At 50.0% G+C, this 62138-nt stretch overlaps 1 protein-coding gene across 2 annotated transcripts; it reads left to right on the top strand.

Annotated features, from left to right (window-relative positions):
* The first annotated feature begins 20249 nt into the window (after positions 1 to 20249).
* HAUS2 (HAUS augmin like complex subunit 2) lies at positions 20250 to 44027 on the top strand. 2 transcript variants are annotated; one of them, XM_061568537.1, is made up of 7 exons: positions 20250 to 20357; positions 22308 to 22437; positions 23330 to 23434; positions 24279 to 24348; positions 39924 to 40056; positions 42597 to 42705; positions 43304 to 44027. In XM_061568537.1, exons 2-7 carry the CDS (start codon positions 22327 to 22329, stop codon positions 43418 to 43420), a joined length of 645 nt encoding a protein of 214 aa, XP_061424521.1. In that variant the 5' UTR covers positions 20250 to 20357; positions 22308 to 22326; the 3' UTR covers positions 43421 to 44027. The 2 variants fall into 2 exon arrangements, with proteins under 2 accessions (XP_061424521.1, XP_061424522.1); XM_061568538.1 differs by lacking the exon at positions 20250 to 20357 and adding an exon at positions 20360 to 20389.
* Positions 44028 to 62138: the final 18111 nt, after the last annotated feature.

Below are 62138 nucleotides of genomic sequence, written 5' to 3'. Positions count from 1 at the left end.
GTTTGTTCCACAATGTGAGATGTGGCTGCCATGTGGAATATAATATTAATTAGCTTTGTTCCCAAGTGCAATACACAATGAAGAAACAATGAGGAAAAAGGCACACACAAATCTTTTAATGCTTTACAAGAGTCTGTGTCCATGAAATTACCAAAGTAATACAATGTAATCTGAATTATGACTTGTCTGGCTGCGTATCATAACAATTTGTACACTTAACTTAAGAGCAAGATAAGAGAGTATGGCTGTTAGAATTGCACATCTGCCCTGCCATTTCGGTGAGGAATAACCAGGGTGTACATTTGTAATGACATGATGACACCTGCTGGCTGGGAAAAAGAAGCATGGGTACGGGCACAGTTAAAATAACATCCAATCGGAGAGGGAGAGGTATCTGTGGCAAAAGAAATATGGAGTTGGCCGAGATGCTCTGGGAACCTGCTCGAAAGTTCCACATAAGGGCGTGGCCGGAGGCAGGGCCTAGCCAGGCGGGGCCGAGCCACGCCTGGGGAGATATAAGGGCGAGTGGACCCGGCGCTCGGGGTTTGTGTGTGTATTCTTGGGTCCGGACTGCATCGCTGCTCGCCATCATCTCTCTCCGTCGTCCGGCCACGTGGAAGATCTCCTTCGGGGATTCCATCGCCATCCTCGTCACGCCGCCAGACAGCGGCGTAGCCGAGTGAGGGCGGTGGAACCACGCCGAGTGATCTGCTGTGTGTGTAGCCAGTAGAGACGTTAATATCTCAGAGTGAGAAGAATAAGGTTGGCCTGTGTTGTGCCAGTGTGAGAAATAAATGAAGTACCCTCTACACGACATGTCGCGGAAGTCGCTCATTACACATTTATGACATTACACGCCCTATTTAAGGTCGAAAACTAGAGGACAGTTTCACAATTCTAGCAACTACTTGATGATGCTGGTGGTAAATATTGCTCTCTCAACACACCGGTGCTGCTGAAGCAGTAATAAATTGGCACTTTTGATCACGTGACAACCTTATTCATATTCTGTGTCGAGTGGAGGAGGATTTACAACACGCATTTTATCGACACGATCTTACCCAAAAATCAATAATGAATGATAACTAAAGCTGTGGGTACTCAGGAACTTGTCACATCAAATGTGCAATTGGGTCTGGCCGTAGCTGTGTCCATAACCCAGAACGTACACAGCAATTCAAAAGTATCCGCTGCTTTCTGGAAAAAAAACCACCCCACATAGACCTTGCAAAACAGAAAATGATTCTCATTCGGCGCTTCTAACAAGTCATTTTACTTTTTTTTTACTTGTTGATGACTTGCAGGCCAAACTGTTCATGTCATTAACTAGATAAAGAAAATGATTATATGCCATCAATTGGTTAGATTGTGCAAAACTTTATTTCATACTCTAAAGTCACGTAGGTAAAACATCAAAATTAATAAAAAATAAATAAAATAAAACAAACATCACGACGTTTCGGAGGCAACACAAGTCTCCGTCATCAGGTGGGACCGTCACAGCCGGATTAGCTGCATCAAGTGAGGCAATGATTCAAGGTGTAATCCCTTAAAAAGCAAGTTGAGGGGGAGGAGAGGGGGGGGAGCTAATCAGAATGTGGTAGCCAATGAATGGAACGTATCGGGAGGGAGGGGGGGCGGGGCTCAAAGACGGCACGGAGTGCCAACGTACAACGCATCGGGAGGGGGAGGGGGGGCGGGGCCAAAAGAATGCACGACGGCATGGACGCGGTTGCTGCTGTACAACGCATCGGGAGGGGGAGGGGGGGCGGGGCCAGAGAATGCACGACAGCATGGGCGCTGTTGCTGTTGCACAACGCCAACGCATTGGACAGAGAGGGGGAGGGGAGGCCTGATACACATGATAGAAAAGAACGATAATGCCCATGTTTATACCAATGCTGGCTGAACAATGAAGAGAGTACTGTTAAACACTGGGAATGTTAACACTCGGTAAAGTAAAGTAAGATAGTGCCTATCAGATAAGATGGTCCAAAAAAGTGTAATTAAGTCTTTTTTGCGTGGTTGATAACATCTTTCCAATGATTACTAAGTTTGTACCCATCATCACGGTTGAAATTATGTCTGTGTTTGTATATTTGTATGGCTTCGTGTACAAACCTTTGATGGTAGCCGGGAGGTTTGCAGAGAACCTTGGTCTCGGAAAAGACAATTTCATGAGAGCCCACCGAGTTGTAGCAATGATCGGCAACGGCCGAAGAATCAGTTCTGCCGTGTTTCAGATCTGACTTGTGCTCGCGGACACGATCAGAAACATGACGTTTCGTTTCTCCAATGTAGCAATCACCACAAATGCAACTCAATTTGTAGACTCCAGGATACTGTAAGTCAGGAACGACATCCTTCACAGATGGAATCAGATCACGGATTTTATGCACTGCACTGAATTGGACTTGGATCTTATGTTTGTTTAGAATTTTGGAGATCTTTTTGGTCACGCCTGCTATGTATGGTAACGTGATAGTTTTGGTCGGAGTTTCATGTGGCTGTTCCTGTGTGGAGGGAGAGACAGCTTGGCGGATAGTACGGTCAGAGTATCCGTTCATCCTGAGGGTCCGATGTACATGTCTTAATTCACCGGTCAGGTGGTGTTGGTCAGAAATGCCATGGGCTCTGTGGTATTGCGTTTTGATGAGAGAATTCTTTTGAGATGGGTGGTGGTGGGAATCCGGTTTCAAGTAGGAATCTGTGTGGGTGGCTTTCCTGTAAACAGAATGTCCCAAGGATCCGTCAGGCCTCCTCTCAAACAGAATATCCAAGAATGGTAGTTTACCGTCTTTCTTAATGCTGGGAGCATTGAACCACTTCTTGGACCACATCAATTCTAGACACCCATCCATCAGATTCACCATGGAAGTGGTGGGCACGACCCCGGCCCCGCGGTGAACTTAGGCAATTTCGATTTTTCGTCCGTCGCCTTTAAATCAGTCTGATTATCGATTTAGTGCGATTTCTCTTTATTTATTTATTATTGCAGACCGGCGCGGACCACGGCGGTTGCCCCTGGCAACGGGTAGCGACGCCTTCGCTGCGGGGTGGACGCCATTTAAATTCCCGTTAAAAATATGCACACGCATTTACACGCGACGCTGAGGTAAATACATCAAGGTTTCACGTCCTCTTCACTCCCCCCCCACTCCAGTGTGCACAATTACTATTACAGGGTCTGCAGATAATAAAATTATAGCGATTAGACAGTATTATTGTAGCACAGTGGGGGGGGGGGGGGGGGGGGGAGGAGACCCCAATACCCAGCCTCAGCCGGCTGGGCAATCTAGGCGAGGCCGGAGGCTCTGCACGGTACTAGGCCTCGACACCCCACACGTGTCAGGCGAGCACTTTGTGCTATAAACTCGATATACCCAGCGTTGCCCGGGTGAAAAATACATTTAAAAACTTCTGAAAAATATAAAACATAACATTCCAATGAAAATACAACTGTGTAATTACTTTTAAACCCGACGCGCCAAGAATCGATTCTCTGAATCGCACAAAGGAATCGATGGTTGTAGATTCATTTAGAATCGCAGTGTTGAGGGTGAATGGTGAGGGTGAGTGGTGAGTGGTCAGTGGTGAGGGGTCAGGGTTAGTGGTGAGGGTGAGTGGTGATGGTGAGGGGTGAGTGGTGAGGGTGAGTGGTGAGTGGTGACGGTGAGTGGTGAGGGAGAGTGGTGAGGGAGAGGGGTTAGGGTGAGTGTTGAGGGTGAGTGGTGAGGGTGAGTGGTGAGGTTGAGTAGTGAGGTTAAGCGGTGAGGGTGTGTGGTGAGGGTGAGTGGGGAGGGTGAGTGCTGAGGGTGTGGTGAGAGTGAGTGGTGAGGGTGAGTGGTGAGGGTGAGTGGTTAGGATTTGTGATGATGGTGAGGGTGAGTGTTGATGTTGAGGGTGAGTGGTGAGGGTGTGTGAATAGTAAGGGTGAGTGGTGAGGGTAAGGGTGAGTAGTGAGTAGGAAGGGTGAGTGGTGAGGGTGAGTGGTGGGTGGTGAGGGTGAGTGGTGAGGTTGAGTGGTGAGTAGGAAGGGTGAGTAGTGAGTGGGGAGGGTGAGTAGTCAGGGGTGAGGGTTAGTGGTGAGGTTGAGTGGATTCATTTAGAATTGCCCTGTTCCCGTTTAAAATAAGTTGATTATAGAGTCGATATAAACTGCTACGTATGGGAAATATCCGGCGTTGACCGGGGCACAAATATAATTAAAAACTCTTGAAAACTTTCAAACATAACATACCAATGCAAATAAAACTCTGTAATCTATATATATAAAATCGTTCATGTCTGTCTGTCTGTGTGTGTGTGTGTGTATTTCGGCCCATACGCACTTTCATTGGACGGCGGTTGCCCCTGGCAACGGCTAGCCACGCCTTCGCCGCTTTCATTGGACCTGGCAACGGCTAGCGACGCCTTCGCCAAGGGCTGCAGTTTCATTGGACGGCGGTTGCCCCTGCCAACGGCTAGCCACGCCTTCGCCACTTTCATAAGCTCCGTATTTAATTAAATAATAGCCATTACACAGTATTGTTGGAGCGCTGAGGGGGGGGGAAGGAACGCCACCCGTACCCTGCCTCTTCCAAGCCGACAATTTTAGGCGAGGCCGCAGGCTTTGCACGCTACTAGGCCTCGACACCCACCACGCCACTCTGAGGTAAATTCATCAAAGTTTTTCCTACTCTTCACTACACCCCCACCACAATGTGTGCTATTAATATTACTTTTAAACCCAACGCGCCAACAATCGATTACTTTAATGTTCACTGTACAAATACTCATTAAGCTGGGTGAGCGTACTGCCAGTCTATCATGTACACTGTAGCCTGCTTATTAAGCTCGGTGAGCGTACTGGCACTCTATCATGTACACTCTAGCCTGCTTATGAAGCTGACTGCGTGTACTGGCAGTCTATAATGTGGACTGTAGCCTGGTTATTATAATCGATTCTTTATATGTTCTTTGTACAAACAGTCATTAAGCTGCTTGAGCGACCCCAGTTCGATTCCAACTCACGCCCACCACCGCTGACGATTATTTGAAACGGACCTGGCCCTCCCCTAGGTCCACTCAGCCTCAAACGCGTAACTGCTGTCGTGTGTGAACATCGTCACTGGGGAGACAAAGGCGGCGGGGCATCGTGGATCCAAGTCCCGGGCGAAGCCGGGTCATGTGTATGTGTGTTTGTGTTTATGTGTATGTCTGTGTGTCTCTATGTATGTGTGTATGTATGTGTATGTATGTGTTTGTGTGTATGTGTGTGTGTATGTATGTGGGTTTTTTTTATGTCTTTATGTGTATGTCTGCGTGTCTCTATGTATGTGTGTATGTACGTGTGTGCATGTGTTTGTGTGTATGTATGTGTGTGTCTATGTATGTGTGTGTATGTGTTTTTGTGTATGTATGTGTGTGTATGTATGTGTGTTATGTGTCTGTCTGTGTCTGCATGTATGTGTGTGTGTATTGTGTATGTGTTTGTGTGCATGTATGTGTGTGTTTGTGTGTATGTGTATGTCTGTGTGTATGTGTTTGTGTGTATGTGTGTGTATGTGTTTGTATGTGTTTGTGTGTTTACGCTCGCATTACACAAATGTGTTGCTGGTCTAAGGCGTTCCTCGCACAGCATTGCCGCTTTATTATTTCAGTCGTTTACTGCCTTACGCACCCTGAAAGTCGTGTGTGTCTGCAGCAAGCGCGTGTATGTGTACCTATGGACGCGCGCGCGTGTGTTGTGTAGGGGGAACGGTAGTGTAGTGCTTAGCGTGCTGTCTGTGTCTGTATGTGTGTGTGTGTCTGTCTGTGTCTGTCTGTGTGTGTCTGCGTGTGTCTGTGTGTGTGTCTGTGTGTGTGCGTGTGTGGTGTGTGGGGAACGGTAGTGTAGTGCTTAGCGTGCTGTCTGTGTCTGTATGTGTGTGTGTGTCTGTCTGTGTCTGTCTGTGTGTGTCTGCGTGTGTCTGTGTGTGTGTCTGTGCGTGTGTGGTGTGTGAGGAGCGGTGGGTGTAGTGCTTAACGCTACGCTGCGCTACCAACCCGGCGAACCCAGTTCCATTCCCGCTCACGGCCACCACCGGTGACGATTATTTGAACCTCCCCTAGGTCCACTCAGCCTCAAACGAGTAACTGGTGTGGCGTATTAACATCGGCACTTGGGAGACAAAGGCGGCTGGGCGTGGTAGATCCAAGTCCCAGGCGAAGCCGGGTCATGTGTATGTGTTTATGTGTATGTCTGTGTGTCTGTATGCATGTGTGTTTGTATGTGTGTGTATGTGTTTGTGTGTATGTCTGTGTGTGTATGTATGTCGGTTTTGCCGCCGTGGTGGATCCAAGTCCCGGGCGAAGCCGGGTCATGTGTATGTGTTTATGTGTATGTCTGTGTGTCTGTATGCATGTGTGTATGTATGTGTGTGTATGTGTTTGTGTGTATGTCTGTGTGTGTATGTATGTCGGTTTTGCCGCCGTGGTGGATCCAAGTCCCGGGCGAAGCCGGGTCATGTGTATGTGTGTATGTGTTTATGTGTATGTCTGTGTGTCTGTATGCATGTGTGTATGTATGTGTGTGCATGTGTTTGTGTGTATGTATGTGTGTGTGTATGTATGTGGGTTTTTTTGTATGTGTTTATGTGTATGTCTGCGTGCCTGTATGTATGTGTGTATGTACGTCTGTGGATGTGTTCGTGTGTATGTATGTGTGTGTCTATGTATGTGTGTGTATGTGTTTCTGTGTTTGTATGTGTGTGTATGTATGTGTGTTATGTGTCTGTCTGTGTGTCTGCATGTATGTGTGTGTGTATTGTGTATGTGTTTGTGTGTGTTTGTGTGTTTACGCTCGCATTACACAAATGTATAATGCGGGTCTAAGGCGTTCCTTACACAGCATTGCCGCTTTATTATTTCAGTCGTTTACTGCCGTATGCACCCTGAAAGTCGTGTGTGTCTGCAGCAAGCGCGTGTATGTGTACCTATGGACGCGCGCACGTGTGTTGTGTAGGGGGAACGGTAGTGTAGTGCTTAGCGTGCTGCCTGTGTGTGTGTGTCTGTGTGTGTGTGTCTGTGTGTGTGTCTGTGTGTGTGTCTGTGTGTGTGCGTGTGTGGTGTGTGGGGAGCGGTAGTGTAGTGGTTAGCGTGCTGTCTGTGTGTGTGTTTCTGTCTGTGTGTGTCTGCGTGTGTCTGTGTGTGTGTCTGTGTGTGTGTCTGTGCGTGTGTGGTGTGTGAGGAGCGGTGGGTGTAGTGCTTAACGCTACGCTGCGCTACCAACCCGGCAAACCCAGTTCGATTCCCGCTCACGGCCACCAGCGGTGACGATTATTTGAACCTCCCCTAGGTCGACTCTGCCTCAAATGAGTAACTTAACTACTGTAGCGTATTAACATCGCCACTGGGGAGACAAAGGCGGCCGGCCGTGGTAGATACAAGTCCCGGGCGAAGCCGGGTAGTACAGCTAGTTACTTTTAAACCCGACGCGCCAAGAATCGATTCTCTGAATCGCGCAAAGGAATCGATGGTTGTCGATTCATTTAGAATCGCCCTGTTCCCTTTTTAAATCCTTTATTAAATCCTTTATATTAAGTTCGCTTGCTTGCGTGCTTGCTTGCTTACGACCGTGCAAACCTTTCGGTCGTTTTTTAACCCACTTCCCGTGATCCAATCGAGCTGACATTTTGCACACAGACTCGTTGTGCGAGACAATTAATGTTCGTGAAAATTTTTTTCCAAAATTTTACACTGTTTAGGGAAAACAAATTAAATATTTAATTACCAATTGTTTAATACTGCAGACAATCATCTGACCCATAGGTGGCAGCCATCTCAAGCCAGAGGACGAGAGGACTCTAACCGCCACGCATATAAAGGATTTAGAGTGAAAAACTTTGTTTTTACGGGTTATACTTATATTAAGTTCGCTTGCTTGCTTGCTTGCGTGCTTGCGTGCTTGCTTGCTTGCTTAGGACCGTGCAAATCTTTCGGTCGTTTTTTAACCCACTTCCCGTGATCCAATCGAGCTGAAATTTTCCACACAGACTCGTTGTGCCAGACAATTAATGTTCGTGAAAAAAAAAATTCCCAAAATTGTACACTTTTTAGGCAAAAATAAATTATTTTACATATATTCAAATAGAACTCATTCTTGGCTTTGGCTGAACGTCACAGTATAAGAGCCCAGAGCGTAACCCCTCCACAGGCCGTGGCGGAGTAGTGCAGTTGGTAGCGCCCTCGCTTCCCATGCCAAAGGTCGCGGGATCGATCCCCGCGTCCTCCACAGGCGAATATATTTTTAAAATCCTTTATATTAAGTTCGCTGCCACGCATATAAAGGATTTATAGTGAAAAACTTTGTTTTTACGGGTTATACTTATTAAATCCTTTATATTAAGTTCGCGTGCTTGCTTGCTTGCTTGCGTGCTTGCTTGCTTAGGACCGTGCAAATCTTTCGGTCGTTTTTTAACCCACTTCCCGTGATCCAATCGAGCTGACATTTTCCACACAGACTCGTTGTGCCAGACAATTATTGTTCGTGAAAAAAAATTCCCAAAATGTTACACTTTTTAGGCAAAAATTTTTATTTTACATATATTCAAATAGAACGCATTCATGGCTTTGGCTGAACGTCAGAGTGTAAGAGCCCAGAGCGTAACCCCTCCACAGGCCGTGGCGGAGTAGCGCAGTTGGTAGCGCCCTCGCTTCCCATGCCAAAGGTCGCGGGATCGATCCCCGCGTCCTCCACAGGCGAATATATTTTTAAATCCTTTATATTAAGTTCGCTTGCTTGCTTAGGACCGTGCAAATCTTTCGCTCGTTTTTTAACCCACTTCCCGTGATCCAATCGAGCTGACATTTTCCACACAGACTCGTGTGTGACAATAAATTTTCGTGAAAAAAATCCAAAAATTTACACTGTTTAGGGAAAACAAATTAAATATTTCATTACCAATTGCTTAATGGTGGCAGACAATCATCTGACCCATAGGTGGCAGCCATCTCAAGCCAGAGGACGAGAGGACTCTAGCCGCCACGCATATAAAGGATTTATAGTGAAAAACTTTGTTTTTACGGGTTTACTTGTTAGCAAACTGCGTGTCCCAGACACACACATTCACACATTTTGCTTTTACATTTAACATACAAAACGTCAGCATGTACTGCTGTCATCATAGGCAAAAATATATAGACCCTCACCACTCTCCCTCACCACTCTCCCTCACTCACCCTCACCACTCACCATCACTCACCACTCACACTCACCACTCACCATCACTCACCCTCACCACTCACCCTTCCCCCTCAACACTCACGCTCACCCTCACCGATCATCCTCACCACCACCACTCACCCTCACCACTCACCCTCACCACTCTTCCTCACCACTCTTCCTCACTCCTCACCACTCACGCTCACCACTCACCCTCACCACTCACTAATCACCCTCACCACTCACCCTCATCACTCACAACTCACCCTCACCACTCACCCTCACCACTCACCATCACTGTGGTGGTGGTACCTGCTATCATGACAGTAGTACAAGCTGACGTTTTGTATGTGTAATGTCAAAATCTAAATTAGTGAAATGTTAAGCATACTTGGCGACACGTAAGCAAGTTTTTTTTTAAACGGGAATAGGGTGGGTGGTGGTGGTGAGGGTGAGTGGTTAGGGTGAGTGGTGAAGGTGAGGGTGAGTGGTGATTGGTGACGGTGTGATTGGTGAGGATGAGTGGTGAGTGGTCAGGGTGAGGGTGAGTGGTGAGCGATGAGGTGAGGGTGAGTGGGCAGGGTGAGTAGTGAGGGTGAGTGGTGAGCGTCAGTGGTGAGCGTGACTGGTGAGTGGTGAGGGAGAGTGGTGAGGGAGAGTGGTGAGGGTGAATGGTGAGGGTGAGTGGTGAGGGTGAGTAGTGAGTGGGAGGGTGAGTGGTAAGTAGTGAGGGTCAGTGGTGATTGTTGAGGGTGTGATTGGTGAGGATGAGTGGTGAGTAGTGAGGGTGAGTGGTGAGGGTGAGTGGTGAGGGTGAGTGGCAGTTGTGAGTGGTGATTAGTGAGGGGTGAGCGTGAGTGGTGAGGGTGAGCAGTGAGGGTAAGTGGTGATTGGTGAGGGTGTGATTGGTGAGGATGAGTGGTGAGTGGTGAGGGTGAGTGTGAGTGGTGAGCGGTGAGGGTGAGTGGTTGTTGTGAGGGTGAGTGGTGAGGGTGAGTGGCAGTTGTGATTGGTGATAGGTGAGCGGTGAGGGGTGAGTGGTGAGCGTGAGTGGTGAGTGGTGAGGGTGAGAGGTGAGTGCTGAGTGGTGAGGGTGAGAGAGTGGTTAGTTTTAAGGGTGAGTGGTGAGGGTGAGTGGTGAGGTTGAGTGGTAAGGGTTAGTGGAGAGTGGTGAGTGGTGATTGGTCAGTGGTGATTGGTCAGGATGAATGGTGAGTAGTGAGGGTGAGGTTGAGTGGTGAAGTTGAGTGGTGAGGGTATGTGGTGAGGGTGAGTGGTGGTTGTGACGGTGAGTGGTGAGGGTGAGTGGTGAGTGGTGAGGGTGAGTGATGACGAAGAGTGGTGAGGTTGAGTGGTGAGTAGTAAGGGTGAGTGGTGAGGGTTAGTGGTGAGGGTGAGTGGTGAGTGGTCAGTGGTGAGGGGTCAGGGTTAGTGGTGAGGGTGAGTGGTGATGGTGAGGGGTGAGTGGTGAGGGTGAGTGGTGACGGTGAGTGGTGAGGGAGAGTGGTGAGTGAGAGGGGTTAGGGTGAGTGTTGAGGGTGAATGGTGAGGGTGAGTGGTGAGGGTGAGTGGTGAGGTTGAATGGTGAGTAGTAAGGGTGAGTGGTGATGGTGAGGGTGAGTGGTGAGGGTGAGTGGTGAGCGGTGAGGGTGAGTGGTGAGGGTGAGTGGTGAGGGTGAGTGGTGAGGGTGAGTGTTGAGGGTGAGTGGTGAGAGTCGTTAGTTTTGAGGGTGAGTGGTAAGTTTGAGTGGTGAGGGTTAGTGGAAAGTGGTGAGTGGTTATTAGTCAGTGGTGATTGGTCAGGATGAATGGTGAGTAGTTTTGAGGTTGAGTGGTGAGGTTGAGTGGTGAGGGTGAGTGGTGAGGGTGAATGGTGGTTGTGACCGTGAGTGGTGAGTGGTGAGGGTGAGTGGTGAGGGTGAGTGGTGAGGCTGAATGGTGAGGGTGAATGGTGAGAGTGAGTGGTGAGGGAGAGTGGTGAGGGTGAGTGGTGAGGGGTGAGTGGTGAGGGTGAGTGGTGAGGGTGAGGGGTGAGTGGTGAGGGTGAGTGGTGAGGGTGAGTGGTGACGAAGAGTGGAGAGGTTGAGTGGTGAGTAGTAAGGGTGCGTGGTGATGGTGAGGGTTAGTGGTGAGGGTGAGTGGTAAGGGTTAGTGGTGAGGGTTAGTGGTGAGGGTGAGTGGTGAGGGTGAGTGGTGAGCGGTGAGGGTGAGTGGTTGTTGTGAGGGTGAGTGGCAGTTGTGAGTGGTGATGGGTGAGTGGTGAGTGGTGAGCGGTGAGGGTGAGTGGTGAGGGTGAGTGCTGAGTGGTGAGGGTGAGTGGTGAGGTTGAGTGGTAAGGGTTAGTGGAGAGTGGTGAGTGGTGATTGGTCAGTGGTGATTGGTCAGGATGAATGGTGAGTAGTGAGGGTGAGGTTGAGTGGTGAAGTTGAGTGGTGAGGGTATGTGGTGAGGGTGAGTGGTGGTTGTGACGGTGAGTGGTGAGGGTGAGTGGTGAGGGGTGAGTGGTGAGGGTGAGTGATGACGAAGAGTGGTGAGGTTGAGTGGTGAGTAGTAAGGGTGAGTGGTGATGGTGAGGGTTAGTGGTGAGGGTGAGTGGTGAGTGGTCAGTGGTGAGGGGTCAGGGTTAGTGGTGAGGGTGAGTGGTGATGGTGAGGGGTGAGTGGTGAGGGTGAGTGGTGACGGTGAGTGGTGAGGGAGAGTGGTGAGTGAGAGGGGTTAGGGTGAGTGTTGAGGGTGAATGGTGAGGGTGAGTGGTGAGGGTGAGTGGTGAGGTTGAATGGTGAGTAGTAAGGGTGAGTGGTGATGGTGAGGGTTAGTGGTGAGGGTGAGTGGTGAGGGTGAGTGGTGAGCGGTGAGGGTGAGTGGTTGTTGTGAGGGTGAGTGGTGAGCGTGAGTGGTGAGGGTGAGTGGTGAGGGTGAGTGCTGAGGGTGAGTGGTGAGAGTCGTTAGTTTTGAGGGTGAGTGGTAAGTTTGAGTGGTGAGGGTTAGTGGAGAGTGGTGAGTGGTTATTAGTCAGTGGTGATTGGTCAGGATGAATGGTGAGTAGTGAGGGTGAGGTTGAGTGGTGAGGTTTAGTGGTGAGGGTGAGTGGTGAGGGTGAATGGTGAGGCTGAATGGTGAGGGTGAATGGTGAGAGTGAGTGGTGAGGGAGAGTGGTGAGGGTGAGTGGTGATGGTGAGGGGTGAGGGTGAGTGGTGAGGGGTGAGTGGTGAGGGGTGAGGGTGAGTGGTGACGAAGAGTGGAGAGGTTGAGTGGTGAGTAGTAAGGGTGCGTGGTGATGGTGAGGGTTAGTGGTGAGGGTGAGTGGTAAGGGTTAGTGGTGAGGGTTAGTGGTGAGGGTGAGTGGTGAGGGTGAGTGGTGAGCGGTGAGGGTGAGTGGTTGTTGTGAGGGTGAGTGGCAGTTGTGAGTGGTGATGGGTGAGTGGTGAGTGGTGAGCGGTGAGGGTGAGTGGTGAGGGTGAGTGCTGAGTGGTGAGGGTGAGTGGTGAGGTTGAGTGGTAAGGGTTAGTGGAGAGTGGTGAGTGGTGATTGGTCAGTGGTGATTGGTCAGGATGAATGGTGAGTAGTGAGGGTGAGGTTGAGTGGTGAAGTTGAGTGGTGAGGGTATGTGGTGAGGGTGAGTGGTGGTTGTGACGGTGAGTGGTGAGGGTGAGTGGTGAGGGGTGAGTGGTGAGGGTGAGTGATGACGAAGAGTGGTGAGGTTGAGTGGTGAGTAGTAAGGGTGAGTGGTGATGGTGAGGGTTAGTGGTGAGGGTGAGTGGTGAGTGGTCAGTGGTGAGGGGTCAGGGTTAGTGGTGAGAGTGAGTGGTGATGGTGAGGGGTGAGTGGTGAGGGTGAGTGGTGACGGTGAGTGGTGAGGGAGAGTGGTGAGTGAGAGGGGTTAGGGTGAGTGTTGAGGGTGAATGGTGAGGGTGAGTGGTGAGGGTGAGTGGTGAGGTTGAATGGTGAGTAGTAAGGGTGAGTGGTGATGGTGAGGGTTAGTGGTGAGGGTGAGTGGTGAGGGTGAGTGGTGAGCGGTGAGGGTGAGTGGTTGTTGTGAGGGTGAGTGGTGAGCGTGAGTGGTGAGGGTGAGTGGTGAGGGTGAGTGCTGAGGGTGAGTGGTGAGAGTCGTTAGTTTTGAGGGTGAGTGGTAAGTTTGAGTGGTGAGGGTTAGTGGAGAGTGGTGAGTGGTTATTAGTCAGTGGTGATTGGTCAGGATGAATGGTGAGTAGTGAGGGTGAGGTTGAGTGGTGAGGTTGAGTGGTGAGGGTGAGTGGTGAGGGTGAATGGTGGTTGTGACCGTGAGTGGTGAGTGGTGAGGGTGAGTGGTGAGGCTGAATGGTGAGGGTGAATGGTGAGAGTGAGTGGTGAGGGAGAGTGGTGAGGGTGAGTGGTGATGGTGAGGGGTGAGGGTGAGTGGTGAGGGGTGAGTGGTGAGGGGTGAGTGGTGAGGGTGAGTGGTGACGAAGAGTGGAGAGGTTGAGTGGTGAGTAGTAAGGGTGAGTGGTGATGGTGAGGGTTAGTGGTGAGGGTGAGTGGTAAGGGTTAGTGGTGAGGGTTAGTGGTGAGGGTGAGTGGTGAGGGTGAGTGGTGAGCGGTGAGGGTGAGTGGTTGTTGTGAGGGTGAGTGGCAGTTGTGAGTGGTGATGGGTGAGTGGTGAGTGGTGAGCGGTGAGTGGTGAGGGTGAGTGCTGAGTGGTGAGGGTGAGTGGTGAGAGAGTCGTTAGTTTTGAGGGTGAGTGGTGAGGTTGAGTGGTGAGGGTTAGTGGAGAGTGGTGAGTGGTGATTGGTCAGTGGTGATTGGTCAGGATGAATGGTGAGTAGTGAGGGTGAGGTTGAGTGGTGAGGTTGAGTGGTGAGGGTGAGTGGTGAGGGTGAGTGGTGAGGGTGAATGGTGAGAGTGAGTGGTGAGGGAGATTGGTGAGGGTGAGTGGTGATGGTGAGGGGTGAGTGGTGAGGGTGAATGGTGAGGGTGAGTGGTGAGGGTGAGTGGTGAGGTTGAATGGTGAGTAGTAAGGGTGAGTGGTGATGGTGAGGGTTAGTGGTGAGGGTGAGTGGTGAGTGGTGAGCGGTGAGGGTGAGTGGTTGTTGTGAGGGTGAGTGGTGAGCGTGAGTGGTGAGGGTGAGTGGTGAGGGTGAGTGGTGAGGGTGAGTGCTGAGGGTGAGTGGTGAGAGTCGTTAGTTTTGAGGGTGAGTGGTAAGTTTGAGTGGTGAGGGTTAGTGGAGAGTGGTGAGTGGTTATTAGTCAGTGGTGATTGGTCAGGATGAATGGTGAGTAGTGAGGGTGAGTGGTGAGGTTGAGTGGTGAGGGTGAGTGGTGAGGGTGAATGGTGGTTGTGACCGTGAGTGGTGAGTGGTGAGGGTGAGTGGTGAGGCTGAATGGTGAGGGTGAATGGTGAGAGTGAGTGGTGAGGGAGAGTGGTGAGGGTGAGTGGTGATGATGAGGGGTGAGGGTGAGTGGTGAGGGGTGAGTGGTGAGGGGTGAGGGTGAGTGGTGACGAAGAGTGGAGAGGTTGAGTGGTGAGTAGTAAGGGTGAGTGGTGATGGTGAGGGTTAGTGGTGAGGGTGAGTGGTAAGGGTTAGTGGTGAGGGTTAGTGGTGAGGGTGAGTGGTGAGGGTGAGTGGTGAGCGGTGAGGGTGAGTGGTTGTTGTGAGGGTGAGTGGCAGTTGTGAGTGGTGATGGGTGAGTGGTGAGTGGTGAGCGGTGAGGGTGAGTGGTGAGGGTGAGTGCTGAGTGGTGAGGGTGAGTGGTGAGAGAGTCGTTAGTTTTGAGGGTGAGTGGTGAGGTTGAGTGGTGAGGGTTAGTGGAGAGTGGTGAGTGGTGATTGGTCAGTGGTGATTGGTCAGGATGAATGGTGAGTAGTGAGGGTGAGGTTGAGTGGTGAGGTTGAGTGGTGAGGGTGAGTGGTGAGGGTGAGTGGTGAGGGTGAATGGTGAGAGTGAGTGGTGAGGGAGAGTGGTGAGGGTGAGTGGTGATGGTGAGGGGTGAGTGGTGAGGGTGAGTGGTGAGGGTGAGGGGTGAGTGGTGAGGGTGAGTGATGACGAAGAGTGGTGAGGTTGAGTGGTGAGTGGTGATGGTGAGGGTTAGTGGTGAGGGTGAGTGGTGAGTGGTCAGTGGTGAGGGGTCAGGGTTAGTGGTGAGGGTGAGTGGTGATGGTGAGGGGTGAGTGGTGAGGGTGAGTGGTGACGGTGAGTGGTGAGGGAGAGTGGTGAGGGAGAGGGGTTAGGGTGAGTGTTGAGGGTGAATGGTGAGGGTGAGTGGTGAGGGTGAGTGGTGAGGTTGAGTGGTGAGGTTAAGTGGTGAGGGTGTGTGGTGAGGGTGAGTGGTGAATAGTAAGGGTGAGTGGTGAGGGTAAGGGTGAGTGGTGAGTAGGAAGGGTGAGTGGTGAGGGTGGGTGGTGGGTGGTGAGGGTGAGGTTGAGTGGTGAGTAGGAAGGGTGAGTGGTGAGTGTGAGTAGTCAGGGGTGACGGTTAGTGGTGAGGTTGAGTGGTGAGTAGGAGGGGTGAGTGGGGAGGGTGAGTGGTCAGTGGTGAGGGGTCAGGGTTAGTGGTGATTGTGAGTGGTGAGGGTGAGTGGTGAGGGTTAGTGGTGAGGGGTGATTGGTGGTGGTGAGTAGTAAGTAGTGAGGATGAGTGGTGAGTAGTGAGGGTGAGTGGTGATGGTGAGGGTTAGTGGTGAGGGTGAGTGGTAAGGGTTAGTGGTGAGGGTTAGTGGTGAGGGTGAGTGGTGAGGGTGAGTGGTGAGCGGTGAGGGTGAGTGGTTGTTGTGAGGGTGAGTGGCAGTTGTGAGTGGTGATGGGTGAGTGGTGAGTGGTGAGCGGTGAGGGTGAGTGGTGAGGGTGAGTGCTGAGTGGTGAGGGAGAGTGGTGAGAGAGTCGTTAGTTTTGAGGGTGAGTGGTGAGGTTGAGTGGTGTGGGTTAGTGGAGAGTGGTGAGTGGTGATTGGTCAGTGGTGATTGGTCAGGATGAATGGTGAGTAGTGAGGGTGAGGTTGAGTGGTGAGGTTGAGTGGTGAGGGTGAGTGGTGAGGGTGAGTGGTGAGGGTGAATGGTGAGAGTGAGTGGTGAGGGAGAGTGGTGAGGGTGAGTGGTGATGGGTGAGTGGTGAGGGTGAGTGGTGAGGGGTGAGTGGTGAGGGTGAGTGATGACGAAGAGTGGTGAGGTTGAGTGGTGAGTGGTGAGGGTTAGTGGTGAGGGTGAGTGGTGAGTGGTCAGTGGTGAGGGGTCAGGGTTAGTGGTGAGGGTGAGTGGTGATGGTGAGGGGTGAGTGGTCAGTGGTGAGGGTGAGTGGTGACGGTGAGTGGTGAGGGAGAGTGGTGAGGGAGAGGGGTTAGGGTGAGTGTTGAGGGTGAAGGTGAGGGTGAGTGGTGAGTGGTCAGTGGTGAGGGGTCAGGGTTAGTGGTGAGGGTGAGTGGTGATGGTGAGGGGTGAGTGGTGAGGTTAAGTGGTGAGGGTGTGTGGTGAGGGTGAGTGGTGAATAGTAAGGGTGAGTGGTGAGGGTAAGGGTGAGTGGTGAGTAGGAAGGGTGAGTGGTGAGGGTGGGTGGTGGGTGGTGAGGGTGAGGTTGAGTGGTGAGTAGGAAGGGTGAGTGGTGAGTGGGGAGGGTGAGTAGTCAGGGGTGAGGGTTAGTGGTGAGGTTGAGTGGTGAGTAGGAGGGGTGAGTGGGGAGGGTGAGTGGTCAGTGGTGAGGGGTCAGGGTTAGTGGTGATTGTGAGTGGTGAGGGTGAGTGGTGAGGGTTAGTGGTGAGGGGTGATTGGTGGTGGTGAGTAGTAAGTAGTGAGGATGAGTGGTGAGTAGTAAGGGTGAGTGGTGATGATGAGGGTTAGTGGTGAGGGTGAGTGGTAAGGGTTAGTGGTGAGGGTTAGTGGTGAGGGTGAGTGGTGAGGGTGAGTGGTGAGCGGTGAGGGTGAGTGGTTGTTGTGAGGGTGAGTGGCAGTTGTGAGTGGTGATGGGTGAGTGGTGAGTGGTGAGCGGTGAGGGTGAGTGGTGAGGGTGAGTGCTGAGTGGTGAGGGTGAGTGGTGAGAGAGTCGTTAGTTTTGAGGGTGAGTGGTGAGGTTGAGTGGTGAGGGTTAGTGGAGAGTGGTGAGTGGTGATTGGTCAGTGATGATTGGTCAGGATGAATGGTGAGTAGTGAGGGTGAGGTTGAGTGGTGAGGTTGAGTGGTGAGGGTGAGTGGTGAGGGTGAGTGGTGAGGGTGAATGGTGAGAGTGAGTGGTGAGGGAGAGTGGTGAGGGTGAGTGGTGATGGTGAGGGGTGAGTGGTGAGGGTGAGTGGTGAGGGGTGAGTGGTGAGGGTCAGTGATGACGAAGAGTGGTGAGGTTGAGTGGTGATGGTGAGGGTTAGTGGTGAGGGTGAGTGGTGAGTGGTGATGGTGAGGGTTAGTGGTGAGGGTGAGTGGTAAGTGGTCAGTGGTGAGGGGTCAGGGTTAGTGGTGAGGGTGAGTGGTGATGGTGAGGGGTGAGTGGTCAGTGGTGAGGGTGAGTGGTGACGGTGAGTGGTGAGGGAGAGTGGTGAGGGAGAGGGGTTAGGGTGAGTGTTGAGGGTGAAGGTGAGGGTGAGTGGTGAGTGGTCAGTGGTGAGGGGTCAGGGTTAGTGGTGAGAGTGAGTGGTGAGGGGTGAGTGGTGAGGGTGAGTGGTGAGTGGTGACGGTGAGTGGTGAGGGAGAGTGGTGAGGGAGAGGGGTTAGGGTGAGTGTTGAGGGTGAATGGTGAGGGTGAGTGGTGAGGGTGAGTGGTGAGGTTGAGTGGTGAGGTTAAGTGGTGAGGGTGTGTGGTGAGGGTGAGTGGTGAATAGTAAGGGTGAGTGGTGAGGGTAAGGGTGAGTGGTGAGTAGGAAGGGTGAGTGGTGAGGGTGGGTGGTGGGTGGTGAGGGTGAGGTTGAGTGGTGAGTAGGAAGGGTGAGTGGTGAGTGGGGAGGGTGAGTAGTCAGGGGTGAGGGTTAGTGGTGAGGTTGAGTGGTGAGTAGGAGGGGTGAGTGGGGAGTGGGGAGGGTGAGTAGTCAGGGGTGAGGGTTAGTGGTGAGGTTGAGTGGTGAGTAGGAGGGGTGAGTGGGGAGGGTGAGTGGTCAGTGGTGAGGGGTCAGGGTTAGTGGTGATTGTGAGTGGTGAGGAGTGGTGAGGGTTAGTGGTGAGGGGTGATTGGTGGTGGTGAGTAGTAAGTAGTGAGGATGAGTGATGAGTAGTAAGGGTGAGTGGTGATGGTGAGGGTTAGTGGTGAGGGTGAGTGGTAAGGGTTAGTGGTGAGGGTGAGTGGTGAGGGTGAGTGGTGAGGGTGAGTGGTTGTTGTGAGGGTGAGTGGCAGTTGTGAGTGGTGATGGGTGAGTGGTGAGTGGTGAGCGGTGAGGGTGAGTGGTGAGGGTGAGTGCTGAGTGGTGAGGGTGAGTGGTGAGAGAGTCGTTAGTTTTGAGGGTGAGTGGTGAGGTTGAGTGGTGAGGGTTAGTGGAGAGTGGTGAGTGGTGATTGGTCAGTGGTGATTGGTCAGGATGAATGGTGAGTAGTGAGGGTGAGGTTGAGTGGTGAGGTTGAGTGGTGAGGGTGAGTGGTGAGGGTGAATGGTGAGAGTGAGTGGTGAGGGAGAGTGGTGAGGGTGAGTGGTGATGGTGAGGGGTGAGTGGTGAGGGTGAGTGGTGAGGGTGAGGGGTGAGTGGTGAGGGTGAGTGATGACGAAGAGTGGTGAGGTTGAGTGGTGATGGTTAGGGTTAGTGGTGAGGGTGAGTGGTGAGTGGTCAGTGGTGAGGGGTCAGGGTTAGTGGTGAGGGTGAGTGGTGATGGTGAGGGGTGAGTGGTCAGTGGTGAGGGTGAGTGGTGACGGTGAGTGGTGAGGGAGAGTGGTGAGGGAGAGGGGTTAGGGTGAGTGTTGAGGGTGAAGGTGAGGGTGAGTGGTGAGTGGTCAGTGGTGAGGGGTCAGGGTTAGTGGTGAGGGTGAGTGGTGATGGTGAGGGGTGAGTGGTCAGTGGTGAGGGTGAGTGGTGACGGTGAGTGGTGAGGGAGAGTGGTGAGGGAGAGGGGTTAGGGTGAGTGTTGAGGGTGAATGGTGAGGGTGAGTGGTGAGGGTGAGTGGTGAGGTTGAGTGGTGAGGTTAAGTGGTGAGGGTGTGTGGTGAGGGTGAGTGGTGAATAGTAAGGGTGAGTGGTGAGGGTAAGGGTGAGTGGTGAGTAGGAAGGGTGAGTGGTGAGGGTGAGTGGTGGGTGGTGAGGGTGAGGTTGAGTGGTGAGTAGGAAGGGTGAGTGGTGAGTGGGGAGGGTGAGTAGTCAGGGGTGAGGGTTAGTGGTGAGGTTGAGTGGTGAGTAGGAGGGGTGAGTGGGGAGGGTGAGTGGTCAGTGGTGAGGGGTCAGGGTTAATGGTGATTGTGAGTGGTGAGGGTGAGTGGTGAGGGTTAGTGGTGAGGGGTGATTGGTGGTGGTGAGTAGTAAGTAGTGAGGATGAGTGGTGAAGGTGATTAGTGAGTAGTGAGGGTGAGTGGTGAGGGTGATTAGTGAGTAGTGAGGGTGAGTGGTGAGGGTGAGTGGAGAGGGAGAGAGTGAGTGGTGAGCGTGAGTGTGAGTGGTGGTGGTGAGGGTGAGTGGTAAGCGTGACTGGTGAGGGAGAGTGGTGAGGGTGAGTGGTGAGGCTGAATGGTCAGGGTGAATGGTGAGAGTGAGTGGTGAGGGTTAGTGGTGAGGGTGTGTGGTGATTGGTGAGTGGTGAGGGTGAGTGGTGAGGGTGAGTGGTGAGGGTGAGGGAGATTGGTGAGGGAGATTGGTGAGTGGTGAGTTGTGATGGTGAATGGTGAGGGTGAGTAGTGAGTGGGAGTGGTGAGGATGAGTGGTGAGGGTGAGTTGTGAGTGGTGGGCTTTGACAATACCTTAGTATCTGTGTATATATGTAAGGTTATTAAGAAATATATTTTTCACCCGGGCAACGCCGGGTACTTCTGCTAGTACCTAATAAATGAAATGAAAACTGAAACTGGCAAAAAAAAGTTCCAACGTTATGACAGTTATGCTGATGACGTCACATAAAAGGAGCCGCCACTAATTACGAAACGCGTTTTGTCCACGCGTCGATGCGAGCCACCGTAGGTTCTCGTTGATTAGCTGCACAAAGGTATCTTAAATGTTGATTTCGTCCATTGGCTCCGTGCGTGAGTAAGGCGGCCTCCGATTGGGTGGCGGTGCTCGAGACGCAAATTGAATGCGGAACGCGGGAACGCGGAGAGGTGAGAGACAGAATGGGGACCTTGAATTACCGGTAGAGTGGACGGGAAGGAATCCGATGAGCTTTGAAGCTCTTTTCCCCATGTGTCCAGTCGGGGCGGGTCAGACACGGGAACGCTGCTATAATAATTCACTTGAGCCGACGAAAAGTCATATTATAGTGCATACGTCTCTGTATGAAAAAAAACATTCGTCAATATACAGTAGAGTCATCCGTCATTATAAGTCGACTGAATACACGGAATTTCGCTAGACCCTAACTTATAAACTCGGGGACTAAGTCGATGTACTTTACGTTAAATTCTCATTTACAAAATGTTTAATCCAAATTTGTTTGGAGACGGGGTGGGGAGGTGTAGGAAATCGAACAATGCTCGCTGGCCTTTCGTTTTCACAACCTCTTTCCATCCTTCGGTCTTTGGTTCATGCTCGGCGTGCATTTCACGCTGCACTGCTTCCCGCGCTGCGTGTTTACCGGCCTCGCCTTGTTTTGGTGCAGGCGTTGATCACGCCTGGTCAGAATCAGAATATTGTTTTTTATTCTGGTGAAATCCGATGAGCTATGAAGCTCTTTTGCACGGATGTCCAAAAGGGGCGGGTTATGAAGTATAGGAAAGGTAAGCGAGTCACTAGAAATAGGCACATTTTATTATACTAGGTAAAGCCCACTTTGGCAAGGTAGTTAACATCTCGCCATCGTGGCGAGATGTTAACTACCTTGCCTGGCGATCGAACAAGAAGGTTTGGGCGACAGCAATTTGTTCCCAAATGGCCTGCTTTTGAAAGGTTCCATGCCAAAAGTAATGTCGCCAACAAGGCATTGCTCATCCTAGACAATACCCCATGGCACCCAGTATATTTAGGTGATTGGTCTCATAATGTGAGGGTGGGAGTACCTCCCAAAAACACGACTGGCTTTATCCAGTCCATGGATCAATTCGTGATCAACACCTTCAAGGCTTATTTGAGGAATACTTTTTGATGGCAAAACTATATCATGAACGCCGTAGACAGGCTTGCAAATCCACAGCACAACCACCTCACATGGCAATCACAGTATCTGGTAACTACAAATACTGTACAAAAAACATTTTCTGGACATGTTTGAAAAATCATAATAGCTCATTGCATTCCTCCAGACTAAATAACGATTCATTCTGATTTCACGACTTATTTTGAGTACGATAAAGACATTTAAATGTTTTATCTGTTTTCCATTAAATCTGTGCTTATTAAAGGTCAGGTTTGCTGTGTTCTTACGTCTTGGGGCCAATTTTCCATAGGAACGTATCGCCAATTATATGCAGGTCAGTAGGAAAATAAGGGTTCGATATACGGAACTTCACTATACGGATGCATTTTCAGGAATATATATTCGTATATCGAGGGATGCCTGCATATGCAGTGGCCTTTCATTGCACAATATGAAGAAGGGCAATTTCCCAAAACATCGACTATTATTGCCTAACGTTTTTATTTGTGCTCAACACCACTGCTAATGCAGTATTACGAAATTGTTTTGCACACACAGAGATTCTGCCCCAGACTCACGGTTACCTGCAGCTAACCCCTCAGATAAACACCTCTATACTCAGTATACACACGTACATATAACTTGCAGTAAGTACACGTGTTTTCCAACAAAAGGGGAAACTCTTAGCCGTTCAACTAAACCAGCCATGTACACCGTGTGTAGGTTACGAGTTGTCAATGCTCATTCACCTATGTGCATCCGCATGTTTATGTCAGCTGATTCGGTTGATGCATGTCCATGTGGGTAGTGCTGTTCTCTCTTATGGGGGCTTCACGTGGGCAATGGGATTGGCCTCATCGAGCAGTTGGTACCCTAGCTGGTGATGATGATTATATGGTGTGAAGTCAGGGTGATCAAGGTACAGTGTTACATCTTATCCAGTGTCCAACATGCTGCTTTTTCTGTTTTTGAATTCTAGTTGCTGAATCTACGTGACTATGGTTGATAAAAATCTTCAGGGCAATGAGCGGAACCCTTGGGAGGCAGAGTGTCCCTCTAGTGTGGCGTTATTTCTTTCGAGAGCCGTCGCTGATGGGATGATAACCCAAGTAAGACTTTACCCCACAATAACATGCATGCCACCATAGTCGCATCATGTACAATTATCACAATATTATTCTTTGGGTTTTTCGGTAAAGACACAAATAGAAAAAAATCTAGACGTTTCGATCGCAACACAAGCAATCGTCATCAGGTTAAAAAATATAGCGGGAGAGCTGCTGAGGCAAGAAAAAATATGATGACGATTGCTTGTGTTGATCGAAACGTGATTTATTTTTTTCTAAGTGGCTTTACCGAAAGACCCAAATATGAATTCCTGCAGTCACGAAAGCTTTAAGTCAAGATTTATCACAATATTTCTGCACTCATCAGCATGTATCAGCATAGCTCGTGGATGATCCTCAAAGTCACTATGCAGCCACAATCCTGACATGTGCATAACTAATAGATATTTGAGCTATAACACTTGTTCTCATACTTTTTGAGGATGAGAACATCTTGCAGTAAAATTGCACACTACACTGGTGAGCAGTATCATGCTCTTGTAAATATAGTCACCTGACAATCACAAGCCTCCCTTTAGTGTTTCATCCTCCACTCAGTCGGCGGGTCACTCCTTCACCACTGTTCCCCACACACGTTGCAACTGCCTCCCCTTGTACATTTCCACGGTATGTTCCTCTTCCCAGTTTAAATCTAAAGTCAGCATACGGATAATCACATTCTCTCTTAACTTAATTTTACACCTGTGTGCATTTGAACCCACCCCTGATTTGTATATTTAGTTTAAACACAGCACCCTTTTCCTATTTTGAAACACCCTGCACTATTCATGTATCCAGACCCATGATTTTATAATGTAAGTTACATTTTAATAAATAGACTGACTGAATCTGTTGAGGTCAGATGGTAAATGTTACTACCCTGCTCACGTTTTAGGAGGAGATGGAAGACAACAGGAAACAAGTGGAAAAGAAATCTGCTGTTGTCCACCAAATAAAACTTCAAAATGAAATTGCAGCACTGCAGACTGAGGTCAACAAGGTAGGACTGGAGGATAGAGTAACTGGTGATATAATTTTGTGGCGCTAAATTATTCTTTGATGGCTTCTGCCCATACCAGGGCATCCATTAATGTTCTTTTATTTTCCACAACTTGTTGGTAACACTGATTTATAAACACACCACTATGAACTCAATGTTATTTTCAATTTATATCCTCAAAGTAATAAATGGACATTCAAACAGAGTAATATAGTAATCCACACGATTGTTAGTGATATCGTATTCCATGGAAAACTTTTTGGAGTGTTTTATTTTTAAATTCTTTATATTAAGTTCACTTGCGCGCTTGCTTGCTTGCTTACGACCGTGAAAATCTTTCGGTCGTTTTTTAACCCACTTCCCGTGATCCAATCGAGCTGACATTTTCCACACAGACTCGTTGTGCGTGACAATTAATGTTCGTGAAAATTTTTTTCCAAAATTTTACACTTTTTCGGACAAAAATATTATAATTAATTACCAATTGCTTAATGGTGCCATGCAATCATCTGACCCATAGGTGGCAGCCATCTCAAGCCAGAGGACGAGAGGACTCTAGCCGCCACGCATACAAAGGATTTATAGTGAAAAACTTTGTTTTTACGGGTTATACTTGTTCATAAACTATATTAAAGAGTTGAAATTGTTAACCGGTTCATTTTTTTCAGACATACATAATGGAAGCATTCCGGATGACTTGTAGGCTAATAAATATTCCTTATTTTAAGCAGTTAAACCAATGACATCCTGTATTGTGAGATAATTTACTTTGGCCATTAACATAGTAATATATGTATATTATTAATCATTCAAGTGATATGTAAGTCGTGCTGTTGCAACGCAGACGAAGCTGGAGAGACAGAAGCTGGAGTTGGTGCTGGACACAGCTGATGTGAGCCACCAGTCCCTGCTCTGTAAGTGACTTCCATGCTGCAAGGTGGCACAGTGGTAATGCTTGTGCCGTATAGCAAGAATGTATTAGGTTCGATTCCCGATTGGCACCATGTGAGTATGTGGAGTTTGGATGTTTTTCACCTATACCGCATGGGTTTCCTCCCAGAGAGAAAAAAGCCCCATCAAATATATCTGGCCAAAACATCTCCATGCAGAAGAAATACCTGAAAATTAGCCAGTTTGGATTACACATTGCAACATCACCCACTCATGGCAGAACCCTCTTTCAAACGAATATCAAGACTCAGTGAGGCTCTCCTAGGTAAACACATGTAGCACAGTCGTCCCTCGCATGACGCGTGACATGTGTTTCTGAAAGACAGCGCGTAAGTCGAATCACGCTGTTTTAAGCTTATTTTCCCACAGACGTACATGTTGTAAGGGGGGGGGGGTGTGCTAGCAATGATAAATGAAGTCGTTTAATATCGATATTACAAATCTAGACTTAAGAAGGAGTTTAATAACATAATAAGATGCTAAAGATTACTACTTATAAAGATTAATTAATATGAAGTAACTTCAAGGCTTCTTGAATGCTTACGTGGGTTGCTTGCAGCATCATGTATGATGCAAACAAAGGCAGCAGATCTACGATGGCCACACCCAGCCCGTGACACTGAGCGCTGCCATGGCGTGGTGACGCAATCAGAATTATTGTTTATTTTGAATTTTGATCATTGAACACATTTTTGAGAAAAATATTTAATTTTTTAGTTTTTTCTTGAAACGCATAGCGTCAGTGTGAAGTATGTCCCTCGAAGATGAATTGTGGAACTTGCGAATTTGCGCTAAAGGGGGGGGGGGGGCGCGTGTTACGCGAGGGATGCCTGTAATTATATTTCCAGAGGAACCGTGCACCATTGGCCATAAGACCTTGTGTACATGTGAGCTGGAACTTTGGTAGATGACAGTTGTGGACTAATAATAATTTAATCTTTTCAGGTGAAATTCAAAATGTCTCAAGGCGCCGTGCATGAAAATTACAAAGATAATAAAGAAGCGGGTGGCAAAATAAGAGCCAGTGAAGAACACAGCTAATGTAATGCTATTTGGTTTTGTTTAGTGTAAAAGTAGAACACCTTATAATAGAGCACCATTTTTTGTTATTCTAACTGTCGTGAGTTCAAGTGAGTTGCAGACGTACTCCTAGGAGGCAACACATTTATTGATACCAACACAATGGGGTAACTGCCGCTTTACCAGATAACAACCTATGGTGGTGGACCACCACGCTAACTACACTAATTACACTAGGAGTAGCTACAACGGACAGGACCCTGGCTTGGGTCCAGGTCCACGTGTTGGTGACTCTTCTCGGACGTCGAACTTAGAATGTAGATCTTCAGGATAACACAGCAATGCTGAACCCCGGTCCCTCTGGGGACCCGGTTTATATGTTCCCTGGTCGTGGCTGGCTCCGCCCTTGGCTATGATCACCTTCTAGAATCCTCTAGCAGGATCTCGCTCCGACATGTGACCACCCCTAGCCCCCACTTGGGGCCCCTGTGTAGATCTTACCGTCACGTGCCTTCTAGGGTCAACCAGAGTGCCATGGCCTACATTAACCCCATTCATGGCCGGCACTCTCACACCCCCCTCCTATATGGGACAGCACTGCACGCCGAGCGTGGTGTCACTCAGCGTTCTTTATCAGGGCTCACCGAGCCCCTCTAGGGCTGGTACTACACCCACATATACGGGGTCTCCGCGATGTAAATACATCACACGCCATGCCTCGCTAGAGCCGTCATTACCCAGAGGGGGGAGGGTTTGTGGCATGCAGGGACGGGTGGGGGCTGGAGAAATTAGTATGTGTGTAGTAGGTTCCAGGAGACTTGGACGACGTAGTTGGAGGCACACTTATTTATTAACCACAATCTACATAACAGGCCGAGATGTACAACACTCGAAGGGGTATCGGCCCCTTCACCCGTCTAACAGGGAGATCACACAATCTATGTCACGGCTAGCCTACTCCTAGGTCCTCCACTACAGGGCTAGGGGAGGCTAGCTAACCCAGCTCTGGTTAAGCTGAGATTACGGCACCCTGAGTCCCCAGACCGGCTCTTACAAGAGCATCGGCTCTGGGCTCTTGGGGCCACGCCACTGGCTTGCCCTGGTCGGTCCTGAGAAGGACAGCGATCCAGGGGAGTCCCAGGGCCTATCTAGCCGGTCTTCTTGCTTCGCTGGTTAAGGCTGAACACTGAACCCCGAGCCCTCCGGCTCACCACCTTATATAGCAACTCCCTCACTGAGGGGTGGGGCCGTGGGGGATCCCAGCGCCGTGTTAGCCCCCCAGGCTAAACGGTGCGGACGTGGATGTAAGCACCTCTTGGCGTACAGGCATAACCACGCCCAGTGTGTTTGTTTGCCCTCCGTAACACCTCTACATGTGAATGAGATTTAAATCTTGAGTCTTGAATTAGTAAACGCATATTTTTTAGAAAACAGCACGGGTGGGTGAGTGAAAATCACAGCAGTTAAAACTTGACGTGGTTTATCACGTCCTTCTAATGATTGCTCAATCTGAATCCATCTTCTCCATTAAAGTTTTGTCTGTGTTTGTATATCTGGATGGCTTCATGAACAAATTCTCTGATGGTAGCCCGAGAGTTTGCAGAGCACCTTGGTTTCGGAAAAAAACAATGTCATGTGTGCCCACAGCGTTGAAACAATGATCCGCCACCGCCGAGGTGTTGGTTCTACCGTGTTTCAAATCCGCTTTGTGAACTCCTGCAACCACGAAATCTCAATCATTGGAAGGACATGATAAACCACGTCAAGTTTTAACTGCTGTGATTTTCACTCACCCACCCCTGCTGTTTTCATTTACTAATTCAAGCTCATTGACATGCTAATTTCTCCAGCCCCCCCCCCTCCATCCCTGCACGCCACAAACCCTCCCCCCGTGAACTCCTGCAGCCACGAAAGCTATAAGTCAAGACTCAAGATTTAAATCTCATTGACATGCTAATTTTACTTAACAAAACCCCCTCCCCTCCTCTTCCCCTCTCCCGTGCCTACATAAAGCCACAACAGCAGATCATTCTTTCTCACCTGATGACGGACGCTTGTGTTGCGACCGAAACGTCGTGTTCTATTATTATTTTTTCTATCTATGTGACTTTACCGAAATAACCAGAGAGTATGGATTCCTGTAGTCACGAAAGCTTCAAATCAAGATTGTATTAATCATATCATAGAAACGTGAAGAGGGAGGGAGTCAATTAGAGAAGAAGATCTTGAGCAAGGAGCAACTCTGGCTCATCAGTGCTGCCTTGGTGTTGTCACAATCATGCGTTTTTTGAGCCATTTTTCAACCATTTCGACCCCGTCCGAGCAGAATATCCAGAAATGTTAGAGTTATGTCATCTTCCACTTCCATGGTGAACTGGATGGATGGGTTTTGCGAGTTGAGATGATTTAGAAATGCGTTCAGTGTATCTTTGCCGTGTGGCTAGACCACTGATGTGTCATCCACATATCTAAACCAAGCAGATGGTTTTAGTGTGCTTGAAGATATTGCTTTTATTTCGAAATCCTCCATGTACAAATTAGCTATCACAGGAGACAAAGGAGAGCCCATTGCTGCTCCTTTTGTGTATAGAAGTCACATCGCCACAAGAAATGTTCTTTAGACAGTGTTCAGCTAGTCTTGGGATATCTTTGGCTAAACCTTTGTTCGTTACCAGAGTATCGAGTAATTTAATTGGCTCGTTGACCGGAACCCTCGTGAACATAGAAGTCACATCAAAACTTACGAGAATATCATTAGGGTTAAGCTTAATATCTTTAATTATATTTATGAGATGTTTAGAGTTTTTGATGAACGAAGAGGTCCTACCGATATAGGGCTGTATTTGTTTCGTTACATATTGTGCTAATTTGTACGTGGCAGAGCTTATTGTATTCTATGGGTCTTAATGGGACATCAGGTTTGTGAATTTTTGGTAGCCCATAAAGTCTTGGTGGTTTTGATGCCCTTGGTTTGATTAGGTATTGCTCTTCCTTGGGAATTTATGACTTGGCAATGATTGCCGTTGTTTTACGTTCCATGGTGCTGGTTTGTTAAGGTAGGTACCTTCATCGAGTACATTTTTTATTTTATTATCATAGTCCTCACGGGGCATCACAACAGTTGATCGGCCCTTATCAGCAGCAAGAATTTGAATATCTTTATTTGCTCTCAATTCTCTCAAGGCTTTTGCTTCACTGAAGTTAATATTTGCTTTTGGCAATTTGCTGTTATCAATAATTTTGGCAACCTCTTGCCTAGTCATCTCAGCTTAATTATGGGGAGATGTCTAACTGCTGATTCCACTTAAGCAATGATCTCATCGACAGGGATTGTACAATGGGCAACAGAAAAGTTAAGACCTTTAGACAGGACTGAAACCATATCGCTGGATAATTCAACATTAGTCATGTTGATAACTGTTTTGTTTATAAAATGTTCATTTTTAATTGAGAGTTGTTTGTTAGCCAGTCTAGCAAATTTGTTAATTTGGGTAGTGTTAGTTTTGTTAAATGCATTATCAGCTGATTGCTGTGTAATTGTGTGGATTATATTCCAGTGATCTGTAGAGACACTTACTAATTTTTACGTGTGTAGTGACTGTACCTGTCACTGTGGTGCCGGGACTTGCAAAGTCACGGCCGGTAATGTCATTGCGGGCAGCCCGGGTTGCAGGCTGCAGTACCAACACTAGCGGTTGTTGGGTGAGCGCTGGTTAGCACGGGGGCACCGCGAGCAGTGTGCGGTGCCGGCTCCCAGTGAGAGAGCGAGAGCGAGTGTCAGCCAGCCAGGATTACTCTGGGGCATGATACTCTGGCTGACCTGTTGTCATGTGACTGGACGATACTGGAGGGGGGCCACTGGAGGCCGAGGAGCGGTCACGTGGTCCCGGAGAGCTCTCGGGAACATTCGAGAAGGCGCTCGAGGAGCCTGGAAGGTGGGCGGGGCTAAGGGCGGAGCCAGTCGTAGCATGGTTAGATGGGTATTCGAGAACCGAGCGTAGGTTGTGTTATGTTCAAGATAACGTCTGTGACTCAGTTGGACTCGCTACACGTGTAAGGACATTAGTGATTTAGAAGTCTGACTTAGTTCCCCTATATGTTTTATATTTACGCGATCTAACCCAAAAAAAACTCTATTATGGATGATATTGGTCGCGAAAGCCTACGTGTTATTATGCTTGAAGTGATTTTTTTTAAGGAAGATGTATGATCTTCTTGGTTCTTTCGGTAAAGTCACGTAGAAGGGAAATAATAAAAATAAAACATAATAAAATAATTCTCACGACGTTTCGGCCACAACGCAAGCAGCCGTCCTCAGGTGAAGACCAGGTCTGTCGGGGAGACAGCGTCTGAATGAAACGCCACCACGCTTGGAGCGTATATTTAAGCTGGGTTGGAAGAGGGGAGAGCACCTTGACAAAATAATTTGCATATCAAGAGGAATTTAGCATATTTATGGGAAATGCAGATATGCGATTAGTACTACTTGTGAAATGCGTAGGAGGTGGGTGGGGGGTTTCAAAGTCATATTAAGCCCGTGCATTATGCAGGATTAGCAGCATCAAAGGGAGGGGATAAGGGTAGCATTAATAAATGGAAGGAATGTTAATAGTATGTAGCTGCAGTAACTAAACAACCACGTAAAAAACTAAAGTATAAACTACATAGTATCATCAGTATACTAAATATACTATCAATAAGCTGAGCTACTAACAGTAAGTAATACATTACAATTCTATGTCGCAAAAAATATAATATGCTTCCAGTTAAACTTTTTTCCCTTACATCACACGGGTCCACCCCATACAATATGCTGCCATAGACAACCCAACATTAAATTATATACTGTATTACTATACACCACCCTATACCTTAGAATAATACATAGTGTGATATTACACTATGTATTATTCTATCCACCCTACTGTATATCACACTGCTGTATATTCACTATACAATTACGATACTATATATTGCCTTATACATTGTATTAACCATTACAATTTTATACTATTCATTATTATACAATATGCTATACACTATACCATTGACCGTCGAGTGAAAGATACTAAGAGGAAGCAACGAAATATGTCAATGGGAGAGTGGTAGTCGGAGACTAATCGCATATCTGCATTTCCCATAAATATGCTAAATTCCTCTTGATATGCAAATTCTTTTGTCAAGGCGCTCTCCCCTCTTCCAACCCAGCTTAAATATACGCTCCAAGCGTGGTGGTGTTTCATTCAGACGCTGTCTCCCCGACAGACCTGGTCTTCACCTGAGGACGGCTGCTTGCATTGTGGCCGAAACGTCGTGAGAATTATTTTATTATTCATAATCAACGTTTTTGGGTTTAGATCGCGTTATTTATAAATGTGTCGTAACCCTCCACCACCCGACACGGCCAATCAGTAAAAAAGTGTCACGTTGACAAAAGACAAATAGTTCACTGCTTTAGCCCACCGGTGTGTTGAAGCGTGAAACCACAACATTTACAATTTGAGTACGACGTTTTCGCTGGTAATTGCGATTTAAAGGTTTTTATTAACTTCTCAGCGGGTACAAGGAAAACCAAAGAGAGTACCGAAAACCACTCCTTCCCGGACGCCCCGGTTGGCCCCTTCGAGCCTCCGTCACATCCGCGGGCTCCACCCACATACAATGCAACAAAAAAAGCTCGCCGCCATAACGCACACCGCCCCGTTCCCCTTATTTACATTCATCACCACCATTCACCCATGCGCTGCTCCATCACATCGCCTTCCCCCGATCGAACACGTACATTCCTCGCCCTACACGACTTAGCAGGCCGGCTAAAATGTGCATGGCCATCCTTCACTATCCCTTCCCTATACCCGCCGGTCCCCTCGCTACCCCACCCCGGGTAGGGGCCACTTCCACTTCACACCTGCGGCCTTGTATCCCAGCCTAACCCGGTCTACTTCCATCACCCTTTCTAGCAACCTCCTTGCCCAGTAGCACACCTCCAACGGTGATATAGGGGACCCATCCAACTCTTTTCTGCGAGCTCCCCACAAGGCCTCCTTTGTCGCGCCTATTATGGCCCACGTTCGATCTCTGTCATCTCCCCGCACCTCCCTTAAGACTCCCCACATAATGTCCCGACTTATCACCTGCGACGGGTAAAACCAGGACAACAGCGGACTGCTCAGTCTCCACACCTCCTGTGCGAAGGGACACTTCACCATGACGTGCACCGCGTCCTCATCTGTGTTGCAGCCCCTCGGGCATTTGGGCGAACGTGCCATTCGGCGAGAAAACATGAAGCCCCTCGTCTCCAATCTATCCCACACCGCCAACCAGGACAGATCTCTCTGTTCTTTTGTGAGCGCCGTTGATGAAGTGTTCCTCCACACTTGACGGTACATAGTCCTCTTCGCGCCCATCACCCCCTCGCAGGCCTCCCCTTCGTTTACTTTGGCCAATACCTCCTTGGAGTTCCACGGTCCCCCTCTCTGACTCAAATTGTACTCTTTTATGTAGTCACCCACCGCCGCATTCAGCCATCCTTGTGGCCAGGCCAAGGGCGTGCCCGCCGGTAATTGGGTCATCCCAAGCCCCCTCAGGAGCCACATCAGGCGATACCTTAAATAACAAGCGGCCTTCCCCCGGGGCTCTTCGGAAAAGAATAACCTCAAAGTGTTGCACACAAAAATTGAGGACAGCACACGTGCAATATTTGGGGCACCCTTCCCCCCGTTCTCTACGCGTTTACACATCACCACCCTCTTCACTCTATCCATCCCGCCTCCCCAAATGAATTGAAACAACAGCGATTCCAGGATTCTTGCCTCCCTTCTACCTGGCGGGTACACATATGCGAGGTAGTTGAGTGTTGGTAAAACCACCACCCTCACTACCAGAATCCTCCCTTCCATCGTGAGCCGTCTCCCGGCCCACTTGCCTAACTGTCCCTTTACCTGCTTTATCCTCCCGTCCCAGTTTCGTTCCGCCGACCTCTCTCGGCAAAAGGACACTCCCAAGACCTTGACTTCCTCCGTCTTTATCCCCAACTCAGGCGGCCGGCCCTCAAATAGTCTCGGGTCCCCGAAGGCCATCAATTCGCTCTTCCTCGCGTTCACCTTCAAGCCAGAGGCCAGGCCGAAGCGGTTTGTCTCCTTCATGGCCCCCCACACTGATGCCACGTCCCTACAGAGCACGACTACGTCATCCATATATAGCGCCACCTTCCCCTGTTCCTTATTCCCGGGGATGGTCACTCCCTTAATCTCCTCATTGTTTCTCATTGCCTGTGCAAGGGGTTCCATACACATTACAAATAGAACCGCGGACATCGGGCACCCCTGTCTCACCCCTGACTCTACTGGAATTGTCCCCGAGAGCTCCCCATTTATCAGTAGTCTGGTCTTGAGCCCTTGGTAAAGACGCCTCACCCAATCGACCAAGGGTCCCCTCACTCCTATTTTTTCCAACACTGCGAACATATACTCGTGCGAGAGGCGGTCGAAAGCCTTCTCAAGATCCAGGCTAAGAAGCCCTAGGGGGCATCCCCTCTCTCCTTCTACCTCTATTGCCTCCCTTAATAAAATCAGGGAGTCCGAAATCCTTCTTCCTGGCGCCGCACACGTCTGGTTGGGTTCGACTACTCCCTCCACCACCTTTCCCAGGCGCGTCGCAGCTATTTTTGCCATAATCTTGTAGTCCGAGTTCAGGAGGGTAACTGGACGCCAGTTTCCCAACTCTCTCCTGTCCCCCTTCTTATACATCAGTGTGATGAGCCCCTCACACATTTCTTCTGGCACCAGTCCGCCCTCCAGCATTTCCCTATACATCTGCAGCATATCCCCTTTCATTAAATCCCAGAATGTAATGTAGAATTCTGCTGGAATTCCATCCAGTCCTGGCGTCCTATTCTTATTCTGCCTCCTCACTGCCTCCTCCACTTCCTCCATCTGGATCCTCCCTCCCAGTACCTCTGGGTTCTTAACCTCATGTCTTAGCTCCCCTAGTAGTGCCTCCCTTATTCCCTTATCCGTTCCCTTCCTCCCATACAACTCCCCATAGTACTCCTCCGCTATCTCTATTATACCCTCTGTCGTTGCCTGCCTGCCTCTGACCGGACTCACCAATTCCCTAAGTGTGTTGTCTCCTGCCTTGCATTTCTTAAAGAAGAAACTCGTACATTTCTCTCCCTGTTCCGTTGCCCTGACCCTTGCCCTGTATGCCATTTGTTTGACTCTTTTCTCCAATACCGAGGATAACCTTCCCTTCAATCTTCGTATATCCTCACCCACCGGGAATCCCAGCTCAAGTAACCTGTGCTTCTTCTCGATTCTAGCGTTCCACAGCTGCAGTTCCCTGTTTACACTCCTCCTTCTACTATGTGTCTGGAAGAGGGCCTTTATCCGGCCCTTCACCATGCTCCACCACTCCACCCTCGTGGCAAAGCATTCCTGCAGGGTCGTCCAGTCTTCGTACTTCCTTACAAAGTCTTCCACGACCCTTCTGTCTTCCAACAGGCTTACATTCATTTTCCAGGTTCCCTTCCCCATCTTCAGGCCACCTGGAATACCGAGCTTTGCCTTCACCAAATTGTGATCTGACAAGGGGAAGGGTTCCAGGTCAGCTCCATCCACCTTCACATTGGCAGACACAAAGATGAAATCTATTCGTGATTGCGTTCTACCGCCCTTATCCGACCACGTGTATCCCGGTCTCACCGGGTGTACCTTTCTGAAGGTGTCAGTCATTTTAAAATCCTCTATCATCTCCTTCAACTTCCTAGAGGAAGGGTCGAGCCTCCTCCTCCCAGCCACCGATAATAGGTCTGCCAGGCACAACGGGCAGTTAAAATCACCCCCCATTATGACTTGCCTTCTCGTCACGAGCAGGGTCGCTACATTATTCCATAGGTCCACTCTTTCTGTGCACGTCGTGGGGGCGTACACATTTATTAGTCTCAGGTTTGCCTCTCCATAAGACACGTCCACATAATGGAGGCGGCCCGGGACCACCTCTTGGGACCCGACTATCTGTATACCCCTCCTGCCTAGGAGGGTAACTACCCCCGTGCATCGATTTTCATTACTCCCGGACCAAAAGTAGTAGCCATCCCAGCTCTCCAACAGCTCCTCCCGGCCCAGGGTGTATGGTAGGTGGCATTCCTGGAGGAAGACCACCTCCCACTTGGTAGCCTGTAGCAGTTGTATTATTGCTCCTCTCCTCCCCTTTCCCTTCAAGCTCCTCACATTTACGGACGCCACAGAAAGTTCCATGTTAGGATGTGTCTCAGTCCGAAGTGGCCTTCTCCGCTCGCCCTCCGTAACCATCTTCATTCGCCAGTTCCCGCAATTTCATTTTGCCCCTTGTTCTCAAGGGTTTCCCCCTGCGCGGGCTCTCCACCCTTTCCTCCATCCCCTCCCTCGAGGCCTCTGTGTCCAGCGAGGAGTCCGAGGATTCCGTGCTGCCTAAAGGGGCGCCTCTTTTTGGGGCTCTCCGTATCCTCCTTTTCCTTCCGATTGGTCCCTCCCATGTCTCGCTACCGCCTTCCTCCTGCTGTTGTTCCCCTTTTCCTTCATCCTCCTCCACCGCCTCTGCCCAGTCTTCCACGGTCGTCTCGGAGATGCTGCCCATGCCGTCGCTCCCCTCCCCCGCCAGCCCCTCTTCCTGCTCGCTCGATGTTGATTCTGCTCTTTTTGCATGCCTCTCCCCTTCTCCCCCTCCATCCGTCGCTGGTGGCTGCTGCTCAGCCACCTCCCCACGTCCTTCCCTCACCAGTTCCTTATCCAGGTCCAGTTTGGTCCCACCCCCTTCCTCATCCCTCGCTCCTCCTACCCTATACGCCCTAACCTTGTTGGCGTACGACTCCGGACAATTTTTGTACAGGTGTTCTCGGCTACCGCAGAGGTTACATTGTGCCGGAACACTGCATTCTTCTACCTCGTGGTCCAGTGCCTTGCATCTATAGCAGACTTTTGTCTTGCACACTGCAGCCAGGTGACCGCTGCCCCCACACCTCCTACACAGTTTAGGTTGTCCGGCATACACCACATATCCCCGGTTGCCTCCTATGTTCAGGGCACTCAGGATGTGTCTCAAGGTCCCTCCCTCTGTTTTCAGCCGCACCCTCCATTGTCTTGCCCCTGTCCATATCCCCACTGAGTCCCTCACCTTTTTACAGCCCGACAGTACCGAGCAGTGCTGTCTTAGCCAGACCTCCACGTCGTGGTCATGTAGGGCTTCATTGTATAGGAAAATAGTCACCACCTTCGTGTCCAGCTCTGATAACAGTTGTAGCTTCATTGACATCAATGGCTTCTCCTCCGCCTTTTCCTCGAAGCGGGTCATAAATCTTTGTAGCAGGGGGCTTGAGTTGAAGCTTACATCAAACGCCCTCCCTCCCGGCAGAGTTATCAAACAGTACAAGTCTGTCGGCTCTATTTGTAGCAAGCCCATCATTATTGACCGTACAAAGGTCGCTCGGTCGATGGTCACTTCTTCTGCTACCTCGTCCTTCATCATTACTCTGACGCAATTATGTCGTTTGACATGAGGTGGTGTCAGACTCACCCCTGCCCCGCCTCGCCATTTCCCGTCTCGTTCCCGGGGCCTCCCAGCTCCCACCGGTCCAGCGTCCACTGTCACGTTCCCCCTCCGGGCCTCCCCTTGCCCCAGGGTTGCTGGGGTCTCTCTGGCTTCATTCCACACCCTCCACTCGGGGGCCCCCGCATCTCTGCGTCCGGACACCGTACCTTTTTCTCCTCGGCCTCCCTCACCCACTCCATCAGCTCCCGCCCTCCCATCCAGTTCCTCCATCCTCTCCTTCTGCCGTGCCTCCGCCACGTTCCCCTCCATCCATCTCCCTGCCTCCTCCACGCATCCCCCTGCTGCCAGCGGGTCGGTCTGGTTGCCCCAGTCCCCACCGGCAGCGTAGGTGGTGTCGGTGGCCCTCTGCTTTCGCCGCGTCTTCTTCTTGTCTCCTGCAGTCACCGTCTGGCCGACTCTGTCGTCCCAGGCTCCCTCAGCAGTGCAGGTGGCATTCATTTCTCTTGACGCACTCCCTGCTTCCTTTTCATCTGCTGCGAGCATAAGCTGGGCGGCTCGGTCATCCCGGTCTCCTTCAGCAACTCGGGTGGCCCTCGTGGTCCTTGACTCTCGCCATTTCCCCTCTTCGTCTGTTGCGATTTCCGTCTCCATTCTCCAGCAGTCCCCACTTCTTGGCAGCGTGGTCATCCCTGGCCACACTGTCAGGGCCCTCGCAGGCCTCGGGGCTGGTGGCTAGGTCTCACTTGAGATCCGGACGGGCTGGAAGGATCACCTCGATGCTCCTGGTGTCTCCCCTGGCGAGCCAGGGCGATTTCCCCCTCATCGGGCAATTCGCCAGAATGGTGAGGCTCTGCTGTGTCTCCCGATCTTATATAGAGCAGCAGCAGGGTGACGTCATCATTAACTCATTAACTCATCTGGTGCAAAGATTTGAGGGGGGGGGGGGGTTATTGTAATGATATACTAGATTGGTAATCAGGCTATTGTTACGATGCGAGTTGTAGATTAGTAATCATTTGGAATGTGTTTTATTGTGATTATGCTACATTAGTAATCAGTTAGTGTTTGTTTCCCTTATAAGGAATTGTAATGCATCTTATTTAATAATACGCTTCCAGGCCGCACGGAGCCTGTAGCTGTCTGAGCGATTAAAGTTATTTCTGTTTCTCTCAATTTCAATGGATTCTCTAATTAGTCTTTGCCAGTAGTAACTAGTTTTACACAACACTTCAACGTTGTCAAAATCAATTGAGTGTCCCTGTTGGCATGCATGTTCTGCCACTGCCGACAGTTGTGTTTGTGATAGTTTAATATTTCTCTGGTGTTCTTTTAGTCTTACACTAACGTTACGCCCTGTCTGTCCAATATAGCATCTGCCACATACACAATTAATCCGATATACACCTTCTGTTGATAATTTAGGTAATTCGTCTTTAGTGCACGTTACTAGTTGCTGAATTTTGTGTACTGTACCAAATCTTACTGTAATGTTTTGCTTTTGCAAAACACGGGCTAATTTGTCAGTTACTCCTGAGATAAATGGTATTTTTATTGTTTTAATAATCTGATCGCTTTCAGCAGTGTTGCTTTGCGATCGTGATTTGGCATTTAGTGCTCTGTTAATTTGAGCATTATTGTAGCCATTCTGTCTTAGTGCTTCTTTAACATGTTTAATCTCTCTCACTAGACTTTCACCATCTGACACTGTTTTAGCCCGATGTATGAGCGTCTTGATAAGAGAGGATTTCTGAGCTGGGTAATGATGCGAATCTGCATTCAGATAGGCATCAGTGTGCGTTTTCTTTCTGTAAACGCTGTGTGTTATCAGCATCCCTTAACGACTCATAGTCAGTACAATTGGCTCTGCCACATATAAATTAGCAAAGTATGTAACTAAACAAATACAGCCCTACATCGGTAGGACATCATCATTCATAAGAAATTCAGAACATCTTGTGAATATGATCAAAGACATTTAACTTAACCCTAATGTTATTTTGGTGAGTGTTGATGTGATTTGGCTATTCACTAAGGTTCCAGTGAGCGAGTCGCTTAAATTACTTGATACACTGGTAAAGAATACAGGTTTACCAAAAGATATTCCGAAACTCGCTGACCATTGTTTAAATAACACTTACTTCTTATGGAGTGGCGAATTCTTTAAACAAAGGGAGGGAGCAGCAATGGGCTCTCCTTTATCTCCTGCTATAGCAAATTTGTACATGGAAAACTTTGAAACCAGAGCACTTGCCTCGAGCACATTAAAACCATCCTTTTGGTTTAGATATGTGGATGACACTTTGGTTGTCTGGCCACATGGTAAAGATACACTTAACGATTTTCTAAATCATCTCAATGCACAAAACCCGACCATTCAGTTCACCATGGAAATGGAGGTTAATAACACACTCCCGTTCCTGGATATTTTACTTGGGCATGGCCTAAATGGTAAAATAACACACAGCGTTTACAGAAAGCAAACGCACACTGATGCCTATCTGAATGCAGATTCGCATCATCACCCAGCTCAGAAATCCTCTCTTATCAAGACGCTCATACATCGGGCTAAAACAGTGTCAGATGGTGAAAGTCTAGTGAGAGAGATTAAACATGTTAAAGAAGCACTAAGACAGAATGGCTACAATAATGCTCAAATTAACAGAGCACTAAATGCCAAATCACGATCGCAAAGCAACACTGCTGAAAGCGATCAGATTATTAAAACAATAAAAATACCATTTATCTCAGGAGTAACTGACAAATTAGCCCGTGTTTTGCAAAAGTAAAACATTACAGTAAGATTTGGTACAGTACACAAAATTCAGCAACTAGTAACGTGCACTAAAGACGAATTACCTAAATTATCAACAGAAGGTGTATATCGGATTAATTGTGTATGTGGCAGATGCTATATTGGACAGACAGGGCGTAACGTTAGTGTAAGACTAAAAGAACACCAGAGAAATATTAAACTATCACAAACACAACTGTCGGCAGTGGCAGAACATGCATGCCAACAGGGACACTCAATTGATTTTGACAACGTTGAAGTGTTGTGTAAAACTAGTTACTACTGGCAAAGACTAATTAGAGAATCCATTGAAATTGAGAGAAACAGAAATAACTTTAATCGCTCAGACAGCTACAGGCTTAGTGCGGCCTGGAAGCGTATTATTAAATAAGATGCATTACAATTCCTTATAAGGGAAACAAACACTAACTGATTACTAATGTAGCATAATCACAATAAAACACATTCCAAATGATTACTAATGATTACTAATCTACAACTCGCATCGTAACAATAGCCTGATTACCAATCTGAGTCTCACCATTCTGGCGAATTGCCCGATGATGCTGGATGCAATTACCAGCGAAACGTCGTACTCGAATTGTAAATGTTGTGGTTTCACGCTTCAACACACCGGTGGGCTAAAGCAGTGAACTATTTGTCTTTTGTCAACGTGACACTTTTTACTGATTGGCCGTGTCGGGTGGTGGAGGGTTACGACACATTTATAAATAACGCGATCTAAACCCAAAAACGTTGATTATGAATAATATTGGTCGCGAAAGCCTACGTGTTAAACTTATTTTATTATGTTTTATTTTTATTATTTTATTATTTCCCTTCTACGTGACTTTACCGAAAGAACCAAGAAGATGAATCCCTGCAGTCACGAAAGCTTTAAATCGAAATTTAAGATGTATGATGTTAAGGGAGGAAACAATGTTCCAAAACGTTGGTGCTGCAATGGCAAAGGCTTTGTTCCCTATTCCCATTGTTGCTGATTATGTTGTTGCTGATAAAACTGTATGGTTAAGTGGGACATTTGTTGAAATATATTTAACTTAAAGAACGGGGAAAACAACATTCTAATTACCCATTTTCAACAAGTACTCTGTGCATGGTAAGCTGATGCAAAGAGGCATGATTGCTCTTCGGAAGCAGCAAGCAGAGAGCATTGTTTGTGAATGTGTGCGATTGCAGTGCAAAAGACAAAGAAGCTGCAGCGAATCAACGGGGAGCTGGAGGGGGTGCTCAAAGAGCGGCGTGCCCTAACACAGCGGCTGCTGGAGCCCACCACCACGGCAAGCGTCGCTTTGGACGCAAACTACCACAGGTGCCTGGGCAGAGATTGCACAGGGAGTGCAACAGAAGAGGGGTGGCCACGAGTTTGGAGTGAGGATGCCTATGGTTTTATGGGGAGAGGGCAGCACACGACGTCCACACAGAATGAGGAAAAGAGCCAGCTTGAGGATGTGGCTGTTGAGAATGTTAGCTTGACAATTATATGTTGTACTAGCTTTACTACCCGGCTTCGCCCGAGACTTGGATTCTCATCTTGGATTAATACACGGCCTACGCGGAGGGTGGGGGGGGATGCGTGACGTCAGTAGGCACACTGCGTGACACTGCCGCATGCGGGTGACGTCACCGCTCACTTGCTCTGCAAAATATATCCATTATTGCGCCCCCCCCCCCAAATACAAAAGTATTTTTTTATACTTTTTCCATTGTGTACAGTCTGGAAGCTACCCACATGCCAAATTTCAGGTTTGTTGTATGTTGGGAAGTATGCTAAACATTTCGAACAGACACACATATTCACAAATTTCCATTTTTTATATATATGGAGAGGCACAGAGAGAAGAACAAAGCTGTGCACGTGTCGTTCCTCGACCTTGAAATGGCATTTGACAGGGTCCCCCACGACCTCATCTGGCACTCGCTTCGATCCCATGGAGTCCCTGAAACCTACGTGCATTGGGTGCAACTCCTAGGATCGGCCCTGTCACCACTCCTGTTTATCCTGTGCATGGACACGATCACTGCCGACCTGCACACGCCCCTTCCATGGTCAATTCTCTACGCGGATGACGTCCTCCTCTCAGATGAAGAGAGAGGAGAAGTGGAAAGACAAACGCGCCTGTGGAAGGAACGTTTGGACGAAAACGGGATGAGGTTCAACATCAAAAAGACGGAGCATATGGAGTGTGGCCCCCAAACCGACGGCACCATCAGCATTGACGGAGAAGATCTGAAGAAAGTGACGGACTTTAAGTACCTGGGCTCCACCATCAGCTCAGATGGTAGAATCACGACTGATGTGAGGTCACGAGTCAATGCGGCGTGGATGAAATGGAGGCAAGTCACCGGAGTCCTCTGTGATCGGAAAATGCCAGATAGGCTGAAGGGAAAAATATACAAGACCATCGTCCGACCGGTGGCACTCTATGGATCCGAGTGGTGGCTAGCCACAACTGTACACGAACAAGCTCTCCACACCATGGAGATGAGGATGCTCAGATGGAGCCTCGGGCTCACTCGATGGGATCGTGTCAGGAACGAAGACGTTCGGAAGCGACTTGGTGTGGCCCCCATTGCGGACAAGATGCTTGAGGCAAGGCTTCGGTGGTACGGCCATGTGATGCGAAGTGAAGAGTCATCAGTGGCCAAGACTGCCGTGCGTATTGAGCCAGAGGGCCGCCGTCCACGCGGACGTCCGAAGAAGCGATGGATCGAATAAAGGAAGACATGAAGACGGTCAACGCATCCCCTGAAGATGCCCTGGACCGAGCTAAATGGAGAAGACAATGCCGAAAAGCGGACCCTGCGCCACAGCGGGAACAACGCTAGGAAGAAGAAGAGATGTTGTTTGAATGTCATTCTTTATTACAGGCTCACCAGCAGTGGTTCTCAACTTGTTTTGGACTGAGGACCCCCTGCACCCCACGATAACAATCTCACAGAATTATAATTTTGTGAGAGCTGTGTTCGAAAGTCATGAATGCAGAAGGGAAGATACAGTAATACCTCGATATACAAAGTAAATGCGTTTCTGGAGCTTCGAATATTAAATAACTTCTAACAGTACTAGGAGTATACGTTCACAGCCTTTATAACTTACCATTTCATACTGTAAACACATAACTTATGATTCATATTGGAAACAAAAACTATTTCTATTGAAAATAGTATTTATACTGTACAGTATTTAAATATTTTTTACTTAGTATACTGTAAAATATATTCACACTAGTATAGCCTTCGGTGCAGTCATAAGGTTGTATTGCCCACCAAACACTATAGCTCCGTACATGGCTTTGGTGGGAGAGGGGGTGTGGAGTTAGTTGTAGGGAAATCTTGACTTAAAGCTTTTGTGACTGGGTCTTTTGGTAAAGTCACATATATAGGTTCAAATATAATAACAAAAACTATGATGTTTCGATCGCAACACAAGCGGTCGTCATCCAAGCTTGTGTTGCGATCGAAACGTCGTAGTTTTTGTTATTTTCTTTGAACCTGTCTACGTGACTTTACCGAAAGACCCAAAGAATAGTTGTAGGGAGCGTGTTGATTGGCCAAGACGAATGTTAACAAGCATTCTATGAACATCGCGATGCACAACGCTCAAGAATCCAGATCTTGTTATTTTACTATGATTATTTAACACGATCATTGTTTCTTAAATCAATGTTGTACCTTTACTTATGTTTACAAGATCAGTTGTTAAAGCAGTTCCACTGTGTGTACAAACAATTAACTGCTGACATAAACCAATTGTTCTAACAATCTTGGGATTGCAGCATTCTTGACAGGATTGGCAAGGCAGCCATGATTCTAATGACGATTGCTATTGGCGTGCTCTGGTGGTATTAGGCAAGCAGTGGAGCTCCTGAGTCTTGTGAGCCGTCTCCTGGCCGATCTGGAGGGGAACGTGTCCCTTTTGCACGAGGTCAATGCCTTTCACATCCAGCACAAGAAGCTGGTGAGAGCTCCAGTCCCTGCCACGGTTGAGCATGGGTCCTTGTGCAGCTTTGTACCCGTGTTCCTTTTTCTGTGCTGTGCTTGTGCACAGTTCACTTTGCCGGCTGAGAGAGGAGGGTGGTGATTGATACGTGTGATGGTATGGCCATATTCTTAACACATGGGGGGAGCGGTGGCCTAATGGTTCGTGCACCGAGCTTCAAATCTGGCAGCGTGCGTTCGATTTCCCGCCACGGATAACACCAGTGGTGAGTAATATCCCCATGGTCAATTCGGCCCTAAATGAGTAGTGTGGCATGTAAACATCCACACTGGGGACACAAAGGTGGCTGGGAGTGGTCCTAGCCACACCACTCTTTCATGTGCCTTGATGGCCTGCATAAATGATTGCTACTCTAACATTTGCCCCAACAGTCTGTGTAGTTTATGCAGGAGATTTTTTACCACGTGTTTTACAAAAAAAATTTGCATTGAATATGCATACGCCGATTGGCTTGTGTAAATAACACGTTCACTCGTGATGGAAAGCCAGCTCTTTACAGGTGGTGTTAACAGAATAATATTTCTCGTGTCTGTGACTGTACCACTTTTTTTTTCAGAATGAGGAGTGGATGCAGCTGAGTTCGTCGGCACAGCTCCGGGAGGAGGCAGCAAGAGCCTTGCTGCGACTGCAGGATGGAACGCAGTTGCTTCACAGCGCCACTCGCCCACATTGAACAGAATCTTGACGGCATCGACCCAGCGCCCCTCAAATATCGGATGTGCGCTGCACTTAAGCTCCCAGCACCAGAGCTGTGGAACTCCTCTTGTAGTAAAACTGCTAAATACAGAATACCCTACGGTTGGGCAAGGACACCCATAGCTGCCAGAGCCTTGGTAATTTTAGCATTACCAGAGGCAGATAAACTTTCAGCCAGTCGATGGCACTACAATCATGGAGAGGGTAGTGCTCACTTCTCAGTGACCTTGCAGCAACCAACCAGCTCACCTAGAGGTGATGCACAACAATTTAAAGGCAGTACAAATTAAAAATAAATAGACATTATGTTGCATAATATTACCAATACAGACTTTGCCTGCATTGACTGCTCAAGTGAAATAACATTGAAATAAAACTTAACAATATTATTCTGCCATCTAGTGGTGTTTTATATCCATTCCAAATGGCAGTGGTGTGATGGCAAGATTTTTGGTGGTACCAGAGATTCCAAAATTTAAGCTGACATTCTCAGTAGCTCAATCAGTTTTGTCAGTCCCGTGCATTGATACCATGTCACTTGTGGTTATTTTAAGAGTAAATAAAGATTCAAAAGTTAAATTGTATTTTTTTCATCTTCTTGTTTCTTTCGGTAAAGTCACGTAGAAGGGAAGTAATAAAATAATAAAAATAAAACATAATAAAACAATTCTCACGACGTTTCGGCTACAACGCAAGCAGCTGCTTGCGTTGTAGCCGAAACGTCGTGAGAATTGTTTATTTTATTACTTCCCTTCTACGTGACTTTACCGAAAGAAACAAGAAGATGGATCCCTGCAGTCACGAAAGCTTTAAATCGAAATTTAAATTGTATTTGAATGAATATTAAAAGTCTGTCTTCCTGCTTCAGTGAGTGTGGGATGATGCTCATCATCCCCACCTCCGATTAGCACAGTTGGCTACATACGGTGAAAAAGAAGTTGAACATATTAATTGGAGGGCCTGAACTAGTGGTGGAAATTCCACATTTCCATGACAGGCCAATCGCATTCGAATCGTATATACGATTCAAGTTATGTCACCTGTGAAAAAAAATGTGGATGTATGTTGAACTTCTTTGACACCATACATAGCCAACCGTGCTAATGAATGAAAAGACAAATTTACAGATTCCCTCGTTATTCACGAACTTGCGATCCGTGAATCGCATCTGGAACTCTACATGACTGCATCGAGAGAGAAAGAAAGTGATGAGATAAAGAGATGTGTTACTCTATTTTTATGTAATCAATAGCTTATTTATGTATTTCAGGCAATTCATAAAAAAATGTTTTGGTCGGAGAATATCATAGAAATGTGCTAGTCACGAGCATCTCTGAAATGTAACCCTCGTGAATAATGAGGGAATGTCGTATATGCTTTTGTTGATTATATACATCAGTGTATCGCAGCCGGTGTGCCGTGGCCAAGTCCCAGGTGTTGAGTGTCTGATCCAGCCCCCCCACCCTAGCTGTCCTCTCTCCATTGGTCAGGTTGCAGATCGGCAGAGAGCCAGACATCAGTCCCCACCCCAAGCGCTCTCAACTCCTTTGGTGACACGCAGTTGGGCAAATACGGAGACAAATTAATACAGATGTAGGACTCGTACTCTCGTTGTCTTTCTCGTCTCGTTTATTCACGCGTAGAGTTCACACCTCATCATCGCTCCGTGTCTCTCCGTTCGCTCCGATGCACAACTCGCCATTAACAACACTCCATGTCTCCCCATTTCTACCGTACACTGTATCCTCTATCCACTGCTACCGTACACTGTGTTCTCTCTATCCACTGCTACCGTACACTGTTCTCTCTATCCACTGCTACCGTACACTGTGTTCTCTCTATCCACTCTACCGTACACTGTATTCTCTCTATCCACTCTACCGTACACTGTGTTCTCTCTATCCACTGCTACCGTACACTGTGTTCTCTCTATCCACTCTACCGTACACTGTATTCTCTCTATCCACTCTACCGTACACTGTATTCTCTCTATCCACTCTACCGTACACTGTGTTCTCTCTATCCACTGCTACCGTACACTGTGTTCTCTCTATCCACTGCTACCGTACACTGTGTTCTCTCTATCCACTGCTACCGTACACTGTATTCTCTCTATCCACTCTACCGTACACTGTGTTCTCTCTATCCACTGCTACCGTACACTGTGTTCTCTCTATCCACTGCTACCGTACACTGTGTTCTCTCTATCCACTGCTACCGTACACTGTGTTCTCTCTATCCACTGCTACCGTACACTGTGTTCTCTCTATCCACTGCTACCGTACACTGTGTTCTCTCTATCCACTCTACCGTACACTGTATTCTCTCTATCCACTGCTACCGTACACTGTATTCTCTCTATCCACTCTACCGTACACTGTGTTCTCTCTATCCACTGCTACCGTACACTGTATTCTCTCTATCCACTGCTACCGTACACTGTTCTCTCTATCCACTGCTAACCATACACTGTGTTCTCTCTATCCACTCTACCGTACACTGTGTTCTCTCTATCCTTATCGTACCTATCCCTGCTCACTGCTGCTCCGTCTCTCTCCCGGGCACCAACCACTCCAGCTCCAATCCCAAACAAGACTCCCGTCTCTCCGTTACGCTGTGCCCTATATCCCCGCACCAATCAGTCCCAATCAATTATCTCATCCCCCGCTTTGCTACTCGCCCCCAGGCCCCCAGCCTCACGTGAACATGTTATTGCCGCCAGGCCGGCGTCGGTCATTAACCACTCACCCTCCTGACCAATCACCGGCCTGCGTCCTCAGTCACCCCTAACACCTGTCGTGTCTCTTAACGACCCCCCCCCCCCCCCTTAATTCAACGACAACTACAACCGTGTCCTCAGATGCTCCCACTGTACTCTGCTCGCTTGCCTAGCAACAGAACGCGTGGCGCGTGATTTCAAGTCCTACACAGATACGGAGACACAACAACAACAACACCTGCCATTCGCCACTAGTGGCGTTAACTTCACGGCACCTATGCCAGGCCAGGTGCACTTTGAGGCCACGTGAAGTGTCAAAGGCTCATTGACAGGAGGCAACGGGACAGACCCAGGAGCCATGGATTGACTGACTGAGATGACTTGCAGATGCACTAGCAGTGTCCCCTACTGTGCCAACGTTCTGCATTTTAGCCGTCCAGCACTCTTATCGTTTTGAGCATCATTCCTCTGCACTCCTTTGTTGCTGGAGGGCGACTGCCTCCAATTGCCCAGCAGCGCCCTTCACGAGCCTCCTTCATTAGAGGCCGATATTTACACTGCTGGTAACAGTCCACTAAGCTCCACATCCTCCTATATTGCATCAGTCCATCTCTTTTACAGCCCGTGTCATGCCCGTTTATCCTCCTGTATGCGGCCAAAATAGAGGCTGCTTGGGCATGCCATGGCTGGAAATGCAGGCTACATGACCCAGCCAATGCAGCCTTACCTGCCGAAGAAGCTCACTGATGGGAATGTGTCTAGGTCGAGGTCTTTCAAGGATTTGTGAGCTCACACAATCCAGCCTGGTTAAACCCAGGATGGATCGTAGGCAGGCCAGCCTGAATGTTTCTAACCAGCACAGTTCCATTAGAGGGGCCCACGTTTCACTAGCTCACACGAACATGGAGACATGCGTTTACCATTATAATGCGGGTGTTATTCGTGCCCCCATACGCCCGCGTTATATCGTGCTTTTACTGGATGTGTGACTTTTAACAAAGTAGCACTTGTTCATCTAATTTCTCCAGTTGTGAATCAAGCACTGAACTACAGCGCCCTCTAACAGGTGAGTGGTAAAAAATATATCACTGATACCCATACGAGTATTAAAACTAGAATTTTTTTCTATGACGTTGGGTAAGGGCAGTCGTTCTGAACCGTTTGCCTGTGGTGTTACCCCCGTACTGGCACTGTAAACCGTTTCGTACTGCTGAATGAAGGCATCTAAAAGCCGTTGCCACCTGACGATCTTGAAATGTAACAATTCTTCCAGTACCTAAACTGATTTAATCACTCCATCTTCTCGCCGCCACTCCTTATTAATCTTGCCCATCATCCCTTCTAACGGCGTGTCCTGCCCAAGCCCGCTTTTATTAAAAGTTTCGATGATGTAATTAGCCTGTTTGTGTTTTTTTAAATAAAAGGGTTAGTTCAGCACAATCAGGTAAACTCGGACAATCCACAGATGAGTCGTAGGCACGTCATTAGCACTCCATAGTCCACCATGTCACACGCTGCCAAGAGATCTACAAACAGCATGATGGAATGGATCTTCTAGTCTCTTGCTAGCAGATCAATCAGAACCATAGCTGGAGCTGTCTGAGTACTATTGTGGTGCCTCGACCGCGGAGCGACTCCGCAAGCGCCGCAATTCCCCCCCACCCCCGAGCACACGCACACGTAGTGTCCCGGCGGGGGATTGCCTGGCACAACGCAACGAGTCACGCACGACATCGGGCAGAGGGCTGGGGTGAAATATTAAGCGAGCAGGGCAGACGATGAGCGCGGGGGGATCCCCGCGCCACCGACCAAGTACACACTGACCAGGTGTGTATACGCCAGCCGGACACTCTCCCAGATTAAACCGGCTGAGTCAGGGATTAATGAGTATGGGTGCAGAGACAATGGGCCGAAAAATAACGTAACGTATAAGGGCAGAAAAACGTTTGAAAATCACAGGTAGGCTCACGATTGGCTGCGCAGGATAACGTAACCCCAGATGTTTTTTTTTTATCAAGGGGCATAACAAGGGTAGCCCGAAACGATGAACGGATACTCTGGCCGCACTATCCGCCAAGCTGTTTCTCCCACCATACAGAAACAACCACTTGAAACTCTGATCAAAACTATCACGTTGCCATATATAGCAGGCGTGACCAAAAAGTTCTCCAAAATTCTAAACAAACATAAGATCCAAGTCCGATTCAGTACAGTACATAAAATCCGTGATCTAATCCCATCTGTAAAATATGTCATTCCTGACTTACAATACCCTGGAGTCAATAAATTGAGTTGCATCTGTGGTGATTGTTACATTGGGGAAACGAAACGTCATGTCTCCGATCGTGTCCGCGAGCACAAGTCAGATCTGAAACACGGCAAAATTGAGTCTTCCGCCATTGCTACAACGCTGTGGGCTCTCATGATATTGTCTTATCCGAGACCAAGGTGCTCTGCAAACCTTCTGGCTACCATCAAAGGTTTGTACACGAAGCCATCCAGATATACAAACACAGACATAACTTCAACCGTGATGATGGGTACAAACTGAGAAATCATTGGAAATATGTTATTAACCATCTAAAAAAGATTTAACTACACATATTTGTACCATCTTATTTGACAGGTACTATTCTACTTTACCGAGTGTTGACATCCCCAGCGTTTAACAGTACTGCTTTCTTCTTTTATTTTGATTATCAGCTAACACCGGCCACAACCCCGAGTCGATGTGCACCATTGTTCTCTTTTAGCCCCCCCCCCACCGTTCCATTCCCTGGCTACCACATTAAGATAAGCCCCCCCTCCCCCTTAACTTGTATTTAAGAGCTTGTCTCTTGGATTTTTCCTCACTTGAGACAGTAAATTTATCTGTAATGGTCCCACCTGATGAAGGAGACTTGTGTTGCCTCCAAAACGTCGTGATTTATTATTTTATTTCTATTATTTCTATTATTTATATTTTTTATATTTTTTTACCTACGTGACTTTACCGAAAAACCTAAGAGTATGAGCCCGACACGGTTCAAGTCAGTTCTCTGATCCTCCAACAGCTTGGTCGCCATGACCCCCCCCCCCCGGCCATCCTGCCTCCTCGAGCCGCTCACAGCATCCATGGGATGCCAGCGAGTGCTGCTACGAGACTGATAGGCAAGTTTTTTCGTCATCCTCCCTCCGACTCTCACAGCGTCCGTGCGACGCCGTGAGTACAGCTGCGAGGTACGTGATAGGGCGTGTGAGTGTTTCGGGACTTGGGTAGCAGTAGGCTAGGCACTGCTCGCAGAATATCCTTCCGGGCCATGCAGGGTTTGCGCCGTGAATAAATGTTAGCACAGAGCCTTGGTGTGGTGTGAGTGATTTATGTGTGGAGCGGCTGCGTGGGCAGACGCGTGGCGAGAGTGAGGGCAGAGCTGCAGCACGAGCGCTCGTTGAGATAATCGCCTGCAGGTGCGTGCGCGTTCGCGCAGCTGCTGTAGCGTTAACTGTGGTGTGTGCGCGGATTAGAATAGGATCACCCACAGGAGCGTGCGGGCTCACGCAGCTGCTGTAGCGTTAGCTGTGGGGGCGTGCGGGTGTTAGAATATAATCCCCCGCAGGAGCGCGCGTGTTCGCGCAGCTGCTTTAGACCAAGTCTTAGTGCGGGTGCGGGGTAGCGTATAAACCACCCGCCGGCGCGCGCGTATTCGTGCAGCCATTTCGCGTCAGTCTTAGTGCAGGCGCATATTAGAATCTGATCGCCGGCAGGGGCGCGCGCGTGCTCACCACTGTAAAATTAGCGTTGGTGTGTGTGCGTGTGTGGAATAACCCCGTGCGGCGGTGAGCCAGCGGTTTAGCTATGTCCCTCATAGGCCTCGGCAAGGTTAGGTAATTTACCCTTTTTACCGGGTAAAAGGGTAAAGGTGTCGACATGCCAAGAGGTAAGGTAAAGGGTAGGGTAAAGGTAGCTCGGAAGAATTACCCGGTAGGGTAAAGGAAGCGCGAAGTATTACCTGGTAAATGCGGTACCTTGTTTACCGCTAAAAGCTCCGTGGCGCAATCCGTGGCCTCCATTTAATAAGTAATATTTAAAAAAAACTTTTTTTAAAACACGCTTTTATGAAATTTGCGAGTAATGTAAGAACTCCAAGACTCCAGGAAGTGGCCCCGAAGCTTGCCATGAAGTAAGGGACCATGGCCAATTACAGCCAACGTCAATTGACCGTGGACAATTATACCCAAGCCGAAACATAACATATAAAAAATATGGTTTAAAAATATACATATTTTTTATGATAGAATATAGTATTTTCATCAATGTGACATAAGTATACCACGTTTGCAGTCGATACCACATTGGGAAGTGGGTTACAAGTGAGTTACAAGATTTGAGGATACGACAACGACGACAACAACAATAACGACAACAACGACAACAACAACGACAACAATGACAACAACAACAGACAGAGTGAGTTCAAAGAAAGCGTGTAAAATTGGAATCATCAAGAGTATTCTATATGAATAAAGCGCTCTACCCAGAATTTACCATTATAAACCTTTGTCATGTGTAGTACCCCAGTAATTACCCTGTAATCGGGTAATTTGTATGGGGTAAGGGTAAAAGGTAGGGTCATTGCTTTTTACCTTTTACCTTACCTGCTAAAGGGTAAAAGGTAAGGGTAGAGTGATTGTATTGTGATAAGGTAAAAGGTAGGGTAAAGGTAGGCTCGTTGTTTTTACCTTTTAACTTTTACCTTACCTTGCCGAGACCTAGTCCCTCAGAGGGGATGCTAACGCCGGGGGGCCGATCACCCGGTCGGTGGGGGCCCGGCGGGGGCCGATCGGCACGGTAGAGGAGGGAGTGGAGGAGGGAGTGGAAGAGGCGGACGTCGCACCCCTCCTGCCCGGCAAGGACGGTGGGGTGGACACCAGCCCCCACAGATTGGTGTCAGAGGTGATACGACTTCTTCCACCTCCTAGGGAGAGAGGCGCCCCACCCCGAACAACAGTAAAGTATGTGTTCACCGGGCAAGGGATACCGTAGTGGAAATCGTTTGCCCGGAACCTCGCGTACACGAGAGATATTAATGGCTGGACGTACACATAAGCGCTGCAGCAGCTAAATATTAATTTGGATGGGCAGGCAGCTGACTTTGTAGCAGCGCTACCCACACGCGCGCAAGCGCATTGGGGAGAGTAAATGCACTGACTCGGCCAACGCTTCGGCACGAGCGACCGGGAGGAGGCAAAGGCAGCATTAAATGTGCGCCGCCACCAGCCCAGCGAGGACCTCCGCAGATACGCTGAGGACGTGCGCTCGCTAACGCAGAGCGCACGCCCGGGATAAGCTTCTGAAATCATTGATGGCCTCGCCACCGAGAAAGTTCTGCAGTATATAATTAGCACGGCATGGTGGCAGCCAGATGTGAACTGGCCGTATCCCCATTTAACACCCTGGTCGAGCGTGCGCGCGTGTGTGAGAGATTTTCTCGTGAGCATGCGCAGTTCCGAGGGCTGGGATGGGAGCGCACCATCGCAAGCCTCCTTCCGGAGGAGGAGCTCGCCAGGACGGTAAGGGGGGGACGAGGGAGCCCCCGGGACCCAGTGAGACAACCCCGGGATGGGTAGCAGGGATACAGACTGGCATAGGAGATATAACAGGCCATGTGACCCATTTACGCGGGGAGGTGACCCAAGTATGCGGGGAGGTGACCCAAGCATGCGGGGATGCGACCCAAGTAAGCGAGCAGGTGACCCAAGTGCACGAGGAGGTGACCCGAGTACACGGATATATGAACAAGCTGCAGTCCACAGTGGAGGTGGTCCAGTCCGAGGTGGGAGGACTACGCTCCATGGTAGGGGGGATAACCGGGCAGGTGTCTCAATTAGAGGCAGAGCTCAAACAAATGCGCACTGGGAGGGGGAGTGAGCAAGGGGCCTCTTATAGAGCCACCACCCTTCCCCGGGCATGCTATATATGCGACCAACGGGGGCATCCCGTGAGAGACTGTCCCCAGATCGCCCGCGCTAGACAAGTGCCTCCCTAGAGAGGGGACCACCGAGGGGCGCAATCGACGGGGTACCGGCTCGAATAAACTGTAATGATAATGGCGAGCGAGTGACCCCCACGCAGAGGCCAGCAACAACACCCAAGAACGTGGCGACTGTGGGCGACTGGCTGTGGGAGCTAGTGGCAGGAATAACGGGGGCCACGTCGCTGGTGGAAGGGTAGGTGAACAGGCGGCGTACCCGGATTCTGCTGAACACAGGGGCGGTAGCCTCATTCGTGATTGCAACACACTGCAGCGTGGTTGGGGTTGACGTGGGCGACCTACAGGCCCCGGATCGTGCACTGCACACAGCAAGTGAAGCGGGGATGGGACTGCTGGGGAGGGTCACTCTTGAGGTCCGCCTCGAACACCAGGTGTGTAACCAGGAGTTCTATGTGTCGAGCGTGTTATGCCACAAGTGTATTGCAAGTACCGACCTCCTGGAAAAGTTGGGGCTCAACATGCAGCCATGCCAGCGATGCGCCACCGTGGAGGGCAGCGGGGAGTGGATTACGTTTTTGGGACAGGAGCCGGGTCGCCCCCGCTTTGAGCCCGTGGCCGCTATCTTGGCGTCAGCCATCACCGTCGGCCCCCTCGCGGAGATGCTGTTGCCGGTAGCAATGCCCCCCACTGACCCCTCCCACCGACCATTGGGTGAGGCAATGTTGACTCCTCACCTGGAGTTGGTGGACCGGTACGGGGTTGTAGGGTCGGCCACATTGGTAAACACTGATGGGGGCTGACTGTTTATGCGAGTGTTTAACCCCCACAGTACCCCAGCAATGCTGCGACGGTGCACCATGGTAGCCACAGTATAACCCCTGCACGTACACCACTCTAGCAACTTGATGTTGAGGATCCCTGCTGCCCCGAGGACAACCAGGACCTGGCATGGCGGGTCGGCCCGACCCCCAGGGCAGAGGTCATCCCCCTGCTTGACGCGCTACAGGTACTCTGGGCAGATTTAACCAAGGTAGAGGCCGATGAGCTGCGAGGGAGACTACGGGAGTACGCTGACGTGTTTAGTGAGCACAATTCGGATGTGGGCCAGACAGACCTCGTTAAGCACCAAATTGACACAGGTGCAGCCCAACCCATTACCGACTGGGTGCACCCGAATGGGCCCACATTAACGAGGCGGTCGAGGATATGCTCCGCGATAACATATTCCAGCTCTCAGTGAGCCCCTGGTCTGCCCCGGTTGTGCAGGTGACAAAAAAGGATTGCTTGATTATTGAAAGTTGAACGCGGTTATCCTCGGTGACGCCTTCCCCATCCCCCACATCGATGACACCTTTGACAGCCTCACGGGTGCACGGTATTTCTCCACTCTGTCAGTCCGGGTACTGGCAGGTGGAGATGACGGAGGAGGACTGGCCGAAGACTGCATTTACCACCCTGATGGGGCTATTCGAGTTCCGAGGACTTCCACTCGAACTCACTAACGCGCCTGCGATGTTCCAGCGGTTGATGGAGTTGGTGATGCGGGACTTGCAGTGGGAACAGTGCCTGATTTACCTGGATGACGTGATAGTGTTCAGTAGATCCCTGTCTGAGCACTGGTCCAGGTTACGGGAGGTGTTACAATGACCGTGAGCAGGCCATCTCAAGCTCAAACCGCGTAAGTGCTATATTGCGCAGCGCGAGTTTGGATACCTCGGACACGGCATCAGTGAGGCAGGGGTGCTCACCGACCCGGAAAAGGTATGCGCTGAAGTGGAATGGCCATGGCCGAGGAACCTAACGGAGATCAGGTCATTTTTGGGGCTAGGCACCTATTATCGTCGATTTGTGAAGGGATTCAGCGAGATTGCATGCCCCCTAACCCAACTCATTTCCCCTAAGAATCCTACCATTGGATGGAGGCCTGCCAGACGGCCTTCACGACCCTCAAGGACCACCTCACCCATACCCCCACCCTGGCTTTCCCTGACTTTTCCACAGATTTTATCCTGAACACCGACACCTGCAGCAGTGGGTTGGACGCTGTGTTGTCACAGGTGCAGGATGGGACGGAGTGGGTCATTGCATACGCCAGCCGGACTCTGAGTGGGGCCAAACTGAACTATTGTGTGACCCGTCAGGAACTGTATGCCGTGATTTTCGCGTGTAAGGCCATATTTGTACGGCAGGAAATGTCGCGTGCGCACTTATCATTATGGGGGCAGATGGCCCGGTGGCTAACGCAACTGCAGGAATATGACCTGCAGATCGAGTACAGGGCCGGACGGACGCATGCGAATGCGTTTTCGATGCGACCCGCAGTGTGCTCAGAGACACGGGCTGAGGAGGCCTGCCTGTGTTTCACGGGGGGACGCTGCCGACAGGCATCGCCCTCCCCTCACCGTTTTGTTTTAGCAGTTGGTGCTGCATCTTTGATGATATCCACAGTTATACCCATCTGGTTCAGAAGCCGATTCCTATCCTGTCTGTAAATTTTCACGATAGAAATCTGCATTAAATTCCTCCACTATGTACACCGACCTTGAGCAGTGCAACATGGGGGTGAATCTCAGCAGCCCAAGCAGTGAACCACAGCACTGTTATCACTGCCAACACCCGCTTCGGATTGTGCATACAAGAACTCATGCTGGTGCCCAGACTGACGACACCCGGATCATGCGTGCACAACAAGTGCTGGCAATTACAACACCTTTGGCTTGGGCCACACTCCTGCCACCCTTCCCTCCACCTGAACTTTGCAAATGCTAATTCGCATGCTTTCTTCAAGGCTGGTTCTTGGGTCAGAATTAAAATGGGACCATGCGCATCGTTGTCCTCACCTTTCTCACTCAAATATTTGTGTATGAAAGCCTCCGCGACAGTGGGGGCATTTCAGGCTGTCTGAAATTTGTTGAAACATCCTCATCTATCAGTTGCCACACTGCCATTTCCAGGTCACCGCGTAACCCTCCATGCTGCGAGTTGTGCGTTATGAAATGTATGCTTTTGTGGGGGCCAACGCCCGCCTCCCCGCTCCCTGTGAGTGGGCAGGGCGCGACGTCTACCCTCTCCATCGATCGGATGATCGGCCATAGCTAAATCGCTGGCTCACCACCGCACGGGGTTACTCCGCACACGCCCACGTACACCACCATTCATATGAAGGCGGCTGCATGTACGCGTGTACCATTGCAGGTGCTCGTTTCTAACAAGCGAGCGCTAAAAACAGTGGTATGAATATGCGCGTGCACCTCCGGGTGGTTAAGCCGTAATCCGCTTGTACACAAAACCTAGTGTTGGGGCCGCTGGTCCCCGAGGTCCCTCCCTGCTGCGTGCCTATGGCAGGGCCTCTGCCGTTCGCCGACCCCTCGCTACTCTGCGACCAGCTGCTGCCGTCGCTGGGTTCATCGCCCGATGGCTCCCCTCCCTGATCCACCCCTCCGCGAGCTCGTGTGAGAGGCATAGCTCGCTGCCCGCTCTCGTTCACCTATAAACGCTGCGTTGTCTCTCCACCAATCACGCGCTCTAAACGGGGGTCAGGGGTCGGAGGGCGAATGACGCTGCCCTCACACCGCGCGAGTCCCTGCGGCGATAGACGGAGCGGGTACCTGTGGACGCACCGACTCCCCCTTCCACGCTACGAGCGCACACACCTGCACACACGCGACACCCACTCTTGTGCCACTCTGCGAAGCGCTCCCACGTGGCGAGCCGCTGTATACACAGCACCATACGCGTTCACACCTCTCAGCGAGATCACACGAGGCCACGATCAGCTATTAATGATTTATTGTCTGCTACCTGGGACCTGTTGTTGAGTCAGTATGAATCGACGAGACTGGCCTACGCTGATACCTTTATGCCTATTTCCGATGTATCTGCTTATGATCCTAATGCACCTTCTTACTCACGGTTAGGTGCCCACGGCGGTCCGTTGATCCCATGCTCGCAGCTTACCTCGATGCGTCGCACGGACGTCCGGGTCGCTGGGCTGGAGAGCGTCTCGTGGCCTGATCCTGGAGATCTCTCGTTTTCGCCCCCTTTTTATCGTCCCTACATCAAAGGGATGCTGCTCCGCCTGTCGTCGCCCCCTCCCAGTTTTTCTTTAGCAATGGGCACGCCCATTGCTAATCAGATGCGCTGCGTGTTGCGGCGTTTATTCTAATTAATCCCTTTCTCATGCATGGTGCCTTGGTTATGCACATTATGCAGCGGCGTCCATCACAACGGCCTGCTGTGGAAGTTAAGCGCGGAGCCTCCGCATGTCTCCACCACTTGCCCCATCAATTGCGCACTATGCGCCCGAGTCGCCTCTTTGATTATTTGCAATTCTAGCTTTATCCTTTAATTTCCCTAACAATGGCACCTACGCACTCGAGCCCGCTTTGGCACGCTAAACTATGCCGCCCCGTCCCTCCTCTGCCTGTCTCGTCGACCCATGGGGGTGTGTGTGGGGGGATGCATTTCAACCGCGGTGGCCGAATGTCCTTCGCCGCGACCATACCATCTTAAGGCCGGTCGCAGCGCCACGGTGCAAAGTAGCGTCGGGGGAGGTCGTCCAATTCCCTGGTCGCCGGAAACCGTGAAAGTTAATCCCGATAAGGGCTTCTCGGATAAAAACCGGTCGGCCAGGTGACCTCCCCTCGGAGCTCTATGGGGGGGGGGGGGGGGGGGGGGAAATGCGTGCGGGTGTGTTTATGTGAGGTGAGGTGAAGGGGACGCGGGGTCGGCTCCGTCGCTTGATGGTGGCAAGGTCGTAGATGGGGCGCCTGCTGAACGGCTTCGTGGTGGCGGCATTACACTAGCGCTAAAGGGCTGTGCGAATTGGCGCACGCGCCTCGCCGTCAATGCTATTTGTCTGTGTGAACACGCGCGAGCTTCGGCGAGCGGGTTCTAACGCGCCCCTCCCCCACCCTAATATTCGCATTGCACGGACACGCGAAGGTCGGCGGCCGTCTATGTTTAATACACACGTTCCTCACACACACACTCAAATTACCAACACCCCACCAATGCTGCAGCCCTGCGCTAGCTCTCCCGCGTGCACTGTGTCTCACCCAAATGCGGCGCACCGCGGCACGACCGCACCCACGCCTGCAGCGATCTCCTCTCAGCATGCGTGCACATGCTGCAGCTCCACGCTCACTCTCTCGTGCACACCGTCTCCCCGCGCAGTCGCACCACACACAAATCGCAGACACCACGCCGACGTTCTACCCACACACACAGAAATCATACTGCACCGATACTCTGTACTAAAGTTTATTAACGAACGAAGTCACTCAAGCGTCCTTCCTCGTACCTCGAAGCTAGACTCACGGCATCGCACGGACGCTGTGAGAGTCGGAGGGAGAAGGATGAGACGAAACTTTACCGATCAATGACTCGTAGCAGCACTCGCTGGCGTCACACGGAGGCTGCAAGCGGCTCGAGGAGGCAGGACGACAGGGAGTGGGTCTTGACGGCCTGGAGGTTGAAGACAACTGGCCAAAATCGTCCGGAGCTACTCTTTTTATTGCCTTTGTAATGGGTTCGATTGAGGCAGATTGCATTACATTAACACTATACATAAGGTGGCGACCACCGTTCCGACTCTCACTAATACTCGGGAGTATTACATAGAGTGACCAAGGCAGGGGGACAGCTGCTTGGTCACGAATGACGATCGGAGACTTGAGGACTTCTTATGGCATCTTCATCCCAGAGTAGAACAGCCCCGCTCCCCGTTCACACCCTGCTAATAACCGCTCTGGCGTGGCCGGCTCTGCCCCAGGCCATGCCCCCCTTCTCGATCCTTCGGAAAGGTTCGGACCCCCAACCATGTGACCCCCAAGCTTCCCCCTGGGGCCCCTGGCCCCCCTTTATCCGGTCACGTGTTCTGTTGGATTCACGCGGAGTGCCACGGCTTGACACGACCCCCGTGACAATCACCTACAGCACCCATACTGAGCCGACACGGTAGTGACGTCATATGTCCCTACGCTTGTACAGTCCCGACACAGTAGTGACGTCATATGTCACTACATCACCCCCCCCCCCCCCCGTGTATCACACAGCCGTCCCGGCTATAACACAACTATGGAAAAATGGAGAGGGGTGCCTCCCAAAAAGCCAACGTCAATAAATAACTGGCGACCGACAATAAATACCGCAAATAACATATGAACGTACAAATACCACGAGTGAGAGAGGGAGGGAGGGAGGGAGGGAGGGAGGGAGGGAGGGAGGGAAGAACGCATGCAAGGAGGGGAATTAACGACAACAACAAATGTACATGAACCGGTTAACTCGCTTACCCCTCACAGCACGGTGCACCCCTGTAAAATCACGCGCGCACAGTACAATAAAAACCCAGGTTCAGCCAATGACCTCCATGACCCGTGAGCGTGACTGTGTGACCGACGGTGTAGGCAACCAGCAAGGTGTGTGAGAGTCATACAAAGCGAGCAGTCTTAGAACGAGTCCGCATGGCCGGACCTCCAGGCGAGGTGGGCCTAAGCTCCCTGGGAGGCCCGGGGGGGACTTGAATGCTGGCCGACTGGCACAGCCCCTCTATAGCAGATAATAGAGTCAGCGGAGAACAGCTGGTCAGCAGCCACCAAGCAGAGTGTCTAGAGGAGCAGCAGCCGACGGCGTCGAGGGAGTCATGCACTCCGGTCCTGTGGGTGGGACCGCAGAATCACCCTGTGGAACAACCTCAACAGGCGCGCCCCCCAGCTCGCCCGGCACACCCGACACTCGGCCCTCATGAATTGGAGATGAAGGGATGTGACGGGGAGTGACAAAAGGCTTAAGGCGGGACGGATGCACAAACCAATTCCGACAGCCGAACGGGATCTTAACACATTGTGGCCGGTCGGCCTGTATCACCTCAACCGGTTCCCGCCAGGGTCTGTACAACTTGGGGGATGTCCCCATGGGCGCTTGAGGACAGTGCAGCCAAGCCCTGTCCCCCGGGGCCCACTGTTTACCCAAAATGTGAAGGCCCCTTAGACGTTTGTTGGCCAATTGCTGTGAGATGGAATTTTCTTTTGAAGCCTCGTGTGCTTCCGAAACCCGTTGAAGGGTAAAACGCATGGGTTCCGAGATGGTAACCCTCGGCTTCCTAGAAGCCGTATTTAGCTGGACGTCAATGGGGGGGGGGGGGGGTTGGTTCTCTCCCATACATTAGAAAGAATGTCGAGTAGCCGGTGGAAACGTGCGGAGCCATTCTGTAGGCTGCAAGTACCCCTGGAATGTGCAGATCACAGTTTTTCTGGGATGCATTGACCTGCTGACTCAACATAGAGGTTAGAGTCCTGTAAAGTCGCTCCACCATCCCATCCATCTGGGGATGATAGGGCGACGTGCAGACCTTCGTGCCCAAAAGCTCGCACACCTCTTGCAATCATTTGGAGTAAAAATGTTTCCCTTGGTCAGTAAGGAGGTGCTCCGGGGCCCCCTTATCTAGCACGTATATGTGCAGAAATGCCTCGGTGATGGCGGTGGCCGATTGATTGGGGAGCGGCCAAGCCACAGGCCAACGGGAGAAATACTCCACACTCACCAGCAAATATTTATTACCCCGGGCTGTGATGGGGAAAGGTCCCAGTATATCGAGTGTGACAAGCTCGTTGATATGGGAAACCCACATAGATTGCAAGGGCGGACAGCACTTAGCAGATAGCGATTTGCGGCGAGCACACTGCACACAACCCATCAGGACGTTCTTGATGTCTCCCGCCATTCCGTAGCCAGGGTTTTGTGAACTCCCAGATGCATCAGCCGCTCGTGGATGGCCAAAATTAGTCTGCCCCTGAGGCTCGTAGGTACTACGATAGCGTTGCAAGCCGCTGTCCAAAAACATTAAAAGACCTTCCCTGAGAATGACAGGAGCTACCCTGCGTCGGCTCGATCCGTCGCCCGGATCACTGACACGGCGCCGCAATTTCAACAGAGAGGCGTCCTCCGCCTGGAGGTGCCTCCATTCGTCGTGCGTCAGGATCGCCGGGAATATTAGGGGTGGAGGTCCTCGCCGACGCGACAACCGGAGGAGGCACAGCCGCGGCAGGCAATCTGCAGCAGCCCGAACCCGAAAGGCACACACATTCGTCGCCCGGGGGAAGCCACGAAAGCGTGTCTGCATTAGTGTGCCATGCACCTTTCTGGTAAGACACCCGGAATGAGTAGTCCTGCAGGATTTCCAACCAGCGGGAGAGCCGGCCGGATGGTTGCTCAACACGCAAAGCATACTGGAGGGCAGCGTGATGGGAACTCACCTCAAATCGCCTGCCATACAGATAGGGCCAGTACTGCTGTATGAATAAACTATGGCGAGCAGTTCCCGACGCGTCACGCAGTAGCGTTGCTCAGCCGGGGACAGCACCCTGCTGCCACATGCTACAATCCTCTCCACCCCGTTCACCACCTGGGACAAACTGCGCCAATGCCTGTGTTGCTCGTGGAGTGGCTGGAAATGTCACTGTGTGGTGCCGGGCCTGCGAGGCCACGGCAGGATGTATACTGTTGTGTGTACACACCGGACATGAGGTGTAGTACCAGCCCTAGTGGGGTCTTGGGTGAGCACTGGTTAAGTGCAGTGGCACCACGCACAGCATGCGGTGCGGGCTCCAATTGAGAGAGCGAGAGAGTGTCAGCCAGCTAGGGTTACGTTGGGGGCATGATACTCTGGCTGACCTGGGGACATGTGACCGGATGATACTGGAGGGGGACCACTGGTGGAGGGGGCCAATGGGTGGTCACATGGTCCGGGAGCAACTGTCGAGAACCTTCGGGCAAGGGCGAGAGAGATCGAGAAGGTGGGTGGGGCGAGAGGCGAAACCAGCCCCAGCCCGGCCTGATATGAGGGAGCCCTGAGAGGGGCTCGGGGTTCTTACTGTTGGAGAGGCAGGAAATCCCCATCAAGCTTGAAGAAGCCTCTAGCCATGCAGTCCAGGACCCAGCTTGTGGTCTGGACCAGGATAGTGGAACTGCGTCTAGTTCCGCCATAGCGTGGTTAGTTGGGTGGTCACCACCTGAGGGTATGTTGTGTTAATAGCTAATAAACGTGTTGCTCCTAAGACAACGTCTGCGACTCAGTTGGACTCACTACACTAGCATCAGTGTCCAGGATGAATGGTAATGAAAAATCTGGGTATCTGAGGGGAGGAGCGCCCACCAGCCCATTGCGGAGCACAACGAATGCGGCCTCTTCCTCCGCTCCCCATCGAAATTTTTGGCCCTTCGCCGTCAGGGCGTGGAGGGGTTTGGCAATGGTGGCGAACCCGGGCGCAAAGCGGTGGTAGTAGGATGCAAATCCGATAAAGCTACGCACCTCACCCACCGACTTGGGGGTTGGCCATGTGCGCACGCACGCAGTTTTATCAGGATCTGTCGCAATACCCAACTCGCTGACGATGTGCCCAAGGTACCGAACGGACGTCCGCAACATGTGGCATTTCTGAGGTTTAAATTTGAGGTTAGCCGCTTGCATATTAAGAAAAACAGCGCGTAGCCAGACCAAGTGCTCATCAAATGTGGGGCTAAACACCATAACGTCATCCAAGTATATCAGGCAGGAGTCCCATTGGAGTCCTGCCAGGACCAACTTCATGAGCCTCTGGAACGTCGCCGGGGCCGGGTGGAGGCCAATTGGAAGCTGGTTAAACTCAAATAAATCTTGCGGCGTGCGAAAAGCAGTCTTCGGCTTTGAGCAATCATCCAAGGGCAGTTGCCAGAATCCCGAAAGCAGGTCGAGCATTGAGAAAAACCGTGCCCCTGCCAGCGCGTCCAGCGATTTATCCATACATGGCAGGGGGTACGCGTCCGCCACAGATACTTTGTTAAGCTTCCGGAAGTCGACCCAAAAGCGTAAACTCCAGTCGTGCTTCTTCACGAGCACAATCAGAGCACCCCATGGGCTCGTTGACTGCCTGGCGCACATGTTCCTTTTCAGCAGGACTCAAGTGGTAAACGTTTTGCCGAATGGGGACAGAGTTACCTGTGTCAATATCATGGCTCAGGAG

The sequence above is a fragment of the Lethenteron reissneri genome, chromosome 41, assembly GCF_015708825.2.
Source record: "Lethenteron reissneri isolate LAM-NWPU_2019-01 chromosome 41, ASM1570882v1, whole genome shotgun sequence".
Taxonomy (NCBI): domain Eukaryota; kingdom Metazoa; phylum Chordata; class Hyperoartia; order Petromyzontiformes; family Petromyzontidae; genus Lethenteron; species Lethenteron reissneri.
Note: the sequence above shows the minus strand (reverse complement) of the source record. Positions and strands in the feature narration are given on the sequence as shown.

What these genes read in the sequence shown, in the direction of transcription:
- HAUS2 (XM_061568537.1), top strand. Translation starts at nt 22,327, where the DNA reads ATGGTTGATAAAAATCTTCAGGGCAATGAGCGGAACCCTTGGGAGGCA. An exon ending in GAGCCACCAGTCCCTGCTCT is followed by an intron (nt 24,349 to 39,923) that starts GTAAGTGACTTC and finishes GTGCGATTGCAG; the next exon opens with TGCAAAAGACAAAGAAGCTG. An exon ending in ACATCCAGCACAAGAAGCTG is followed by an intron (nt 42,706 to 43,303) that starts GTGAGAGCTCCA and finishes TTTTTTTTTCAG; the next exon opens with AATGAGGAGTGGATGCAGCT.